The sequence below is a fragment of the Conger conger genome, chromosome 9 (assembly GCF_963514075.1).
Source record: "Conger conger chromosome 9, fConCon1.1, whole genome shotgun sequence".
Lineage (NCBI taxonomy): Eukaryota > Metazoa > Chordata > Actinopteri > Anguilliformes > Congridae > Conger > Conger conger.
This window is the reverse complement of record NC_083768.1, coordinates 40,437,293-40,508,883: the sequence shown is the minus strand read 5'-3', so window position 1 is coordinate 40,508,883 and position 71,591 is coordinate 40,437,293. Positions and strand designations below refer to the sequence as shown.

At 43.0% G+C, this 71,591-nt stretch overlaps 4 protein-coding genes across 7 annotated transcripts in view; 2 read left to right on the top strand and 2 right to left on the bottom strand.

Moving 5' to 3' along the window:
• The first annotated feature begins 15,276 nt into the window (after positions 1 to 15,276).
• LOC133136940 (beta-1,4-galactosyltransferase 6-like) lies at positions 15,277 to 43,163 on the top strand. 4 transcript variants are annotated; one of them, XM_061254826.1, is made up of 9 exons: positions 15,277 to 15,368; positions 25,270 to 25,386; positions 25,847 to 25,960; positions 28,038 to 28,162; positions 28,603 to 28,719; positions 33,641 to 33,828; positions 36,044 to 36,166; positions 37,214 to 37,315; positions 38,202 to 43,163. In XM_061254826.1, exons 1-9 carry the CDS (start codon positions 15,359 to 15,361, stop codon positions 38,347 to 38,349), a joined length of 1,044 nt encoding a protein of 347 aa, XP_061110810.1. In that variant the 5' UTR covers positions 15,277 to 15,358; the 3' UTR covers positions 38,350 to 43,163. The 4 variants fall into 4 exon arrangements, with proteins under 4 accessions (XP_061110810.1, XP_061110812.1, XP_061110809.1 ...); XM_061254828.1 differs by having other exon boundaries at positions 15,288 to 15,644; XM_061254825.1 differs by having other exon boundaries at positions 15,288 to 16,122.
• Positions 43,164 to 43,651: 488 nt separating this feature from the next.
• LOC133137653 (transthyretin-like) lies at positions 43,652 to 45,788 on the bottom strand. The gene is made up of 4 exons (XM_061255993.1): positions 45,723 to 45,788; positions 44,640 to 44,773; positions 44,234 to 44,369; positions 43,652 to 43,756 (listed from the first exon to the last, which is right to left on the bottom strand). Exons 1-4 carry the CDS (start codon positions 45,786 to 45,788, stop codon positions 43,652 to 43,654), a joined length of 441 nt encoding a protein of 146 aa, XP_061111977.1.
• A 900-nt stretch (positions 45,789 to 46,688) lies between these two features.
• LOC133137451 (desmoglein-2-like protein) lies at positions 46,689 to 63,210 on the bottom strand. The gene is made up of 14 exons (XM_061255737.1): positions 63,030 to 63,210; positions 61,828 to 61,950; positions 59,626 to 59,781; positions 58,221 to 58,362; positions 57,320 to 57,486; positions 56,863 to 56,997; positions 56,524 to 56,709; positions 55,153 to 55,421; positions 54,643 to 54,785; positions 54,151 to 54,375; positions 53,492 to 53,725; positions 51,393 to 51,508; positions 50,668 to 51,054; positions 46,689 to 50,460 (listed from the first exon to the last, which is right to left on the bottom strand). Exons 1-14 carry the CDS (start codon positions 63,147 to 63,149, stop codon positions 48,976 to 48,978), a joined length of 3,888 nt encoding a protein of 1,295 aa, XP_061111721.1. The 5' UTR covers positions 63,150 to 63,210; the 3' UTR covers positions 46,689 to 48,975.
• A 6,183-nt stretch (positions 63,211 to 69,393) lies between these two features.
• Positions 69,394 to 71,591, top strand: part of LOC133137365 (desmocollin 2-like protein) — a 16,265-nt gene continuing 14,067 nt past the window's right edge. The window contains exon 1 of the mRNA XM_061255605.1: positions 69,394 to 69,557. Within this exon, the coding sequence (XP_061111589.1) occupies positions 69,516 to 69,557 (42 nt within the window). The 5' untranslated portion in view covers positions 69,394 to 69,515. The remainder of the gene's footprint in view (positions 69,558 to 71,591) is intronic.

Here is a 71,591-nt window from a genome sequence, read left to right as displayed (position 1 = left end):
ATGCCCTCAGCCATCAGGGAGGACCTCGGCAGGAATCTGCTCAGGGAGACAGAGGAACAAACAAGGCCCCAGACCCGCCTGGCCACGGAGCACTCCCAGAACAGGTGGTGAATGTGTTCTGAGTCAGTGCATCCGTGGGGGCAGCGATCAGTCATGGCTAAGTGCCGGCGGTAAATAAATGTTCTAGTGGGGAGACCCCTATGGCCTGTCATCCAGGCAATGTCTTTTTGCTTGTTGGTGAGACCCTTGTGTGTCACATTTGCCCAGATGACTTGCAGGTCCAGGTCTGGCCCCCCCCTCGGGAGCATTACAATTTGGCTAGATCTTAAATGAGCCATAATCATTTTGTAGCCTTCAGGGCTCGGTAGACGTAGGGGGGGTCCCAGCTGTAGGGTATGGTGAGGTCCAGCACACCCAAGCCCATTGCTCTGAGGAAGGGGGTGGCATAGTACCTGGCAAAGGTACCAGAGGCCTTACCCACCTTCCCTGCGTTCTGGACAAGGGTGGCCAGACCCTGCACCATGATGATGTTGACAATGTCTGGGACCCCCCGCCCCCCAATCCGCTCCTCCTTGAGGAAGGTGACGCATTTCATCTTTTCCATGGTGCTCCCCCAGACAAAGCAGAAAGCCATCCGGGTCATTAGCTTCCCAGTGGCTTTGTCTGGGGGAAACACCCTCCCCACACAGAGCAGAATGGGTAGGACTATTGCCTTCAGGACAAGGATCTTACCCGCCATGGTCAAAGGCCGTGCACTCCAGCTCCGGATTTTGTTTTGGACGTGGCGGAGGGCTCCCTCCCAGCTGATTCTCCCTCCTCCGTCAGCCTGGAAGGTCACCCCCAGGAGCTTGATGGTATTCCTACACACAGGGAAGGAAACGGTTAGCTCCTCACTCCAATGTGGAGACAGAAACATTTCACTCTTGTCCCTGTTGACCAGGGCGCCAGTGGTCATACAGAAGTCGTCCAACACCTTGGTGGCACAAGCGATAGAACGACTATCTGTTGCGACGATGCCGATGTTGTCCATGTACACCATCACTTTTTGCCGTTCCACCCTGGCTCCAGGTAGTGGGTAACCTACCACCCCTGGATTGGCCCTGATGGCCTGGAGGAACGGTTCCAGGTAGATGACGTACAGGAGCGATGCTAGAGGGCACCCCTGCCTGAAGCCAGACCTGACATCAAACAGGGCAGAGGGCTGCTGATTGACAACCACTCTGCCCGTTATGTCTGTCAGACAGATTTTTGTCCAGTGCAGGAGGGGGCCAGGAATGTTCATTTTCTCCAGCATTCTCTCCAAGCACACATGACTCACCCGGTCAAATGCCTTCTCCTGATCTAGGCTGAGAAGGCACAAGGGGGACCTCTGCTCCCCAGAGTGGATGATTAAATCCCTCACGAGGAGCAGGTTGTCATTTATGGACCTCCCCTGCACACTGCAGGTCTGGTCCAGTCCGATCACCGATGTTATCAGGCCTTGGAACCTCCCCATCAGCGCCTTCGCCATGATCTTATGGTCAACTGAGAGGAGGTTGATCGGCCGCCAGTTGTGGAGGTCCTTCAGGTCCCCCTTCTTTGGGACAAGAGCTACTGAGCTCTGTCTCACTGAGGCGCCTAACTGTACGCAGCCCTGAACACGTCCGCCACGTCCTCTTTCAGGAGATCCCAGTGAGCCTGGTAAAACTCGGCTGGGATTCCATCAGGACCCGGAGCTTTGTGGGTGTTCAGGGAGTGCACGGCCCTGGTGAGCTCCTCAATGCTCAACTCCGCCTCCATCTGCTCATCTCCCAGGCGCCTGTCCAGGCAGCCCAGGAAGGTGTCCATGAGAGCCCCATCTGAGGGCCTCTCATTATAAAGGTCACCTCCCGGACCTCTGCCTCTTCAGACACCACCACACCTCTGTTGTTATAGAGAGACAAGATGTTATTAGTCTTGGTCCGTGCCGCGTGCACTTCTCATCCTCCTGGAGGCCCTGGAGTTTGGAGCGGAAGGTCTGTTTCCCGCTCTTCCCGGTAGAGGGTGGTGAGGCTCTGCCGAGCTTGTGCGATTTCGCTGCTAACATCCAGGCCTCGGGACTGGAGGAAGCTTAGTCTTTGGAGGGCAGCATTGTGACGTTCAAAAACTGCCCTCCTTTCCTTTGCCTTCCTCTCCCGACTGCCCGGAAGTAGCCCCGCACTCGCTCCTTCACCATCTCCCACCACTCCACCGGGGAGTCAAAGAGATGTTTCAGACTCACCCACTCCAGGTATCTTCTCGAGAAGGAGAGATGCACCTGGGGGTCTTGGAGATGGCTGATGTTCATTCGCCAGAGCCCCTTACCCGCGGTTATACGTTTCTCCCAGACTAGGGACACGGTCACCATGTGGTGGTCCGAGAAGTGCACCGCCTTGGTGGAATAGCTGTGCACCCTCAGGCCTGGGGAGAGCAGAAACATGTCAATTCTGGAAGAGGAGGAGCCAGAGGAACTCACAAACATGTGCTGGCGTCGCAGAGGGAGAAATCCTCGATGAGGGACCGCAGCAAAGTGCTGGAGCGATCCGGCCTTGGTTTGCTGCGGTCCTCATCTGTTAATGCACAGTTGAAATCTCCCCCTATGACGATGGGCATCGTGCAGTGTAACAGTGGTGGTAGTTTTGTGAAAAAGGAGACCCTCCCGGCCACGCTGGTGGGGCCGTACACATTGATGACCCTGACCCCAACCTCGAGGTCGGTGACGAGGATTTGCCGACTCTCCACAATGCTATGTGCTGTTATTTTAACAAAGGGATTTTTCTTCAACGTTCCGACCCCATCAGCTCTGGCGATGTTAGAGCCAGACCAGAGAGAGTCTCCCATTCTCCCTTTCCCCCCCAGAGCGCCATCCCACTCCCGAAACGGAATTCCACATTCCTGGAGCAGGATGACGTCTGAGGGTATCTGAGATAGAATTGAAAAAATGGTCGTGCGTTTGTCTGGGTGTCTAATGCTGTGGGTGTTGAGTGTGGTGAGCGTGAAATTGTGTACCATGATGTTTATTGTTTGTGTGTGTCTGGTGATCCGGTATGGTTGTTTGCCATGTTCTGACAGATTTGGTTAAAAATAATGTCTGGGTTATTGTGGTGCCTACTCACCCCCTGACCATGTTCACCCATAGGTCTCCCCTCCTGACTGCCTGGGAGGTTCCGTCCTGCAGAGGTGGGGGTGGTTGTTCTTGCCCCAGGCCTCCCCCCAGTGCCCGGGAGGGCCTGGGAGGAGGGGGATGTTGTCACCCCCTTTTGAGAGTCCAGACCGGGGGCTGGCTGGTCCCTGATGGTTGGTGGGTGAGTAGCAGGTTTGGGAAGGGGAAGGGGATTGGGCCTGGCGAAAGATTTGGGATTGTGAACCGGTTTTGTGTTTGATTGTACTGTTTGTCTTTTTGCATTGATTGATTGGCGTGCTATTGCTGGGTTTGGAGGCTGGCTGGGTGTATGCTTTTGCTGTTGTTGGTGATCTGATGCGTTTTCCCTTTCTTTTTGGTTTTTGCCACGGAGTGATGGAATTAGTGTCCGAGTCTGCAGATGAGGTGTCCACCACGATGGGGGTGTCAGAGTCAGACTCCTCTTTAACTGTGGTGACGATGGGTTGGGTGACAAGAGGTGCTGTTGAGGTGGGGGTTACCGGTGTTGTGCTGCAGGGAAGGATTGACAGTGTTTGTGTTGCGGGGAGTAAACTGACAGGTTGGGACAAAGGGGGAGTGGATGCTCTAGTGCGTGGCATGGGGATAGGATGGGGTGGGGGAGGGGGGGGCAGTCATTGATGGTGGTGGGGGCGCGGTGCTCCGGGCCCTGTTTGCGTACGAGAGGGGGCAATCACGGAAGAGATGCCCCCTCACCCTGCAAAGATTACAGGGCCTTGGATCATGGCACTCGCCGCAGTTCCTGCACAGCTTGGGCATGCTGTAATAAAACACCACGCCCCGGTGTCTCCCCAGCGTGATGGTGCTGGGGATGTGCCATACCCCCCCAACTGCAGAGGGGTCTGACTTGAGCTGGACCAGCCATTTCCTGGCCCCGGTCCAGACTCTGCCCTCATCCAGGACCTTCCTGGCCTCGGATTTTACTTTCCCGTACCTGCCCAACCACGTACTCACATCGTGGTCCTGTACAGTTTCATTAAAAACTGCACAGTGACCACTTTGCTTTCCGTGTCGGACAGGGGGTTAACTTGGAAATTACTGAGGGGAGACCTGTCCTTCCCCTCTCTGTAGAGGTTCCAGAACCTCTCCAGGACATTAGCATTCTTAAAGCTGATTTTGAAAATGTCGGCATTTCCTTCACCAGGCAGTTCAGGTTGCCTGGCACGAAGCCCATGGCTTGCTGAAGCACTGCCCGGCTAAACTCCAGGTGGGTCATACCTGTCACTCTCTTCTGGCTGTTAGCTGTTGGGGCAGCAACATTGGTTCCCCCCTAGTGGACACTGGCTCGGTGGCGCCCTCTGCAGCTGCGCCGGTTGCCCCTTGCTCCACCAGGGGGCCTACCCTGTCGCTGCTGCCCCCCTCTCCGCTGTTCAGGAGGGTTAGCCGGACGGCATTGTGGTGCCGTACACCTGGCTGGGCTGCCGTCGCCATTCCTGCTGGGGGCCGGAGTTCAGCTGTAGGCAGAGAAAACACGCCTGAGGGTTGATGGCCTGTCCCAGGGGGACCAAACATGCAAGGGGAGCTGATGGTTCAGCTGCCCCTGCTGCTAGTGAACCTCCCTTCCGATGGGGGGGCGCCAAGCGTTGGTCCGGTACACAGAATCAGGTCCGGATCCAAGGGGCGCCGCCGTCTTCTGGGGGGAGGTCCACGGATCCCCCTTTCTGCCTGCTCTGCACACCTTGTCCTCCGGAGGGGCTCTGCTGGGTCTGCTGCAGGGCCTGAAAAACCAGAGGCAGAGAGAGAAACCGGCGAAGGCCCAGCAAAAGCTGGTGCAGGCCCAGAGAGCAACCCTTCCGGGTGTTTTCTCCGGGCAACTCTTGTACTCGCCTCTGGCTTTCGGCAGGAAAGCGTTCTGCAGCAGTGGTGCTCTTCCTCCGGATAGCGGGAGTCTTCTGGCAGGGTGGCCTCCAGGCGTGTCTCTGCCTCTGCTGGATGGCTCTCGAGGATCCTCGTCGCCGCCTCACTCCAGGAAAGCTGGTGGAATCCCGGGCTTCCTGGCTGGCTCCCTGGATCCTCAAGGCTCCTCTGGTTCCAGCTCCCTCTGGTGGCAGGCTCTGGCAACAGCAGCTCCCCTCCGCTGTTCCGGGATCAGCTCCGCACCTGCTGCGGTCAAGCCACGTACTGGGAACGAAACTCGCAGTCCGTCAGGTTAGGAGGAAAAACCAGGTAGAAAAAGAAGAGGTGTGAAGGAGCCAGGAAAGGGAGGAAAAAAAGAGAGTTTGGAAGAGACACAAAGCTCTGAGAAGCCTCTCGGAAACAGCCGAAAACCCACTGGCTACCACTAGCAAGCCAGTGGTAGGCAACAGGTTTATTCATGCTGAAGAGAAACCCAAGCAAAACTTCTCAAAACAAAGTGACGTCATTGGACTTGGCTTGAATCTCCAGCCTGTGTTACCCAAAAGGCGCTCAAACTTCACCCTTGAATGCAGCAACTGGTTTATGAGAGGACGCCCATCCATTTCATGACATTAAAGGCAATTAGCAGACACTCTTGTCCAGAGTGACGTACAATTAAATGATTACATCCAGACGATTACATGACACTCCAATGAAAATACGGCAATGTTAGCATACAGATTATCACAGAACCTACCTTGCCTAGCCTGAGCGATATGAGGACAGCTCTGACTTCACCAAGTTTTACGACACGGCTCCACTGCATCCATCAACATCAGCAATCATCATTTTGACATTCTACCAGCTCCATTGCAGCCATCGGCATCATCAATAAATCTGACAGTGTTTTGCTAGCTCACTTTACATTGGATGTCGACAGATATCATCTGTTCACTCATTAGATTAAGGAACAACGTAACCAGATAATTTAGCTAGCTAGCTAGCCCCAGTCTCATAGCCGCTGTCATTAATTGCAATGGATTAATTCCCTCAGCGTCTGATACAGTTTTGAACCGGAATTTACCGAGGCAGAATTGCATGAGCGAGAGAGAAAAGAGGTCCAGGCGGGCAACGAGTGAGTAGATTTCTAGCTAACAAGCTTGGCTGTGGACACTTCTTCCAATTAATCCTCCTATTGCTGCAGAAGAAGTTGGTAAGTACTGCATGATGTAGCAAGGGTTTGATCAAAGTTATTATTGGCAGTGATGCAAGTGTACTGTTGTCTGTGTTCCTCCGTGTTCCTCCGCTGACTGTCTCTCTCGCTCACGCAATTCTTCCTCTGTAAATCCAGGTTCAAAACTATAAGATTGTATTTCTTTGTCAAAATCGATAAGCTCGTCTTTTAACTTGTTGCAATCAGAGCTGTCCGACATATCACTCAGGCTAGCCAAGGTAGGTTCTGTGATATTTGTATGCTAATGTTACCTTATTTTCTGGGAGGGTCATATAATCGCCCGTACATAAACTGTGTTCAAGGGTGGAGTTAAAGCGCCTGGACACATCATTTAAGCATTTAATCTAAAAAAGCCTGACAGTGATCTTTTAAAAGATGCGCGCGAGAGGTACTGTAATAAGAGGTGCTGTTCTATAACAAAGTCAGAGGGATCACCACTGTTAAACAAGGGGAGCACAAAGACTGGCTTCCAATCATTGGGAAGAGTGTATGTTAAAAGAGACAGATTTAAAAATGCGAGTGTGAAGTACGGTAATAAGCCTATTCATGGGCCGTACCATCACTTCCAGGACTCCTTGTTCTTCTTCACGCTGAAGATAGTTCTTAATGACATTGCCTGTATGTTTGGGGTCATTGTCCTGCTGCAGAATAAATTTGGGGCCAATCAGATGCCTCCATGGTGGTACTGCATGATGGATAAGTATCTGCCTGTACTTTGTACATTGAGGAGACCATTAATTCTGACCAAATCCCCAACTCCATTTGCAGAAATGCAGCCCCAAATTTGCAAGCAACCTCCACCATGCTTCACTGTTGCCTGCAGACACTCATTCTTGTACCGCTCTCCAGCCCTTCGGCCAACAAACTGCCTTCTGCTACATCTTGTTGGAGGTATGGCTTTTTGGCTGCAATTCTTCCATGAAGACCACTTCTGACCAGACTTCTCCGCACAGTAGATGGGTGTACCTGGGTCCCACTGGTTTCTGCTAATTCTTAGCTGATGGCACTGCTGGACATCTTCCGATTGAGAAGAGAAGTAAGCGTGATGTGTCTTTCATCTTAACGTTGCCCGTTTCTTTGTGCTTCTTCAACAGAACTTGGACCACACATCTGGAAACCCCTGTCTGCCTTGAAATTTCTGCCTGGGAGAGACCTTGCTGATGCAGTATGACTACCTTGTGTCATACTGCCTTCAAACCTATGCTGGTTTGAAGGCAAAGGGTGGTCACACCAAATATTGATTTGATTTAGATTTTTCTTCTATTCACTCACTTTGCATTTTGTTAATTGGTAAAAAGAAACTATTAACATTTCTATTTTTGAAAACACTCTTACTTTACAGCATTTTTTCATACCTGCCTAAAACCTTTGCACAGTACTGTATGGCTGTAAGTAGATTCATATATTGATTATTAAATGTAACACATTTATGGTTATCCATTGTTGAACGTGTACTAGCCTACTATACATCCGAATATTGTTGTATATGTTCAAACAAGAAATGAATACCATTCTGAATTAAATGTAGCCCAAAGAGAAATAGCCAGGCAGATATTTCACATAAAAATGCATAATTCTAACTTCGGCCTACTTCAAAAAAGGTTTGTTAGAATTTGTTAGACTCAACCAACCGCTCCCTTGTTCCCGAAACGTAACCTTTTGACAATTCACAAAATCTATATTTTGCAAATATATTTTTTATTGTACAAAATTCAATATCAGGACGCTGGCCTGTGAGATTGTTAAATATTGGCTTGGTACAAATTCTCTGTTTCATAAGTATTTAACCAAACAATCCAATCATTTACACCTTCCTATGTTTCATACAAATATATGTAATTTCTCTTTTCTGTAAATTCAGCAGCAATATGATGATTAAATGGAAGAAGTATCCACAGCCATGATTTTGATACAGCTTGTTAGCTAGGTATTTACTTACTCGTTGCCCTTCTGGACGCCTTGTCTCTCTCGCTCATGCAATTCTGCCTCTGTAAATTCCGGTTCAAAACTGTATCGGATGCTGAGGGAATTCATCCATTGCAATTAATGACAGTGGCTCCACTGTAACCATTGCGTCACGTTCGATGGCAGCGTCAAAGTTAGAGAATCGGCCAGGTTAATTTATCGATGGTGGACGCGCACATTCATTCCCATGTAGTGAATTGATTTTAATGAGAAATATAGTTGTGCTGCTTGTTTTTTCTTATTTAACTCCATACAAATTATAAAGTGGGTGGCTATTCACATCGGCTACGTCATCACAGTCTGTAATTTGGCTAGCTAGCTAGCCCCGGTCTCTCATAAGAATTATTACTAAATTAGCTGGTTACGTTGTTCCTTAATCTAATGAGTGAAAAGATCATCCAATGTAAAGTGAGCTAGCAAAACACAACAGCAGGCTGTCAGATTTATTGATGATGGCGATGAGTGCAATGGAGCTGGTAGAATGTCAAAATGATGATTGCTGATGTTGATGGATGCAGTGGAGCCGTGTCGTAAAACTCGGTGAAGTCAGAGCTGTCCTCATATCGCTCAGGCTAGGCAAGGTAGGTTCCGTGATATCTGTATGCTAACATTACCGTATTTTCATTGGAGTGTCATGTAATGTAATGTCATGTCATGGATGGGGGTCCTCCCATAAACCAGTTGCTGCGTTCAAGGGTGAAGTTTGAGCGCCCGTTACCTTTTGGGTAAAACAGGCTGGAGATTCAAGCCAAACACATCCAGTGACGTTTTGCCCCATAATTAGGAAATGGCCACATAGACGGTGATTTTTTTAAATGCCTACACACATATAATTTATTCATTTAATCAAAATAAATTCAACTGAAAAAAGTGTGACAGTGCTCCTTTAACATACACTCTTCCCGATGACTGGAAGGCAGTCTATGTGCTCCCTTTGTTTAACAGTGGTGATCCCTCTGACTTCAACAGTTTTTGTCCCAAAACTCTCTATTCTGGCAAAAATATACATTCTCTATTCTTCAACTACCAGCTCCTCAGACAAGCTACCAGCACTAGCTGGTTTATCAGCTAATACCCAGCTAGGCCAGTTTATAACCAGCTTGGCTAGCTCAATTTGGCCAAGCTGGCATAGCTGGATTTTACAGTAGGGATCATAAACTATAATACATACAAACCCACATATACACACCTTGCAGCCTATGAAATACCATTCCATCCTAAATGGTAGATTAAGGGACACTGGCTTTGGGTCTGCAACAGAAAGTGGGTTTTAAGTTGCATCTTCAATATAGCCCAATATTTACCCTTTAAAGCATGGAATCGTTTTCATGTGAAGCATGCATGAAGTGAAGAATGCCTCTCACCAGATACGTCTAGAAAGCCATGCACAAACTTTATTTCTACCAAACTTTTCCTCTGCCAGAATTAGCTGTACCATAGGCGAGCTAAATACTGCAACATCCTTTGCGCGGTGCATAGCTCTATATGCCATGATGGATTCTTGTCATAAAACATTCTCAGTTAATAATAGGGAGTTAGATTGATCTTTAAATACATTCTGGATGTGGATGTATGTTCCACGACTTTCATTAACCAGTCCCGAATGAATGTTGTTTCATCCACTAGGTGGCATTCAGACACCTTCCTTTGGTAGCGTATGCTATAAAATATCTTCTTTTTGACAACATAACATATACACACAGTGTTGTGTAGATTACTTAGGAGATATAATCTTGTGCTTATTACAAATTACATAACTGAACATTTCATTAGTAATGTAGTCTTTTATAATACTTAATAAATGTAATCTAAGGGATTACTTCTGACATAACACTGGTTTATTTGATTCCATATACGTATGTGTATAATAATCTTCATCTTATAACATGGGTTATAAGTAGCATAGTGGTTAAGGTAAATGACTGGGACACGCAAGGTCGGTGGTTCTTATCCCACAATTCATGTAGCCACAATAAGATCTGCACAGCCGTTGGGCCCTTGAGCAAGGCCCTTAACCCTGCATTGCTCCAGGGGAGGATTGTCTCCTGCTAAATCAACTGTACGTCACTCTGGATAAGCCTGCCAAATGCCATTAATGTAAAAAAAATGAAATACTAAAAAGGCACAAGGAACATATTTCACTGAGTATTCCTTTTTTATTGTCAACAAAAAGAAGCATAACATGTAAAAAGCATTTCAATTTCATGAAAAAAGTATATATCTATACTATTACAATTACAGCAGATTTAGTAATCATCAATGTCACCCACATTAGCTATATACATACCTTTTACCCACACTCTATTGAGCCATGTGCTGCAATACCAAATGTCTAACTTTACAATCAATGTTTAAACCCTCTGACGTATTAATTAAGCACTTCTACACTCACTGAGCACTTTATTATGAACATTTTTACTTTATTACACCAATTTATTCATGTGATTATCTAATCAGCCAATTGTGTGCAATGCATACAATCATGTAGATATGGGTCAGGAACTTCAGTTAATGTTCCCATCAACCATCAGAATGGGGAAAAATGTGTTCTAAGTTACTTTTACCATGGAATGATTATTAGTGCTTTGAGTATCTCAGAAACGGCTGATCTCCTGGGATTTTCATGCACACTAATCTCTAGAGTTTGCAAAGAATGCGGCAAAAAACTTTTAAAAATCCAGTGAGCAGCAGTTCTGCAGACAGAAACGCCTTGTTAATGATAGAGGTCAGAGGAGAATGGCAGCTGTGTGCGGCAGCCTCGGCTACTTGCCTCGGCGTACGAAGTCACAGGTGTACAAAGTCGGGGGTGTCTATCTACGGGTGTCCATCGAGGCTGTCCGAGAGCCTGATGTTTGATTTTGTTTTTGCTGCCTGCCCTCATTCCACTGTGTAGTATTCCTCTTGTCCTCCCTAGTTCCCTCCATGTGTTTCCTTCCCATCCCTGTCCTCTCTCCTCTCCCCAGGTCCCAGTCAGGTAGGAGGTTCGCCTCCCGCCAACATGGGCAGAATATCTCTAACCTCATCTTCCCTCCCAGATCCCCTGGTATTGATCTCTGTGTGGCTGGTGGCCTCTGGAACTGCCAGTCCGCCGTCCAGAAAGCAGACTTCATATCTGCCTATGCCTCCCACCTCAACCTTGACTTTCTTGCTTTAACTGAAACGTGGCTCTCACCAGAGAACACGGCCACCCCGGCTGCGCTTTCCTCTGCCTTCTCTTTTTCCCACACACCCAGATCCTCTGGCAGAGGAGGTGGCACAGGTCTCCTAATCTCATCCTCATGGAGATCTAGTGTCTTCTCCTCATCCCTCTCCTTCTCCTCTTTTGAATTTCATGCGGTTTCTGTTACTCTGCCGTGCAAACTGTTTATTATTGTTGTTTATCGCCCCCCGGGTCCTCTGGGAAACTTTTTGGATGAGATGGACATCCTCCTCAACTCCTCACCTGTCAATGACACCCCCCTGATCCTCCTGGGTGACTTCAACCTCAACTCAGAGTCCACCCAGTCTACCTTTCTCTCCCTCCTCTCTTCTTTTGACCTTACCCTCACTCTTTCCCCTCCCACCCACAAAGCAGGCAACGTTCTTGACCTCATCTTCACAAGGAGCTGCACAACAACCAACCTCTCTGTAACACCACTCCATATATCTGACCACTCCTTCATCTCTTTCTCTCTTCCACTCTCCTCTAACACCCATCCATCTCTCCCACCATCCACTGTCACCTGTCGACGGAACCTACGCCACCTGTCTTCCTCCACCCTCTCATCTACAATCCTCTCCTCCCTACCATCTGCGGAGTCTTTGTCTCGACTGTCTCCCGATGATGCGGCTACAACTCTCATGTCCTCCCTCTCATCTTCCTTTGACTCTCTGTGTCCCCTCACCACCAAACTAGCTCGGGCCTCCCCCCCCAGTCCTTGGCTTTCTGATGCTCTACGAGCTGTCCGAACCGAACTGCGGGCGGCGGAGAGAAAATGGAAAAGGTCCTGTCTCCCCAGTGATATGGCTTCCTTCCATGCCCTCTTATCATCTTTCCATTCCTCTGTCTCTCTAGCTAAATCTTCCTTCTTTCACTCGAAAATTAACGCGGCCGCCTCTAATCCCCGCAAACTGTTTTCAACTTTCTCCTCTCTTCTGGCCCCCCCTCCCCCCCCACCCCCCTCATCACTCACACCTGATGACTTCGTCTCCTTCTTTGAAAAGAAGGTCGATGCTATTCGCAATTCCTTCTCCCAACCCTCCACCCCTGCTGACCCTCCTACCCTCCCCAACTCCCTAACCTCCTTTTCTCCCCTCTCTGACGCTGACACACTGAAACTCCTTACTTCCCACTGCCCAACCACCTGTCCTCTTGACCCCATCCCCTCTCCCCTCCTACAATCTATATCTGAGGACATTCTCCCTTTTCTTTCCTCTCTAATCAACACCTCCCTCTCTTCTGGCACCATGCCATCTTCCCTGAAGAGGGCCAGAGTCACTCCCCTCCTCAAAAAACCTACTCTTGACCCCTCAGCCCTGAACAACTACCGGCCTGTCTCTCTTCTTCCCTTTCTCGCTAAAACCCTGGAACGGGCGATCTGCTCCCAACTGTCCACTTATCTTCTCCACAACAATCTCCATGACCCCAACCAGTCTGGCTTCAAGAGTGGCCACTCCACTGAAACCGCCCTGCTCGCGGTCACTGAGGCACTCCACTCTGCTAAAGCAAAATCCCTCTCCTCTGTCCTCATCTTCCTCGACCTGTCAGCCGCCTTCGATACAGTCAACCATGAGATTCTGCTCTCATCGCTGTCTGGGATGGGTGTCACAGGTACTGCACTCGCTTGGTTTTCCTCCTACCTCTCTGGTCGCTCCTACCAGGTGACTTGGAGGGGCGCAGTCTCCGACCCTCAACCCCTACGAACTGGAGTCCCGCAGGGCTCGGTTCTTGGGCCTCTCCTCTTCTCGCTATACACCATGTCTCTTGGTTCTGTTATCTCTTCCCACGGCTTTTCTTATCACTCCTACGCTGATGACACCCAACTCTTCATTTCCTTCCCCCCCGACACCCAAATCACCACACGGATCTCTGCCTGCTTGGCTGATATCTCTGCGTGGATGACTTCCCATCACCTGAAGCTCAACCTTGCCAAAACTGAGCTTCTCTACATCCCTGCTAAGTCCTCTCCGTCAATCGACCTCTCATTGACTGTTGAGGACTTTGTAGTTTCCTCCTCCCGTACGGCAAAGAATCTTGGGGTGACTCTTGATAACTGCCTCACCCTGGCTCCACAAGTATCCTCCACTGCCAGAACCTGCAGGTTCTTTCTGTATAATATACGCCGTATCCGTCATCTCCTGACTGAGAAAGCCACCCAGCTCCTAGTCCAGGCGCTCGTCATTTCCCGCCTGGATTACTGCAACTCCCTCCTAGCCGGTCTCCCAGCGTGTGCCATCAAGCCCCTCCAGCTGGTCCAGAATGCTGCAGCCCGCCTGATCACCAATCAGCCCAGGTCGGCTCATGTCACCCCGCTTCTCATTGGCCTCCACTGGCTTCCCATTGCCGCACGCATCCGTTTCAAGGCCCTAGTGTTGGCATTTCAGGCTGCTAAGGGGACTGCCCCACCTTACATACAATCCCTGATCACTCCCTACTCCCCAGCTAGACCACTCCGGTCTGCCAGCTCTGGTCGCCTTACGGTTCCCTCTTTACGTGCACCTGGCGGTCGAGCTGCACGTTCACGCCTGTTTTCCGTTCTGGTTCCTCAGTGGTGGAATGACCTGCCTACCACTGTCAGAACAGCAGAATCCCTCCCCCTATTTCGACGCAGACTCAAAACCCACCTTTTCAAACTCTACCTTAGTCCTCCCTCCTGATTTCCCCTGCCCCTCCTTTCTGATATCCCTATCCTTGTCTAACCCCCCCCCAAAAAAATAAAAATAAAATAAAATAAAAAAAATACTTCTGATGACAACTATGTTTAGAACAGCATTTCCTGTGTATTTTGCTAGTTTCTGGATGTGATGCTCTGACTTATGGTAGAACCTATGCACTTGTAAGTCGCTTTGGATTAAAAGCGTCTGCCAAATGACTGAAATGTAAATGTAAAGTGCTCAGTCTGTGGGTTTGCACACAGATACTATGATCAACCAACTACCAGCTGTTTCAAAACATAGCTTGAGCTGTTTTTCTTTTGCGGAGGCCGCAGTAATTGTACTATGACCGGACCTTATACCAAATTCCACATTACATTTACATTATTGGCATTTGGCAGACGCTTTTATCCAGAACAAGAACTGCGTTTACTACGCATTCAAAGTTTTTTCTTTTGCCAGAATAGAGTTTTGGGATGAAAACCGTCAAAAGGGTGGCACACAGACTGCCTTCCAATCACTGGGAAGAGTATGTGTTAAAAGAGACATGTAAAAAAAGAAAATGCGAGCGAGAGGTACGGTAAAGAGGTGCTATTCTGTAATATTCATGAGCAGCTGTTTCTGTCGTGGTTAGCTTCAGTATATGCGTATCAATATTTAGCAAATATGTTGTTTATTGTACAAAATTAGATATCAGGACGCTGGCCTGCCAGATTCTTATATATTGGTTTAGTACAAATTATATGTTTCATAAGTATTCAACCAGACAATCCAAATCATTTACACCTTCCTATGTACCTTACAAATATATGTAATTTCTCTTTCAAATAGCTAGGCGTCAAGCTCTGGAAATCTCACTTTGCCTGCACCGCCTCTTTCTAAATAAAGATAGCTAACTGTCGTCTATTTGTTGCCAGTAAAGTTCACACATCTACTGATTATCGCATATAACATACAATAGGCTATAACACCTGCTATTCATCACAGGGAACCAACCAACACAGAAGTACAGTTAGTTTAACTGCTGTTCTATAGATTAGCTGCAAACTAACAATAACAATAATGCGGCGTTTTGTTTGCATAACGCCGTAAAATACGTCGTTATGTATAAACTCCAAATAACGCCGTAAAATACGCCGTTTTCGGAAGTAAGACACGTCCAGTTCATAGAGTTCAGTGGTTCCAAGCGATTAACTGGGCGTTTCCCTTTTCGTTATGCTACCCCACAATCCTTCACTGCAGTCAGAGTGGTTGCTATAGTGATAACTGGGAGGGCGGGGGCTTGCCGGAGAAGGTTGCACTTACCGTAGACAATGTATGGGGGTAAGCCGGTAGGCATAATTCAAATCAGACTATTTTATATTTCTTTATCACCCTAAATGTATCTAAATGAACATTTTGTGTATTTGCCGTCGCTCATTAAATCCTGTTGCTATTTGCACGCTTCCATATCCGATATCGTCAAGAAAGATTGAGCGTGTAGTAGCGGGATTGCTGGGTGGCTAGCGGGCGCAGAAGGAAAACCATCAGCAATTCAGAGAAGCGGCGGCGCAGACCCGTTTTCCCAGGGTCACTCGACAGTCATTGTCGGAAGAAAAGGTATCTACACATGGAGGAACTGCTGGGTTGTTACTGAAAAACAACAACCGTGTTCTGGACGGACTGTTACAACATGTCTTGTCGGCGACTGGTTTGGAGGCTTGACGGCGCTTGATCATAAGGCCTGGTTTTCAATCTGGAAATTTCTTGCTTGGGATAGCAGTACCCTTTTTCTGACTACATTGCATTTTTTACTGCACCCACCCGACGCCCCCCTCTCCCCAGCAGACACGATGCGGACTGTATCGAAAATTTGATTTTAAATCTATTCGAGCTTTACACTAGCTATCGATTAAAAGATTGTTTCCAACGCAGTCTTTTATGGGATCATTACTTCGTTTCGGTCAGCGGCTCTAAGCAAAAATGTTGAATTGGAGGCGGTTGCTGCGGGTATCAAACCGCTCCTTTTTTGCCTTCATTTTTTTATTTTCTCTGTCTACGTCTTGTCTCTACTTCATTTACGTATCTCCAGGAATTGGTGAGTATATTTGTCCGGTAATTCGTGTCGCACGTTTTCCTGCTAGCTTGCTACGTTTGCTAACTCGCTGTCGTTGCAGCCGTTTGCAGCAGCTCGCTACCAGCGTTAGCTAGCCGAAACCAAGCAGGGCTAATTCTGAAATCGACACTTCAGCAAAATGTTTTTAGCTAGCATCGCGTGGATAACTCACTCGGCTGCATAACGCTAGCCACTACAGATTGAAGTTAAGTGACATATCAACGTTTCTATCTGTCCTTAGGTTACTAAGTTAGCTGTTGGCTATGTGACATGCTGATGAAAACGGCAGGATATGGCTATAGCTAACGTTCGCTGACATTAACGTTAGTCACCCACTTCTAGCAAGTGCACCTGCATGCTAGCTAGTTAGCGGCTATTATGACATTGCGGTCTGTGATGGACTTTTCTTGCGAATTTCTGACCATTTTGTCAAACAATAGCTACTAGTTAACTAATAGTTCGAGTAGCATAACTAACGTTACTCAGCGAAATACGCTAGCAGAATATCTCCTTTATTTGCAGTATAAGTTACAGCAGGTGCCTGTAAATGCAAGCGTTATTATCTCGCTACTCCGTAAAATAAAGTAGTGAAAATAATTAGTGGGAAGTCCAGTTATAAATTGTCTAACTTATGTGCAATGACTGAGTGGAGTCTCTTGAAGTTAAACCCAACTGACGTGCAGCCCTCAGCGCTTTCACTTTTCACCTGTCACAGTTCAATGACTATAAAAGCAAACTCCCTGCCATAGAGTGGTCACTGTGGAGATCATAAAAAGTCTAACAGCAAAAACGTTTTTGAAGCCTAAAAAAGTATATATCTGCGCATATACACAGGCAGTCTATTACATAGGTTATGCTATTAATCCTATCCTGGATCTAAGTAACATTCATTAATGCATCCCATTACTGAAACATACTACATCCGTTTTCTACATTATTTCAGGTGACTTGGCTCCATGTCTAGTGGAATTATATTTTTCACGCATTGTTTCACATCAGTGACATAAGCCCTAACCTATCACCATTAAACACTGAATCCACACCTCAAAAGCTATACAGTATTTGTTTTGGAACACTGCCAGGACATAAGAATGTACAGCAATTTTAATGTATTTTCAGAATGACACCATGTATTCATAATTTACACACCTGCTGTGTACATGTGTCCAATTCCTGTGCTCGAATGTACAATTTCAATGCCACCAGAGCAACAGGTTTGGCTTCATTTTTTCTAAATTTGTCGAGTATGTTGCAGTCTTTATTTGCCTCATTCCTCAGTTAACATTGCCTATTGACATACTAGTCGTGACAGTTCTGCTCTTTGTCATTGCTGTGCTGTGCACACAAGTAGCATGCACACAATGTCAGTGTTCGGAATTATGCTGTTCATTGCCCCCATTCAAAGTGGCCACAGATCACTAGACATATGTTTGCAGGAGATCAGAAGGGAATCTTTTGTAGGACTGAGAGCCTTTGGTTATTGGAGCTATCTCTGTAGGAAACACAAGTTTTCCCTATCAGTCTGCAATCTTAAATGAAGTTGGACATTGCAAGCCATCAGCACGTGTTGTTGCTGCCTACATACTACAAGGTATCCTGTTTTTGTGTGAAAAAAAATCAATCTCCAGTCCTGGGGAATGTGTAGATAGCATCTCCCTAGACCACATATATATATATATATTTTTTTGACGATCATTGCACAGTTTTAAACATTCTTTTTTTGTTTTGATTTTGACTGACTCCATTTCCAGTTTTCTCACATGCAACACAAGCCACAGGCACTGTGCCAGTTGTCACTTGCAAATTTACTTCCATGTGAACAATGCCTATTTTGCATTAATTAAAGCTTTGTCTAGCTTGTTCTTTTTTTCAGTTTAGAGGTCAATAGATTGTCTTTCTACCATAAGAAATATTCTATTTAACTGAATTGAGGTTTGTTTTCTTGAAATAATGAACCTGAGGTGAGTCACTCTGTTTACAGGTGCTCCCTCAGTAAATGAATGATGCCATTTAAAACAAACGGATTGGCGTGCCAGGCCGTGGAACTTATGATTATGTAGCATTATGTTTGCTTATCAGATTGAGCTGAACCAGTCACCCATATTGTCCTCACACATCTTTTTTGGGTGTGTAATGTTTAAGGCTCTCAATGTCTCCATTGCTTTCGGAGAGGCAGTTAAATTTAAGGACACTTGCACCGCAAGCTTCTATGCTCATAAGAAAGGTGTAGAATTCCATTTAATTATGTGCACATTTCAATGTTCAACAAGCAAAAAGCCAATCATGTTCGCTTTTGCCTGGATGAGATTATAAAAAATAATCTGCTCTTGTTGAGAGAAATTATCCCAAAATGGCTTATTGGGAAAAAAAGAACTTCACTTGCTGGATTGAAACAATTGCACAGATTCAAGTGTGTGTGTGGTGTGGTGCATGTGCATGTGTTATCTCCATTTGGGAGTGTAATATTTCCAGTTTGTTTGGTATCTGGCTGTGAGTTATAACATTCCAACTGATTAAAAACCACAAGACCGAGTTCTGTTTGTTCTGCAGCCTGCTGTCTTTATCTGTGAGCTCTGCTTGCTGTCGCCATAATTGTCATTTTGTTAAGCCTGTCGGACACATATGGGCGACAGACTGACTTAAGTCTTTCCTTCTCACATTCTCTAGAGGCAGTTTTAGCAGAGATTGTTCCGATGCTAGCATTAGCCATAATGCCCATAGAAATGAATTGTACGAACAATGGGAAAATATGGATTCTGGGTAGTTTTGCTACAAAGTAGTGCTGAGCCTGTTACCAGCCAATAAAAAGGAAATCAATTGGGAATGGGAACTTCCTTAAGGGCGTTTACTTAAACCCCAATAGCAACAGAAGTCTTTTATTCCAGTTTTATCTTCTTTAGGCATGAAAAAACTTGTCTGCCTCAATACACACTCACTGAGCACTTTATTAGGTAAACCAGCTTGTTAATGCAAATATTTAATCAGCCAATCATATGGCAGCAACTCAATGCATAAAGGCATGCGGATGTGGTCAATTGGTTTAGCTGTTTTTCAGAACAATTGTCAGAATGGGGAAGAAAGGTGATCTAAGTGACTTTCACATGGAATGATTATTGGTGCCAGGTGGTTTGAATATCTCAGAAACTGCTGATCTCCTGGGATTGTCACGCACAGTAGTCTCTACAGTTTGCAGGGAATGGTGTGAAAAATGTCAGATTCATAGAACTGACAATGTTCCTGACATAAACTACGTTCTTAAGCTTAAAAAAACCCCCAACATTTTGTTTCCAAAGAATTGAAGTGCAGTTTCATGGCTCACCTCCTACAGCGTATGGTGTCTGGTTCTTCCTCCATTAGAACTACCAATCAGTTTGTCCCATTAGGTGCCCAAAACCATTTATGTGGAAGCTTTATTCTCCAGGTCAAACATCGTCTTTGTTTTAAATTTGTAATCAGATGCTACTTCCTGTTCACTCTCCACATGTGTGGATCATTCTGTTGCAGTGTTTCACAACTCTTGGCTGTGGCTGAAGTCCAGTGCTGTCATCCTGTCTGCGGTGGCTCCAGTATCTGTCAAGCACTCAGTGTTACTCGTATTCCACCTGCACCCTTCTCATTAGCCTGACAGTGCTGCCCGATCCCTTTGTGTGACCTGTACTTTGTGTTATGTCAATGGGTGGAATCGCGTTTGATAGAAAGGCCTTTCTTTCAAGCAAGAATGATTAACTGGGTCCCGTCTTCAAAGGGCAATGGCAACTGTATCTTGTTTGAACTGCATGTGTTTTTGTTACACATGGAAATGGGGACGCAAATGTTGGTCAGAAGGTTATTCTGTTACCTACCTTCGACGTTAAGGACTGTCCCGTTTACAATTAGTCAATAATTGGTGCTCAGTCCATGTTGAGTTTGCTCTTTACGGCAAAAACTAAATTAAATTTGCACTGTCCATTAAGCTTACCGATGGTGTACTCCGTGCAAGATGCTGAAAATGTTGCCACAAATGTTGACCTTGCACAGGAAATGTTTGTTTAAGGGAGTGAATAGAAAGTTGCCTTTATTCCAAAGTGTTCATCTCTCTTAAGACTGTGGTTCCTATGTTTGTGGACCACCTCACAATGAACTTCAAACACAGTAAGAGAAGAGTGAGTCAGGCCCAAATCTTACTTCCTTTGAGGGTGGTGCCGTTCCATCTTGGTGTAATTATTGTGTGTGCAGTAGAGCCTGACCGCTATATGGGAATGTATATGCTACTTTACAGCATGGTAAATTGAAAGCTTGTTAATCCAAAGTGGTTTAGTGTCTTGCTCAGGGACACTTTGAAACAGCCAGTGTGGGTGATTGAACCAGCAATTCTCTGACTGCCAGACGACTGCTCTCACCTCCTGAGCTAATATCGCTCCAGGGGCCTCATTTATAAAACTGTGCTTAGGATTCATGTCAAAAGGTTGCGTAAGCATGAAACCTAGGACGTGCGTACGCAAAACAATATTCTGATTTATAAAACAGTGCATACGCACGTCCCATGCCAGTTTTCCTTTATAAATCACAATCAACTCTAAATGTGGTGCAACTTTGCCAGCTTCATGTCCCGCCCACAGTTGCCTATAAATAGGCAGTGAAACACCCCTAATGAATATGCATTTCACGAAGACAACAATTGCAAACGCTGAAAAGAAGGCCAAGAAAAGGGATTTCAGCCATTTGATTGCCTCTGAAAAGCTACAGGTGTGGGAATTATCCTGATTGATTGTAAATGACGAACAGTTCTGCACAACGAATGTGATGATGACGACGATGATAATAATAATAATAATACACGTTATTTGTCTAGCACCATTGAAAACACAGTTACAAAATTAAGAGATAAAACGAACAAAAATTAATAACAATGAACACATTATAACACATAATATATTAATATGATAACAATATATGAAACTATGCTCGTATCTGCCCGACTGACGCATTGTAAACGGCATCAGTGCAGCGCAATTTGTCCGACTGTTCACCATATTATTTATGAGAATACATTTAATAACATGAAGTATTGTTTAACAATTCGTCTACATTTTTTAGAGGGATTATTATTAATAGCAATTATTAACAACATCTCCGTTTATATTTATCATCCTAAATCATATTTTTTGGGCACTCCAGGGAGCATCAATCAAACAGCTGTTTGTTTATTCGTTGTAAGAGAGGCTTTTATCCGTTTTTGCAAATTAACTCTTCGTATATGATACGTGAGAGGTAATATTTCATTACATTACATTACATTACATTGCATGGCATTTAGCAGACGCTCTTATCCAGAGCGACGTACAACAAAGTGCAAATTAAACACAAGAACAAGTGCAAATAGGACCTGAGAGGACAGTATAGTTCCGAGTCCTAGTGTAAACATGCAGAAAATCAGAACCCTTTAAGAGTACAATCAACAACAATCAATTTCGATTTATTTTACACAGTGGTATCTGTTGTATATCATTTTCGACTTATCTCGTCGCCAAATGTTGTGTTGCACTTAGGAAGGGAGAGAACCCGTATAGCGAGATTCAACAACACAACACTTTAATAAGTATAACAGGGACGAAGCACGTCCTTACAGCAGCCATACCCAGCCACAACTCCCGGCAAATCTTTTTACCTTTTTAAATCCTGTTTCACTTCCCGTTTTCCTGGTCTTACGTCACGAGCATTAAAGGCGCAGTTTCTCATTTCTCCAGTTAATGTGCGTACGCATGGGTCAGAGTTTCCGTGGAGGACCGCACATTTTCCCGTCAAGTTCATTTTTTTATAAATGCCAAAGTTTGCTTAAAAAGTGGCGTACGCATTCTTTTGTGCTTACGCAACGTTTATAAATGAGGCCCCAGAGCTGTACAACTGCTCTTTCCCTTTCACATATTAAAAAATACAATGAAACCTTCCCTTTATTACTGGCCTGTCTGTTCTTGCACATGGAGTCAAAAAGGCTGATTTTGATGTGGTGTCCAACCTTCATGTGCTTGAGTGCAGGATGAAATTCCCTGTGCGTTGGCTAGCACCAGCAGCATTCTGTTGGTGTTGATGACAATTCAATCCACATCATTTAAAATATTTATTTTATTGATTATTTTTACTTCTCTGCTGCCTATGTTTGTATCCAAATGGGAAAAGGCTGCCCCTAAGGTGTGGAATGCTATTAAGTTCCTCCTGGGAGTAATTTGGGATAGCTTGTGAATAAAATTAAAAAAATGTGTATTGTATAATGAAACTGCTCAGAATTGCCTGTCAGGCTGCCATGAATCAGGCAGGCTGCTTCGGTTGTTTGTTTCCCTGTAATTATGCAATGCAGGTAGTCTGCCCATAACACTAAATACCTGATATCTGACGACTTTGATGCTGCGGATTAGCATTCCTAACTAGGCAAGGTTAAAGAGGGAGTGGTTCTGTGCTTTACCTGGGAGAACATGCACAGTGTCATGGCCAACTATGCCCTCGGTTTTATAACGTATGAAAGCCTCAGGATGCGACTGGCTGTGCTATTGTTGACGTCAGAGAGTCAACAATACATTTGGGGGCTGTTATCTGCGTCACAGTGACTGAAGGCTGGCGCTGCCCCGGATGTGGTAGCTTAGATTCCGCTTTGCTGCAGTGCCAAACAGTACCTGGGGACAGTTTCTGTAGTAAGAGCAGCTTAACACAGTAGTGTAATGCCACATCCTGGCTTTACAGACTTGCATTTATGTGAATGTGTACATGCAATTTCATTTTCATTTTTTCCCATTTTATTTTTTTTTATATAGCGGTAGCTCGGCTCTAATGCAAGTGGTTGTTCCTCTGGTTAACGTTTGCTAGGTCCTTGGTCAAAATTCAAAATTGTGAATGGCTAATAGCTCTGGTTCTTCTTTTCCCCCCTAATTAATGAATCGATCATTTTCCCCAACAATTAAATAAATAATTGACTGATTATACTTCCCCATCCCTGTGTTGTAGGTCAGTGATCATAACCCTATACTGTGTTTGTGAGACTATGCGATACACTTGGCTTTGGTCCCTAAATTAACAGCCAGCGGAGATCGCAATCTCCTTTTAAGAGGTTACTGTCATGTTGTTCTGGTTACCTGTTTTAAATTACTTTGTGTAGTCTAGACTTCTAGCAGGGCCATGCTTTCAATTAAGGGAGCGCTTTTGAGTTCTTCTCGTGCAGTTTGGCATGAACTGATTAACACAGCTTACAAGAAGTTGAGAATAGCTGTTCTGAATTTAACATGGAGGTATTTTTGCAGCCTTTCTGATGTGGTGCATTTTTCTGCATAAGCAAAGCATGCCTGGCAGTTAGTCCAGCCTGTAGCATAGTGGTTAAGGTAAATGACTGGGACACGCAAGGTCGGTGGTTCTAATCCCGGTGTAGTCACAATAAGATCCGCACAGCCGTTGGGCCCTTGAGCAAGGCCCTTAACCCTGCATTGCTCCAGGGGAGGATTGTCTCCTGCTTAGTCTAATCAACTGTACATCGCTCTGGATAAGAGTGTCTGCCAAATGCCAATAATGTAATGTCATTTAATGTGATGCCTCGAAAAGAGAGCATGTCCCACTATCCATCTATATGACACTAGGGTTAGGGTTAGAGTCTTGAAATGTCTCTGGCTCTCTTTGAGAAATTAACAGCTTTTTTATGTAGTTCCAGCCCACTGGCACTGTATTGGATCACATGGGAATTAATTATTTTAGAGGGCTGATGGTTCACCAATGCGCACATGTGGCTTGATGTATTTAATGCACCAGTGAGCTAATGCAGGTCTGGGTGACTGTCTTTAGAGCTAGCTTAGCATTGCACTCATTCTAACAGCCCTGACAAGGTTCATGGTAGGTATGTGGGTACCTCAGAAATGCTTGATTTTGAGTGTGGAGTGTGGCATGTGGGAATGATTGCACTTTGTGTGGCGGCAGGTCTGGGTGCTTTTTTGTGTATTTATTGAAGTTTGTTTTTCAGTTTAATAAGTATCTTTAATGTTTCCTTCCAAGGGGCATGTCTCCAAGCAGGATTACGGAGTTACCTGGATAAGTTCACGGAGTAGTAAAACCCGGAAGCCTCCCAGAACTGGAACATGGACTGAAGTAGAAACGGCTGTTCTGGGTGAACTTATCCAGCTAACTCGGTAATACTGCTTTGTGATACCGATCTCACTCGCAAATGAAAATCCTTGTGGTGTGGAAAAGGACAGCTCTGGCACGAGGATTAGACATCTGGAAAGTGGGCGATGAGGCTCCCACTGTGATTTGTTTTTCTGGTGTTCCAGTCCTTTCCCCCCACACACCCAGAGTTATCGCACAAACAGGAACACTCCATGGCTTTAACCCAACTCTAAACAATCCCGTGACAGGAAGCCGCTTTCCCTTACAGATTCGCTCATTTCCCCAGAAACCCATTGTTTTCTCCCCTACCCTTCTAAAGATCTGTGTACACACATAAACTAGCATATTATTTCACTGTAAATGCTTTCTAAGGAATGAGAGAACATGTTTTCTGACATGATATACCAAAATCTAAATGGTAACATGATGAATTTGCATTGCAGCCGTGCTGTTTCTGTTCATATACCAGCATCTATTTGACAAGTTTTCAATTCTATCAAATGCATTTTCATTTGAAGTTGCATTTCTTTACAGCAAAATGAACTGTATAACGCGTTTTTTGAAATTATTCTGGTTTTAACAGAAATCATTAATATAATTTCAGCATTTCTCTTACCTTATAGTACATATCAATTAACAACGGCTGACGCAGTATACATTTTTTCTTTTTTTTGGCTGGTTTAATTTCGTAAGGCCTTAACTAATTACTTTAGCCCTGGAGAAAATACTGCATATAGCAATGACAAGAGTGCATTAAATGGAAAGGGGTGGAATTTTGTACAATATAAGAAAACTGGACCGAGTAAATCCTTAGTTTTTTAAATTGAGAAAAGCTGTCTGTTTCGCAGTTGCATAGCTTCTTGTTCCATAACCATAGAATACTATAAAGAGAGTCTGTGATGTAGTAGTGCTTTTTTAGCCTATTTAGAAGCAGCAGTCTGTCTGTGAATGTTGTGTTCCGGTGTTGTTTTTCCCCAAACCCCCCATAAATGCACTCTCGTTTCTTTGCAGCGAACACCTACTACTTCATGGTCCAAGCCCAGGGCATTATGCTGAGAGACAACGTGCGGACGTTCGGGCACATGATCCGGCTCTACACCAATAAGAACGGCACGCTCAATGGAACAGGTAGGCACTGCGTAGCCTTGGCTCCTCTGGGCCTCTCTCCCTGGGGAACCGCACTTCCGTTAGGAGGATGAAGGCCTCTGAAGCATAGCCGCTAATCAAGCTGTGATCGGCGGAACTCGCCGGATTGATCCATCTGCTCTTGGTGAGGTTGCGTCACCTCTCAGTTGTTGCCAGTTAGTTGTGTTTTAATTCAATGATATGCTGAGGCAGGTAGACCTGCCGTGGGTGGTGTTTCTTCTGTAAAGAGGATTAACTTGATGCCAATCTATCACACAGACAGACTTTGAGCGTGGTTTGGCTGGTTAAAGACGCGAAGACCACACATTCCATAACGGCTGGGGTGGAGTTTCAGGGGTGTCTGGTTTTGCGGCCTCATTTTTTTAGTGTGCGATGGGGTGCATTAGCAAACAGCCTGGAAGACCCAGCAGGTTAACTCTTTGAACCCCCTCCCTCTCCGCAGATTATCCCGATGGCAGCAACTCCAGCGAGGTCATCGCTCAGCCCATCGCATACCTCCCCGAGAACTTCACCTACGCGCAGAACCTCCCGTGCCCAGAAAAACTGCCTTCTATGAGTAAGAACTTCATTACATTACATTACATTAATGGCATTTGGCAGACAGAGTGACATACAGTTGATGAGACTAAGCAGGAGACAATCCTCCCCTGGAGCAATGCAGGCTCAAGGGCCTTGCTCAAGGACGCAGCGGCTGTACGGATCATATTGTGGCTGCACCGGGAATCGAACCAGTGACCTTGCGGGTCCCAGTCATTTTCCTTAACCACTATGCTACAGGCCGCCCTACTATGCTACAGAACTTCACCATCATTCACCACAGCCAACTGCGTATAATCAGCCGGAATTGCCACCTGCAGTGCATGCTACATACTGTCACCATACAACCTCAGAGATAGAAACCTCAGAGTTCGGGTTGACCAAGAAATTAAACTGGGTGTAAAACCGGAGGTGGAACTGGGTCACTGGGGAAAAAGACACATCTGGGCCAAAAGGAACACCTGCCATGTTCCAATACTATTGCTCACCTAAGAAATTGGGGGGGTCTGATACAAAAGGTGATATGTTCTAAGTTGCTAAACCATCTTGATAAAAATGCAAGGAAATAAAAGCTGAAATTCGGATCTGTCATCATGTACATATTGTGACCTCAAATTCAGTTGTCTTCAGTGTATCGCTCAACAAAAGGAATTGACCTTGCTGTTCCAATACTTTTTGAGGAGACTGTATATTAGGTTCTCTCTGACAGTTTGTTGAAGCTGGAAGCTGTGGGCGGAAGCTGGAAGCTGTTTTGCTGGAAGCTGTTGTGCTGTTAATGTCAGTCTGTGTAAACTCAACTTCAAATGCGGGTTTTAAATGCTAATTGCTTGTGATTTTTCCTGTTTAACAGCCACATGTAGATGCTAATGTTTACTCCTGAACTCAAGTAACACTGGGCCGTGTAAATGGATTGTGTGCATACAGTACATACGTATTCATACATATTCTTTATTCCTCTTCCTCATCCCTCCACACTCTGGAGAATTACTGTCCTCCTGAAATATTCTGAAGTGGTTAGGTTGGACTCCCTTCAGGGGAAACCCATTTGGCTTCAGCTTTCCGGGTTCAGCCTCCTATATGAAAACGCACTGAATAAAACCCAGGGTGCTATTGGTCACTGCAGACTGCATAGCCCTGCAGTGCTGTGATAGGGATGTTAGAAACCCCTGTTCTCTGTATGCAGTGCTGTGATAGGGATGTTAGAAGCTGTCAATGTGGGGGTTTTCAGATGAAACAATGGTTTCCCATGGGACATTGCTCTGACCAGGATGTTCTTTTGAACAGAGCGTGGAAGTAGGCAGTATCAGCCTGTGGAACGGTTTATGCTTCCGATAAGTGGGACACGTTTTCTTTTTTGTGAACATGGTAGTTTAGTGCTATGTTGGGAGATTGCTGATTTGTTTCCCTGGTGGGGCAAAGCAGTTTCACCCATGAGAAAGATGTTGAACCTTAATTGCTTCAGAAAGCATCAGGCTGTGTACATGGATTGCATGCATACAGTTCATACGCTCTCCTGTGGTGGGACATGTCTTTGTCCCAAAAGGCCTTTCTCTGAAATGCTTTAACGTTTCAACTACAGTTTGAAGTGCATCACTTATTGATGGCCAGAGAGCCCCACGCACCATTGTGGCTAACTGTTTGCATGGCCAAAAGCCAGCTATCTGCAACCAAATTTAGTGTTAAAATGCTAATGAATTATCTGTCTTGAGCCAAGATATGGGTTATCCTCCAGTGATAGCCCTGTATTTATAGAATTCTAGAATTCAGTCTCCTTGATAAGGAGGCAATATGCATGCCCAAAAATGTTGGTCACTGAAGGAGAGAATCATAAAAAGAGAAAGATAGTCTCACACTATCGTGCTGCTATATCATGTATTGCATCAATAACACTTTTCTACAGTATGATGTGTACACCCTGAAGGTAGACACTGTGTATGTTTTTTTTGTTTGCTTTTTTAAAAATACAATAAATGACTTGGGAGCATTATTGTGTGTGATTATCTCTTTTTATGGAATTTAAGCTCTGGCGTTATTGAAGATGACGTGTCAGAGCGTAAGCTGAATGACTCATACACTCACATGTTCCCGTCTTACAGAGGGTCATATTGATGTTAATATGACCGAAATACCCATGGAGAAGATCCTCCAGAGGTTTTCCCGGAGCTCAGACATGGGGCCTGCAGGCCACTGGAAGCCACGGGACTGCAAGCCGCGCTGGAAGGTGAGTGTGGGCCAGGGCGCTCATCCCCTGTAGGCTCGGGTTCAGTTTGCTTTTTCACCCGCAGACGCTTGCTCTGACGTCAGTGTTGGCTGATGATGTCAGCTTGGCCGTATGCCAGATCAGGGATTGTTATTACCGGCCTTTGTAACTTTTATTGCAGTGTTGAGATGGATGTGGTGAGGACGTTTATGAGATCTATCCATATTAAGCTGAGTGACTGATACAGTGGTTTGTTTAGTAAGAGTGTTTTATTTTTTCATTAGTGTTTTAAAAAAAAAAAATTATTCCATATAAATGAAGGTCAACGTTGCAATTAATGTTTTAACGGAACAATCTCTTGCTCTCTACACTCCCTCCCTTTTTCTCTCCTCTCCCTCTCCCTCTCCCTCTCCCTCTCTCTCTCTCCCCCCCCCTCCCCCTCCCCCTCCCTCCCTCCTCAGGTGGCCATACTCATCCCCTTCCGCAACCGGCACGAACACCTCCCAATTCTTTTCCAGTACCTCATTCCCCTCCTGCAGAACCAGCGCCTGCAGTTTGCCTTCTACGTCATCGAACAAGTACGACCAGTCTCTCAGTTTCAGGAACACGTCACTTACACTTCCGCAACACACTTCCTCACTTGCATGACCAAGCTCATGACAATCTTGCGCTTGCGTTGCTGCCTTTTTAACCCTGGTCATGTGGCCCTGATCATTTTACTGAAGCAATGATTGGGGGTAAAATGGAAGTGCCCCCCTTCCTCAGGTCGAGCCTGGGACCTCTGTCTGCCCAGTCCAATTCAGTAACCCATTGAGGACACTGTTGGCCTGCCGTAATCACTTCTCTTCCATTTTTATTGTTCGCTTTGCTTTCTGTGTATTACCTTAGCGTCCCTATCTTTACTTAATCAGTGTTATGATCTTCACTGTATTGACGGCACAAGCCATTTCCTCTGGCTGTGAACAGTAACGTTATGTTCCGTTTCAGTGCTTTGTTGTTTAGACTAGTCAAATGTGTCACGAAGAATGTAATTGTGCACTGGGGGTAAGACTTCATATCAGCCTATGCCTCCCACCTCAACCTTGACTTTCTTGCCTTAACAGAAACGTGGCACTAACAAGAGAACACAGCCAACGCCGGCTGCCCTTTCCTCTGCCTATTCTTTTTCCCCACGCACCCCGAACCTCTGGCAGAGGAGGTGGCGCAGGTCTCCTAATCTCATCTTCAAGGAGATCTAGTGTCTTCTCCTCATCCTTCTCCTTCTCTTCTTTTGAATTTCATGCGCTTTCTGTTACTTTACTCTTTATTATTGTTGGTTATCGCCCCCAAGGTCCTCTGGGGAGCTTCTTGGATGAGATAGACATCCTCCTTAGCTCCTCACCAGACAATGGCACTCCCCTGATCCTCCTGGGTGACTTCAACCTGAACTCAGAGTCCTTTCTTCTTTTGACCTTACCTTCACACTTTCCCCTCCCACCCACAAAGCAGGCAACCTTCTTGACCTGGTCTTCACAAGGAGCTGCACAACAATCAACCTCTCTGTAACACCACTCCATATATCTGACCACTCCTTCATCTCTTTTTCTCTTCCACTCTCCTCTAACACCCATCCATCTCTCCCACCATCCACTGTCACCTGTCAGCGCAACATACGCCATCTGTCTACCTCCACCCTCTCATCTGCAATCCTCTCCTCCCTACCATCCGCAGAGTCTTTTTCTCGACTGTCTCCTGAGGATGCTGCTACAACCCTCATGTCCTCCCTCTCATCTTCCTTTGACTCTCTGTGTCCTCTCACCACCAAATTAGCCCGCTCCCCCCCCCCCCCATTGGCTTTCTGGTGCTCTACGAGCTGTCCGAATCAAACTGCGGGCCGCGGAGAGAAAATGGGGAAGGCCTCCATCTTTCTATTCCTCTTCCTCTCTAGCTAAATCTTCCTTCTTTCACTCTAAAATTAACGTAGCCGCCTCTAATCCTCACAAACTGTTTTCAACCTTCTCCTCTTCTCGCCCCCCACCTCCTTCATCACTCACTCCTGATGACATTGTCTCCTTCTTTGAAAAGAAGGTAGATGCCATTCGCAATTCCTTCTCCCCACCCTCTCCCCCTGCTGACCCTCCTACCTTCCCCAACTCCCTATCCTCCTTTTCTCACCTCTCTGACTCCCTGGACACTTTGAAACTCCTCACATCCCACTGCCCAACCACCTGTCCTCTTGACCCCATCCCCTCTCCCCTCCTACAATCTATATCTGATGACATTCTCCCTTTTCTCTCCTCTCTAATCAACACCTCCCTCTCCTCCGGCACCATGCCCTCTTCCCTGAAGAGGGCCAGAGTCACTCCCCTGCTCAAAAAACCTACTCTTGACCCCTCTGCTCTGAACAACTACTGGCCTGTCTCTCTTCTTCCCTTTCCATCTAAAACTCTGGAATGGGCTGTCTACTCCCAACTGTCCACTTATCTTCTCCAGAACAATCTCCACGATCCCAACCAGTCCACTCCACTGAGACCACCCTGCTCGCGGTCACTGAGGCACTCCACTCTGCTAAAACCAAATCGCTCTCCTCTGTCCTCATCTTCCTCGACCTGTCGGCCGCCTTCGATATAGTCAACCATGAGATTCTGCTCTCATCGCTGACTCGGATGGGTGTCACAGGATCTGCACTGGCATGGTTTTCCTCCTCAGTCTCTGATTGGCTCAGTCTCTGACCCCCACCCCCTACAAACTCGAGTCCCGCAGGGCTCAGTTCTTGTTCCTCTTTTCTTCTCTCTATACACCATGTCTTTTGGTTTTGTCATCTCTTCCCTTGGCTTTTCTTACGATTCTTACACCAATGACTCTCAACTCTCTTTCCTTCCCCCCCAATACCCAGGTGACCACACAGATCTCAGCCTGCTTGGCTGATATCTCTGGGTGGAATGACTTGCCTACCACTGTACAGCAGAATCCCTCCCTCTATTTCGACACAGACTAAAAACACACCTTTTAAAACTGTACCTTAGTCCTCCCTCCTGGTTTCCCCACCCCCCTTTCCGATATCCCTCTTGTCTAACCCCCCCCAAAAAAACCCAATGGCAAATTAACAGCGCTTATTCATCAAGCCAATAATTTGACAATTTATTTTAGAAAATAAAAATATGATTACACATGAATACATGAATATGAATACACATTTAATAACGAATACACATTGTAGGCCTATCAATAATGACATGATGGACTTACATGTTATGATCAACTTCTTAATGAGAGATCTGGGGCTGTCTCCCTTTCATACGGTAAGTGTGTCAAAATTTGGGGTGATTGAAGACAGTGCGATCCGAAGATCATGTTCGATATTCAGTCTGTTTCTGTATTTGTTCTTTAGCTGCGTGAGGGCAGAGGAGCCAGCTTCGCATAAATAGGTGGTAGTGAAAGGCAAAAGCACTCTGATTGCATGGTGGCCAAGGGCAGGATATTCGTGCGCAACGCTGCACCAGAACTGAGGGAAAGTCAACTCTGAAAACTTCTTCTGCAGGCCGCGATCACATGATAGGTCCACCAATTGAGATTGCGCTTCGGATGACATTGCCACCGTTTCCACGTCAGTTCCAAAAGGGTCCCTTATCCAAGCGTGAGCCAGCGCGTTCTCCTCCTCTGGCAAATAATCTGAGAAGCACGTGTGCAGTCTCCAAATGAGATCGCATGACCCTTTTCAGCTCTGATCTGTCTGTATCCATCAGGTTTTTTACCTCATGACACACGTTCGGTAACATGTCCAACCTGTCGCTGGTAACATGCTTGGACCACAGACGCAGCTTTTTCTTAAATGCATGGATTTTGTCCATTTGTTCAAATCTGTTGTGTCCCTTCCCTTGTAATGACACATTCAGAGTGTTCAAATGATCAAAAATGTCAGCAAGATAGGAGAGACGTGTGATCCACAGGTCATCGTTAAAATGTTCTGCCAGCTCTGACTTTTTCTCTGCTAGAAATGCTGCCAATTCGTTTCTGAGCTCGTAAACTCGGGATAACACTTTGCCCCTGGATAACCAATGGACCTTGGCGTGATAAAGCAGTTGTTCGTGGCCGCTACCCATCTCTTGACAGAAGGCTTGAAAACACCTTGCATTCTTTGCGCTGTGCTTCATGTAATTGACAACTTTCACGACCTCTCGCAATGTTTCGTGAATCTCCGGTACCATGTCTTTGGCAGCTAATGCTTCTCTGTGCAAAAAGCAATGATTCCACGTAGCGTTTGGTGCAGCTACATCCAAAATTCGTTTGACAACCCCTGAATGTCTTCCTGTCATTGAGGCTGCCCCATCCGTTGTCACGCCAACACACTTTGACCAGCAGAGCCCCACTGAACTCAAATATGCATCCATTGCAGAAAAAATCTCTACTGCAGTGGTAGATTTTGGCAAATCTGCACTAAACAAAAACTGCTCTTCAAAATCATTATTCCACACATGCCGCGCATACACCAAAAGAATGGCACAGCTAGCCACGTCAGTGGACTCATCAAGTTGTAAAGTGAAACAGTCGGTGGCGAGACGTTCGGTTAGCTGGTGCTCCACATCATTAGACATGTCACAGATCCTCCTATGAACTGTATCATTAGACAACGGAATTGTCTTTAATTTTGCAGCTTCTTTTTCACCAATGAGTACAGTACACATGTCTATTGCACATGGAAGGATAAGCTCTTCTGCAAGAGTGTGGGCCTTTTTACTCTTGGCGATTTGGTAGGAAACCAGATAGGATGCACGCAGTGCCTGCTCCTGCACGGTACGTGCACGTTCAAATGTCTTCTGGGACGCCTCAAGATTTTGGCTCTTACCTTGGAAAAAGGCCAGAGGTTTATCCTTATGGCTGGCATGTTTGGTTTCTAAATGTCTCTGTAATTTCGAAGGCTTCATGCTTTCATTAGCCAGTACTTCATTGCACAGCACACACAACGGCTTATGCTCACCATGCTTCACAGTGTACGTAAATCCATATTTGAGAAAATCCGGGTCGTACGTCCGTTTGTATTTTTTATGGGGATCTTCTGAAGAGCAATGTTCTGAGCTGGTACCAGGTGTACAGGGAGATTTTGCGGTATTTTTTAGAAATTTATCCATCGTAGCTTATTAGACTAGCAGGCTAGATCTTGCGAGAGATCAGTGTAGCGCGCCAAAGTAAGTGACGCTGGATATGTTGATACATTTTAAATTAAATATCTGATGGGCTTAACATTTGATTGGTTGAATGTTCAAAACTGTTGGTAATCATGTGCAGAACCAGGTTCAGATAGCTCAGGGGCTTGGACGTTTTTAGACTGAGCAAGTTTTTTTTATACACACACACACACACACACACACACACACACAAATAAATAAATAAATAAATAAATAAATAAATAAATAACGTCCGCGACCCTTTCAGAACGTCCCGCGACCCAAAGGTTGAGAAACGCTGGTCTAGGGAAATGTATCGCTCATTTACGTACTTCCTACTGTTTGGTTTCTGCAGACAGGAAGTCAGCCCTTCAACCGAGCCATGCTGTTCAACGTAGGATTCAAAGAGGCCATGAAGGACCTGGACTGGGACTGTCTGGTGTTCCACGACGTGGACCACATCCCCGAGAACGACCGCAACTACTACGGCTGCGGTCAAATGCCCCGCCACTTCGCTGCCAAACTGGACAAGTACATGTACATGTGAGTGAGCCATGCTCTGCTCATTATATGAAGCTTGTTAATGGTTGATGCTGTTGCCTCGCAAGAGAGAGGTTTCAGGTTGGGGTCTGGGCGGTTTCCTCACTCAGCCCAAAGACATACTAGTTAGTTAACTGGAGAGTGAAGAAGCTGTGTGTGTGTGCGTGTGTGCAGCACCCTGTCAGGGGTTGTTCATGCCTTGCACCCAATGCATGCTGGGATGCAGCCCCCCTGAGTTTGACTAGGAGCATGGGTAATGGATGGATGGAAATGTGAATATGAATATTTGACTGGCAAAGTGATGTCTTGTGGCTGAGAATAGATTGTGACTCAAGTGGGGTTTTTTTTTTTTTCTCCAGTCCAAACTCAGCCATGTTTGTTGAGGCTTGGTAAGTTGGTCAGACTTTTTTTCGTTGTTATTTTTTACTCCACCCTGCCCCCCCACACACACACCCGCAGTTCTCTAGTGTACAATGAATAGCTAGCACTTTTTATTTCTGAAGTAGGAAAAAATGCTTTTACCAGCTGCTAGTTTCCTGTTTTACTATTTCCTTTTTTTTTTTTTTACCATTCTTTCATTTATTCTTCATCGTGTGACACGATTGCCAGAGGGTGCTAGGTTTAAGTTGGCTATGAAATGTATGTGTTGGATTCAGAATTGGTTTATCTTTTTCCTGTGATTTTGTCATTCATGCAAGTTACACTGTAATGGTGTGTATAGTAACTTTAGTGAGCACCAAGGAACCCCAGCACAGTCTTTCAAGACCAGGGTTCCCCAGCCCTGCTAAGCTTATTCATTCACATATTTTCTATCTGCCATTTTGGCTCTCTTTAATGGGCATTGCACAACTGTCCGTGTATTATTGTGAACACTAAGAAGAGTCGTTTCCAGAAATGGCTGTTAAGTTTCTTACTGTAAAGCCAAAAGGTCTTCAGACTGTCTGCTTTTGGAGCCTTTTTGGGGTTCGTTGTCTGAGGCAGGGGTGTCCAGTCTTATCTGAAAAGGCACTATGACACCTGATTGCATTAACCAACTAACCACGATCTTCAATTAAGTCCTTGACAAGTGCAAAGTACTACTGGACTAAAAGAGCAGAATGGGGCAGAATGGTTTAACGCAAATAAATTCTTTAAACCCCCAAATGCCTCTATAAAGCAGGCAGGTTATCAGAATCTCCTATTAATATCTAAATTGCCCTGTATCACAAATTCTACGGTTAAACAGAAAAATAATAGTAATAAAATAAAAACAGATTAAGAACTGAAGATATCTTGGGCAATGGCGCCTCCTGCTGTACATTTTTGTCAGTGTTTGGTTTAGATCTTTGCCCTTCCCCTATCTGTACAGTGCGACCTTGCTCTATGCTTGTCTGTGGACTTCACCACGTGTACCAGATAAATGCATCTATGACTAACAGTGAGTAAAAGTCAGGAACAGTATGAGCATGCCAAACACCCCCCCCCCCCCCCCCAAAAAAAAAAAAAAAAAAAAAAAAAAAAAATCAGGCAAGCATGCAGATACATATTCTAAATACATGACATTACTTTCTGCGGACAAACACTGATAACCTTGTAAAAGTCTACGCAAAGGGCAGAGTCGCTGCCTAGTCTGTGTCACAATCAACGTTATTTCTGTACCAACCATCCATAAGCACTCACAGCATAACTTTACATTGTTTAAAGTACACTTTACTGCCCATCCCTGCTAGTAGACCTAACTTTCGCATTACGGATAACCTTAGCCCTATGAATAACTTTAGCATTATGGATACCTTGTATTTTGGTTCGCTAGCATTATAATTAACTTCGGCACTAAGGATAACTTTAGCATTTTCTGTTCAATTTACATTATGAATTGCTTACTTAACCGATAGCTTTAGCCCCGTGGATGATTATGGATAGCTACCATTACAGATAACTGTGATGTTGAATATGAATGTGCACTATGAATAACTAGCATTATTGGTAACTTTAGCATTATGGATGCTGTGCAGTGCAGCAATCTGGTTATTTATGTTCATTTAACGCCACCACTCTTCTCTGTGAATTGCTCTGGGTGGCACAGTAAGGTAAGGCTTTGATTTGCTGTTTGTTTGTGTGCCACCGTGCGTTTACAGCCAGTAAGTGCCCAGATGCACTGACTGGCTGTAAGTGCGCCTGGGCGCTCCCTTCACACTGTGACCCTTCGCATTGTGACCCTGCCTCACTCCACTTTCAGCCTCCCGTACAGCGAGTTCTTCGGCGGCGTGAGCGGCCTCACCGTGGAGCAGTTCCGGAAGATTAACGGCTTTCCCAATGCATTCTGGGGCTGGGGCGGAGAGGACGACGACCTCTGGAACAGGTCACTCTCAGAGAGGAATGCCCTCCTTGTTTTCCCCCCAAACCCAAAATGTCTACAGGGCCATGAGAATTTGGTTTTACTGCTAAACACTCTCTTCTGCTGTCATGAGCAAACAAAGGTGTTTGTTCATGACATATCCAGGGCTGACATATTCTGGCTGAGATGTTTGGGATTTCAATGTCAGTAGGTCCTCATTAGTCAGGAGGAAACCACGTCCCTCTTAGGTTGGAATTACACCGGACGCCTAGCGTTCGTATAGTGGACAGGGTGCGGAGCTCGCTTTTGGTGCCAGTGGATTACAGTTGTTACCCAGGCTGTGTAGTACTCACGGATAGTAGCAGAGTTTTCACCATGCCTGGTGCGCTACTTTCAAAGAAATAGTGTGGACATGCACCGTGTTTATTACTGTATGTTTGTTAATAATCAAAGTACCGAAGTACAGTTTAAAAGCAAGTGTCATCATAAAGATGTTAATGTCCGATCTGCTTTTAAATAAAGTTCTCCAAATGAACAATGGGTGTGTCACATAACCACTTGAGAAACATGGAATATAGAAAGTTAATTGTCGAGGTGGAAAAGCATTGGGAGTTGTTCGCTATGACATGCAGCACACCTTACAAAAGAAAGGGCTTGGAATGAATTTGCCGTGAAGAGCAATGCTTCTGGTGTAACTGACAAGCTGTGACTGGTAGGCTTTGCGTCCCCTGTGTGAGTGCCAAGTGTCCTGTGTAATTCCAGCTTCATGGCCATTTGAATGCTTTTGTACTATGTGCCACTATGTGCCATATGTAGGAAAAACACTACAAAGTGTTTAACACTAGAGCACCATGGTCCTTGAAATGTTGCCCAGTGCATAATCTTTAAACACACACATTTTCTTTGTGTTTATCTTGTGTCTGGTGGTGGCAGACAAGATAAACACAACACAGACGAGTATTAAGTAGTTCAGCTGTGTGTTATGTTGAGTATTTTCAGTAGAATTTACAGGGTAGGACAGTGTATAACTGTAATTACTGGGTGCATGACAAGGTGGCTGGTTGCTTTCAGAGTGCACTTTGCTGGGTTCAATGTAAGCAGACCTGAGGGAGACCTGGGGAAGTACAAATCCATTCCACATCATCACCGGGGAGAGGTGCAGTTCCTGGGGAGGTGAGTTTCACCACGTTTAGAGACACACACAGACACTCACTTGCACACCACAACACGCCGTATCCGTCATCTCCTGACTGAGAAAGCCACCCAGCTCCTAGTCCAGGCGCTCGTCATTTCCCGCCTGGATTACTGCAACTTCCTCCTAGCCGGTCTCCCAGCTTGTGCCATCAAGCCCCTCCAGCTGGTCCAGAATGCTGCAGCCCACCTGATCACCAGTCAGCCCAGGTCGGCTCAAGTCACCCCACTCCTCATTGGCCTCTACTGGCTTCCTGTTGCCGCACACATCCGATTCAAGGCCCTAGTGTTGGCATTTCAGGCTGCTAAGGGAACTGCCCCACCTTACATACAATCCTTAATCACTCCCTACTCCCCAGCTAGACCACTCCGGTCTGCCAGCTCTGATCGCCTTATGGTTCCCTCACTACGAGCACCTGGCGGTCGAGCTGCACGTTCACGCCTATTTTCTGTTCTGGTTCCTCAGTGGTGGAATGACTTGCCTACCACTGTCAGGACGGCAGAGTCCCTCCCTCATTTTGACGCAGACTAAACCCACACCTTTTCAAACTGTACCTTAGTCCTACCTCCTTTTTTTTTGTGGTTGTTGTGATTAGTCATTGATGAAAGCAATATAGGTTTTCAAGTTGAGAGCCATTAATCTGGCATGTTTTAAATCTTGATTTACAAAGTTTTAAGTTTATTCTTGATTCTGTTCATTGCTGCTGGGATACAGATGTGTTTACACAGAACATGGAAATTACCTTATACATGCGAGAGGAATCCTGTTGCACACATCCACAATCCTTCGCAAATAACCTGGCACTTGTCAGGCTGAGTGCTGGTAAAGTAAAATCTGATTGATAATTCTCCCATTTTTCCTTCTCAGGTACAAGCTGCTGAGGTACTCCAAAGAGAGGCAACACCTTGATGGTTTGAACAACTTGAACTACACGCCCAAAATCACTTTGTGCAGCTTATACAAAAATATAACCGTCAACCTTCATCCAGAACTGGCGCCTATTCCAGATTACTGACTGCAGTCATCCGCTACCATTTCTTCACTCTCCAGTTAACTAAGATCTTCCTGGGAAGGATGTGGACCCCTCCAGGGAAGGAATGTCATCCCGCACCGTTCTGGGAACGCGTTGAAATGTTTCCAAGTTACCTGGCTCGTCGAGGAGAGATTTCACCGCGAAGTATGTGGCCCGGATGATGGATTGTGCGTGTCATTGCATGTTGTCTCTGTGCCGGCTTTATCTACTAAACCCACACCACATTTCAGAGGGAAGGAACATCCGTGCCAACTGGTACAGAGTTTGCTGCATAGCCTTAAGAAAACCACACATTCTGTCTCGCGGTTTGTGTTCTTATCAAAGCCACTTTGGTCAAATGTAGAAGGGAGGTGTCCAGTCAAAGTCTGTCAGTTGATATGCTGTACATTGCATTCTGTGTAAAATTCTTTGTAAAATGTATTGTATTCATTCAATTGTATTAAATACTGATGGTTGTGTAGTATATTCTCTTCAAAATATTAATATACGCTATTCATAGATGTGCCGTGTAAGCTGTTGAAGTGTGATATTGCCACCCGTTGATGGCTTCTAGCACATGAACATACCTTTAACCCAATGGTAAAGCCCTTTTCATTTTATTGTAAGATACTGGACCCCTGGATTGAATGAGGGATGATTTATTTTCTCCTAAAACTAAAACGGTCTGTTCATAGGAATGATATTTTGCGGAGGAAATGAAAAAAAAAAGAAAAGAAAAGAAAGAAATGGCCTCAGACTCTGAAGACTCATGGGCTTTCACCTCTGGATTTGTCCTGGCCTGCTACACCATGCTTTTCACCTGAGCTGCACTACACTATATCAGTTCATAGATTTTGACTGGACCTTTGCTTTTACCATTACCATTGAAGCCAATAGATATTTGCTTATACCATACGTTTGTACACACACACATATATATATTTTTTATTATTTCCTAGAAAATTATTTGTATATGTGATGTATATTTGACAATACATTTTTTATTTTATTTTTTTATTTAATGTGTTTTTAAATTTTTTTTTTATTATTTTTTTTTTTAAGAACTCATTGTTCATGCGTTTACATGAGCACTCCATATCTGGCTGTGTGTTACGCAGAGACCATTTGCATGAGCGGACCCTGTGTAAATAAGGGCCTTTTAAAATGGTTGGTGTAGTAGAACTTTTAACCATATTCGAGTGTACTTTTATTTTGGCAGCTATGTCCCATTTCCTCGACACCATTTTAGTAGGTAATGTTTGAACTGAGCGAGTGGCCTTGAAACAGCAGGCTCAGTGTGAGCAGAGGCTTGTTGACCGCACCTTTCATGCATGCCTTAATTGATTTCATTTTCTTTCTCTTTTTTGTTTTTACTACCTTTCCGGTTTTGTCCTGTACATGGTTTTGATCCTTTGTTCAAGTGCACTGTGTTAAAGGTCACATTCTGCTTGTATGAAGGCATGGTGTGGACGCCCCGCAGTGCTACAAGGGGCTTGTGTCCCTTTCCAAGATGTGCCAGAATGTTCCTGACAAAATGTACTGCAGGTCTCGATTGTAAGATTTTAAAAAAAATTGTCATTTTATGTTTTTATTTATATTTATTTTTTGAGGTCTACCTGAGACTGTAAAAATGCCGAAAAGAGACAGCAAAGATGACTGCCTTGTAGAATGAACTAGGTCATAACCCTGTAGACCTCCTGCTTTAAAGAAGCTTTATATAGTGCAGGCTGAGAATGCCTTGTATTCACTCATTTTATACCTGCTCTTTCCCCCTCCACCTTTATGGACTTTTTGTGTCTCAGTCTTGCTTGCAAATGCTTTCTTTATTTTTGAGGCTGTCAGCAGGAATCGTGAAAGCAAAACTGCCAGTAACTTATTCAATTGCTCTCCGCAGAAAGCGTCCTCCATAGTTGTATGAATTAAAACCGTAACTGTCTGTCTCATAAAAGCTTATGAACTCCACCTGGCAGGCATTGCTGCTGCTTCCATCGGTCAGGATTCCTAGGAGGAAGGTTAATGTGGTTTGTAGTTTCCAAGCCTGTTCCGCCTGTTGCATAATTTGTAAATATCAGCCCATAACATGAAAAAGCATTAATCAGATTAGGAACTGTCAACATTGGCTGTGCACTGTATATCAGTCCTTTTTTTGTTGTTGAATACGTGACAAAACTACAGTATACACAAAAATTGAGATGGGGGGTTTGATTGGGAAAAGCTGTTGACATTGGCATGTTGTCATTCTAGTCATGCAGCCCTTTGTCATTTAATTTGTTTCATTCACATGTTGTTCTTCATGTATGCATCCCTGTATGTGTATTATGGTAAGTGGTGCAGAGGAGTCATATTTAATGTTACTTTGCATACAGTAAGTGAAGTTTGCTCAAGACCTCTTGAGCAAAAGTTGACAGGGACTTCTGATGTGTTTAACAGTTCATGGATAATAAGTTAATGCTTATTAGCAGCATGGGCTGCTCAGTTTACCTCAGTCCTCAGAAAGGATGCTCTGAGTGGGCATGTTTACCAGTCATCCAGTGTAGCACTAAATGGGCTAAAAATATAAAATGGAAGGTAGCCTGAAAGATTATGGGAAATGTGAAATTGCTTTTGTGCTTGTATCTTTTCTACTCCCCTTTAGTAGATTTTTCTTTTTTAATAGGTGTACTGTCTGAACTCGGACACAATGTGACTGCTAACCTGACAATATTGATGTTATTGTGAAATAACTGGCTAATCGTTGAGCCTCAAGCTCATTAGTTAGCCAGGTATGCGTTTACTTGAACTACTGATTCAGGATACAGGTTACAGTAGCTAGCAGTTTATCTGCAGAAGTTCTTTAAAAAAAAAAAAAAAAAAAAAAAAAAAAAAGGTAAATGGCTTCCTTTCTCAATTCACTCTGTTATAAAAAAAATAAAATACATTTTTAAAAAAAGTATTGGTGGGTCATCCTGGAAAAATGCACTTTACCTTGTTTTTCTGTGGCCCCCAAGCCAGAGAGATGGGCCATTAAAAAAAAAAAAAAAAAAAAAAAAAAGAGGGTCCAGTTGTAAATATTTTAATCTGCCTGGATGAGGGCCTCTTGTTAATTGTTGAATATGATATTGATAAATGGTCCGTCAGTCTGGTTCAGTACGTTTAGCTTGTGTCCGAGGGAGACTACAGATGCAGGAGGGCATTTATGTTTACAGCTTTAGACCATTCAAAGATGTGTACGTTTTATTGGCTGAATAACCCAAGTGTTCAGATGTCGGGTGTATTTTTAGAATTGGGTTTTTTTTTGTTTGTTTTTTTCCACCATGTTCCATCTTTAAAGATTGACAGTGTAATAACCAAAGTTTATATGTATGGTGAAGTGCCATCCAGGAGTGCATTCCCCTGTTGTTTCCTTATAATGTCAAATATTTAAATACAAAATGTATGATTCTCCACAAGGCTGTTTCATTAGGTTGAGTTAATGGATATCATGGAGATGGGGTCACAGACTGTGAGTTTAATGTCTGATTCATATTCCGGGTTTTGTGTATTCCCATGGTGTTTTATTGCCCATTTAAGGAATCGTGGAAAAAAAGTGGATAATCGTTGACGACGATTGATTTTTAAAAAAAGATTTTAAACATGTTCACTGATTTTACTTGGGCCAGCTACACCGTAGCTATCACGTTCACATAGGGGGGTTCTTCAGAGTTGACAGCCTGATGTACTGTAGGTGACACCAAAGTGCACCTTTCGCATCGAGATTTCCCTGCTATGCTCACCACCAAGCTCCTCGCCTTCTTACAGTTCAACCACTTGGTAAATACACGGATACCTGTATATACTGAATTACAACCACATCGCCAAAAGACATATAATTATTTTACTGTGGAGTATTACGTTTTGCAGTATTCATTTATTTATATACTTGTGCCTTGAGGTCCCCCTTTTTTATTGTTTTACTTCTTACTGCTCTCTTGAAATGCTATTTATGTTTTTGGCTGTGACTTTAGGCTTGTGTTGCTTTTCAGTGAAATTTGAGTGCACATGTTCGATTTTATTTATGAGCTCCGACCTAGGCAATCAAGCCGTTTTGATTGAACATGCTTATATTATTGATATAAGTTTGCTGTTGAAGGGGAAAATTTGCTATAAACATGTCCAGTCGTTAAAAAAGTTTTGACAGTATGGCTGCTCTCTCTCCAATGACCTGTGCAATTGACATTACCCACCTCTTGTCCTCCCGAGACGATAAAGCCGTTCAGACTCTAGTTTGGCTCTAACCTTTTTTTATTTTTATTTATTTTCTTTTTTTTATTCTGCAGAAGTAAAATACTTTGGTTGCCATGTTCTTGCAGCACAATGCTTTAGTTAAGATGAGTCATCTTCAAGCAAAGCCTTGTATTTGAACATTTCTCTGGAATGACATGGGTGTAGTTTCAAATAGGATTGCCTGCATTTCTTTTTTTTTTTTTTTTTTTTTTTTTTTTTTGTTGCACAAAGTTTTGTAGCAAGTTATCTTTGGCAGCTTTAACAGGACATGTTTACTCCGTGGAAGTTATTGTATCCATTTGCTTGTTCATAAAATACCATTTACGATTGTCCATTGATCATGCAGTGTGCATGTTAAATACTGATCAACATCACTTTCCTGTCTAGTTTTGGTCGTATGACTGCCCCACCCAGATCCAAACTGAGAATTATGACTTGAAAACAGCGATATTTGAGTCACACCAATACAAATTAATGTAAGCTATTCATCTCCTGATTTATGTCCATAGGATATTTGTATATTTTTTATCATTGTCTTGTATGAAAATAAATGCACAAATATTAGCAAAGCAGAATGATTCCCCTCTTCCCTCATTTAATGATTCTTGTTTAATTTTCATTGAATATTACTTGTTTTGATCAGCTTGCCAAAAAGCAGTGTAACTTCCTGATGTCAAATCCTCTTCTCTGATTGGACCAGCATTGCCCCTGGGTAACAAAACGTGGTTTCCGATTACATGGTTGATTTGTTTTATGCCATTGTGAAAGGTTTCTTCAGCCATCAGAGAAAATCATTTTTCTCCCCATATGGGTGTTCAAACTATCTTTAGCACTTATATAGAGAAACCTAAACAGTTTACAGTTTATACATCCAATCGATTTTTACAGCTGGGTATTTACAGAAATTCGGGTCAAGTTTTTTGCTCCACTGGCTTTTTGTCCCACTGTGGAAATGACCCCACAGCACCTCAGTTCCAAGGCTGAAACCGCAGTCTGCACATGCTCAGCAGCATGTTGCTGTCGGTTACCTTTTCATGCGCTACGTGCTGCAGGCGAGCCTCGGTCACTGTATGTCTGCGATGACGGCGGTCGCCGTGTAAGAGAAGGGGCTCAGGAGGATGGCCACGGTGTAGTGGCGCCGTCCGTCTGCGTGCGCTGTGAAAACCACCTGCAGAAAGAGCCGGAACCCTGTCGAACCATGTCTCCCTGTCCAACTTTAGTATGAAATGCAGCGCCCGCTGAATAAGCCCCACCCCACTGGCTTCTGAACACTCTGCTTCACATGAAAGGCTGGTTTAAATCAGTTTTTGACCTTAACTCAGAACTGCTGCTTACATGAGCAAACACAGTGATGATTCATGAACTTTTCAAACGTGAAGAAACGTAATCATGAGTCAGAGTTGACACATTACTTGGAAATGGAAATGTTCTATAGTGTACCGTATTACTATTATTCCCATACAGTGCTACTGTCTACGTAATGTGCACAAACTGCTTTTGAACTTATGAGTATAATGATTGACAGCTGACATTTTGGTCTGAGAGGGACAAATTTGCAAAACGCAAGCTTTAGAATGGCAGTCGTTTCGTAATTTGGTAAAGAATCTGCATTCACAATTGTTTTGAAAACGATCAGTTCACTCACATCAGCCATTTCGTGGAAGGGAGTTACTCCCTTGGTTTTCCAGTAAGCTTTAGTGTCGAAGGCCACCTTGTAAATTCCTGCAGGAAAATCCTCCTCTCTGATTAGACCAAAGATTTCCCCTGCTAAGCCGGTAACCCTAGACAACAAAATTGGGTTTAAGATTCAGTAAGATATTCATGAATGATATATTAATTCATATACTAAATGATTAACAGTTAAAAATCACATTGAATCTTAAATGGATCTTGATTTGATCAACATTTTTGGACCACATAGTGGGTGTGTTATGAATCCGGATTGAGACCACCACTTGTTACAATAGAGCTACTTTCTGCTTTGTGGACTTTGCTGCATGTTCTGATTTGGTATGTCATGGTGATAATGTGCAACAGTATTTGCAGATTACCCAGAAGTCACTTTGGTCCAGGAGCTGTTCGTATCCTGTTTGGAGACCGCGACCTTCACCTGGACCGCAGGAGTGCCCTGAACTGCATCCAGCACCTTCACCATCAGTGGGCACTTGATGTGACCGCCTTTCTCCTGGAGCACACAGAGTTAACTGCCTTCGGTTCAACGACAGGTGAGTATGCTTTCAGCTTCCTGCACAGGCTTATTAGCTAGTCTCGCTAGTGACTCGCTAGTCAACGTTTAATATAATACTTTTATGTAATTAATCCTAGATTAGGTGCATATTTAGTTTATTAAATGCCATTATCCTATAAAGACAGATTATCCACCTGGATGTTTAAGCAAGCACTTCAGGGGAAGTGGATTACCCCAAGGGTATAACGTCAAAACCAGGGATTAAAGCGTTTATCCTTCTGGTTAAAATTCACTAGCCTCTTAAACATACCACTGTGGCTTACAATAATAATTGGGTTCATAATAAATCATAAAGTACAGTCCCTATTTCCAAGATCAAGTTTCAACTGTTTCTAATGTATATGTTTATTTCCTGTTATACTGAATAACTGCTTACTTGAATTTCTAAACATAACTGGCCAAATCTACTGTATTTTTAAATATGGTATTGGTGTATGCTGCTATGCTTTATAGTTATTTGGTTGTATAAATATGTGTAAATAAACAGTTTTTTGGAAATATTTTTCAATATTATTTTGAAATACCAAAATATTTTTCAAATGCACAATTTTGATCAGAGCTGGACAACTCTATTCCTGTAGATTCACTTCATCCTGACAAGGCACACCTAATTCAACTGCTAGAGATGTCACTGAGCTGCTCATTCATATAAAAAGTGAGTGTCGAAATTAATACCTACAGGAAAGTAGGTCTCCAGGAATAGTTAGTCATATTTAAGGTACCCCACACAATGCACGTCATCGCCTGTTCCATCCTAATTATCTGTGATTTCTTACTTAAGAGAATGGGCAATTAATACAATAAATCCTAACGGGTAAAGGTGTCAGTCATGTTTAATAAGGATTCAGGTGTGTCATCACCACCATGTAGAATGACAGAATCTTACCTCAGGTGCTGCTTCAATGTGGTAGATGGCGGCCACCAAGATGACAAAGACTGCTGCAGGTGTCATTCTGGCTCTTTCTCCAGGTTACCTACTCACTTTGGCCTGGCGAGCCCACACTGCTGCCCTCTTATACCCCAGCCCGCTAACCTTGTCTGTGGGTTACAGTCCATGTGACCAAATATCTGCTGAGCTTTGTCATTTTCCCCTACAAATTGCACAATAAGAAGCAAGTAGAACAGAGCCCTTCACTAAGAACCTCATAAAAACAGGATTTAGCTTCATGTACAGTGAGTATGAACAACTTCCTGGAGATAATCTGTTCTGTTCACATTTTAAAAATAAAGAAACAGTGGGCTCAGCTTATCTGCTCTACATGGAGCTGAAACTTTTTTTATTTCCAATTTAATTTCTCATACAGCTCTAATTTTAGTCATGAAATTTTAAGATGGATTTGATGTAGAGTATGCTCAATTTTTATTTTATAAAAAAAAAAAAAAGCCCTGCTGTATCTTGCATAAAGGTACTTACATAAAAAAAAAATACTGAACCCTCATTCTCCCACGGACAATTATCTTCCATCATTCCATGTACAGTACTGATTTCAGTTTTCAGTATTGCTGGAATACGGAAATCATTAAAGCAGACACAGCTGCAGGGATAGGTGTTTTTAGACTGGAATTTTAGGGTGCAATTTCAATAGAGTTGATACAGCATGTTACTATCGATGCACATGTTCTTAAATCTAACGGGGTATTAGAAATAAACAGATGAATGGTGCAGTGGATGATAAAATAATATAGAGATACACACGTCAACCAGGGTGTAAGGCCAACTGACCTGACGAAGATCTACTATGGTCGCTTTGACGCTTTGTTGTTTGATACTAATAAAGAATTATATTGAGTTTGGGTGTGTAGGCTTTACTTTAATTATGGTGCAGTGAAAGGAAGGGATTAGAGACAGAAATATCACTGAAACACTTTATTTAGAGATATACGGCACATTGTTGCTTAATTGTTAAGTGCACAGACATTCCAGGATTAAAGCTGACAGATGCGTGATACTGCCACCCATTTGCTTCATAAAAAAAAAAAACTTTTCATAACAGTAAAACAATATCAATTTTATTTTTATTTTTCAAATACACCATTGTGAATAAAAGGAAATACTGGACAATATTGTTTCACAGAAGAAAAAAGTATAAAAATATATTTGATTCCACAATTTTCTACATTTACTACATAACTAAAGATTTGGAAGTAATTTTCCATTAAAATTCAGATCTGGATCATGGAAGACATAAAAATGCGTAATAAGCCCCAACATAATTGAAACATTCATGAGCATAAACAAAGAGAAAATTAGAAGAAATGTATAGTTGTCCCATAGGCCACACAATCATTAAACCCTATTTTTGGGGGAGGCGGGTATCAGCATGCAGTATACAGTGACAGGTACATGAATGGTGTTCTCATGTTGTCAATTCAAATTTAAAGAAAGACAAAATTCAACTCCCTTATAAATACAAATCAAACGAGAATCTGCAGAAATTGAATGTTTTAGCATTAGCTTGCAGCCCTTACCTGGGTGTCTGATGTGACATTTCAGCAGGTTCCAGTAACTGCCTGCACTTGAAGGTGACATTGCAGTAAACCTATTTACATGTCCTCTTGTCTAACACAACTGCAAAATAACTGTCCTAACTACTATAACACACAGAAAATATATCACAATATATTTCTAATATTATAATATAATATTTATAATACATGGTAACATATTGACTGTTTTATAATATATTTCAATACACTACTCAACAAAGGTGTCACAACATTTCTCAATATGAATAGCAATATATTGTCCATTTATACTGACAGTTTATTTGACATATCTTGCAGTGTTGCTAGGTGTTAAACAAAATATTATCAGAACAGCCTTCAATTCACACTGAAAATAGAGATTGCCAATGTGTTGGCAGTATATGGAAAAAAGTCATACCCCTCGAGAAAATCCCCAATGTTTAATGTTTGTGGAAAAGATAACCACCCAAGAATCTGTTCACCACATACTTTGGTGTGTTACAAAATGTGGAACAAGGGGCTGCGGTGGCGCAACAGGCTAAGATGCAGCAGACTGGCGGTTGCAATTGCAATTGCAGGTACAATTGGCTACTAAATTGGGAGAAAAAGGGAAAAATCAGAAAAAAAAGTGTAAAAATGTCTAACGAAATGCATGGGTTTAAAACGCATACTTTATCTGACAGTCACATGCCATTTCTGCTGGTTTGAGTATTAAAGCAAGTGCTCTCTGTATTCATGTTAAGGTGCTAATATGTGACGGCCAAGCATATTTCAGTAGCATTCACTAAATCTTTTCACGAAGTTATTTTTTCTGAATATATTCCCATTACGTGGTAAGGTTAGATCACTATTTCTCCAAACCCTCCCTGAAGCTCTGCTGATTCAGAGAGCCTGTGTACCTTTTGGGTTTTTCCCAGCGAATTATTCTGGATTTTGTGAACATTTCTGTGCAGCTGTATACTCTAAAGCTGGTTCAATGCTATATCGTGCCCCGAAAACACTTTTCCACCAAGGTCACATTTTTTGCAGCCTGCAGGCTTATCTCAAAAAATGTCAGGTAAAATGAAAGACCAGGATAAGTAAATGATTCAAAGCAGATGTAGGGATGAAATCCAGAAACAACTCTGCATTCCCATTGCACCTCTGTTTTACCCAATATGCATAGTACACTCACTGAGCACTTTATTAGGTAGACCTGTACACCAGTATTTAATCAGCCAATCATGTGGCAGCAACTAAATGCATAAAAGCATGCAGACATGGTCAAGAGGTTAAGAGGTTATTTACCAATAAGTACAAAATAAGTAATAAATACTTAAGTGCTCACTGAGTGTATGTGTGCAATATGACCAGCTGTTCAGGAGACCAAGACAACTTCAATTAACACTGCCCTGGGCGAGTCATTCTGATTTAGTCCTAACATGTCATTCTTAACTCGTCTAGACCGTAGTGTGTACCCACGTGATTCCCTTTGGAATCATGCTATGAGCCTGGATAACCTTTTTAATGTTTTTGGGGATTAGAGAGAAAGCATTGGTAAAAAGAAAAAAGAGACAGGGCTCTATGCTATGCGTGCCCAAGGGAGGTTGAAAAATCTAGGAGCACACTAATGCAACCCAATTACCATAAGTCATTTTTGCAGTTGGTACACATTGATTTTCAGGAGCAGATGCTTATAAGATAGGAGCACTGTAGAGCCCTGGTAGTGCGAGTGGAGGAGCTGAGATGGGGATCTGCTCAGAGGAGATGGTGATCTCCTGCACGCTCCTCTCGGTGAAGGAGATCTGTTTCTTCTGCCGGACCAACCTATGGGCCCCGGCCGGAGCAGCCACCTGGAGCTCTGCTGTTTCCTCCTGCGAGTCGCAGGAGGTACCTTCCTCTCCAGCCGGAGAGTTCTGGGAGGCTTGCGATTGGCCGCCCTGCAGGGATCCTGTGCCCACCTCCAGCAGGGGATTCTGGGATGCTGAGGGACTCTGCCCCTGTTGAAGGACTTGCTGATGCCCTGATTCCATGGCCACCTGGCTTTCCATCATCAACAGGTTTGGGGACGGTGAGAGACTCCTCTCCTGTTGATGCCCTGATTGGCTCTCCGTGGTCAGGTGACTCCCCACCATCAGCAGGTTTGGGGATGGAGAGGCACCTCTCTCCTGTAGAAGCACCTGCGGATGCGCTGATTGGCTCCCCGTGGTCATGTGACTCTCCATCACCAGCAGGTTTGGGGACGGAGAGGCACTCCTCTCTTGTAGAAGCACCAGCGGATGCGGTGATTGACTCTCCGTGGCCATGTGACTCTCCATCACCAGCAGGTTCGGGGATGGAGAGGCACCTCTCTCCTGTGGAAGCACCTGTGGATGCTCCAATTGGCTCTCCATGGTCATGTGACTCTCCACCAACAGCAGGTTCTGGGACGCGGACCCAGGACTGCCCACCCGCAGGAGGGTGTGGCCCCTCCCGGCCTCGGCGTCTCCCAGCACGCGGTGCTGCTCCACCAAGACCAGTCCCTCGTTCAGGCTCCCAGCCCCAGCACTGGCACCCACCTGCTCCCTGAGGAGCACCATCTCCCCTGCTCGCGGAGCCTCGTTCACCACGTACACACCTTGGGCGCTCCCTGGCCTGTCAGTCAGGAGCAGGGTGCCTCCGAGGGCTGGGGGCTCCAGGATGTAGCGGGTGGTCTGCAGGACCGGAGTGGCGGCGTAGACCATGGGTGTGGGCTGCACCAGGTACGCCGAACCCGACGCCAGAACGCTCTCCGTCACCTGCACCCTGGGGACGGGGGCAGGGGCAGCCGAGGCGGTGTAGCTCATCTCCTTGATGACACTCTCTACTGCACTAACCGGTGGAGCTTGGCTAGCGGTCAGCGTGGTTTTGGCAGCGATCTCGGTGTGGGTCGTCGTCGACGATGAGGACGACATGGTGCCGAAGTGGACGGCGCCAGCCGAAGCGGTGGTCGAGGAGTCGATCTCTATCGCCGATCCCCTGCAGATCTCCGCCAGGGTTTTGAACTTGGGGCCCAGGTCATTGAGGAAGTCCAGGTTATTGTCAGCATCTATGAAGCTGCAGCACCCTACTGATCCCACGGGAGATTCCTGACCCTCATACTCGTATATTCGCATCCCATCCTGTAGCTGCCCAGTCAGACCTTCTGCACAGTTTGCTTTCTACAAAAAAAATGGCATTTGTGTAATCCAGGGATTCTTTACTGTACTTTGTTTGGCCTTTCGGTCAAATTCAAAATAAATTTTATTAACAGGCATGGTATTGCTAAAGCATTCGTCCATCAAATACAATTCAACAGTAACAATGTTAATTCATTTGTGAATTATGTCTGCCAACATATAGTTTTGTTTCTAATAGCTGCTTCTTACCTGAGTGTAGTAATCTTCCAAATAATCTTCTGTGAGGGCAATTCCATCCCAGGCCCCTCTGCTGAAGTCATCATATCTTGAGTATCTTCCTTTTGTTCCAGAACCTTGCATTCCTTCGCTATAGCCCCAGGACATGTAGCCAGCATCTGCCCCTCCAAAACCTGCCCCAAATGAGCCTCCGAAACCTGCCCCCATTGAGCCTCCGAAACCTGCCCCCATTGAGCCTCCGAAACCTGCCCCCATTGCCTCCTCGAAGCCTGCCCCTGCTGCCCCCGCCAGACCTACCCCTTCCGCCCCTCCCATAGTTTGTCCTGCCCCAATGTTCTCAGCATGTTGCATTTGAATGGGGCTGTCAACCTCAGTGGGAACTTTTAGGAGTGGCACTTCCTGTAAAGGCATAACAAGATTTTTTTGGTCACGTCAACAGCAGCCCAAGTACAAAAATGACACCAGAAATGATGTGGATAATTCAGCAGCTTGCGGTAAAGGTGAAGTAGTAGAAAGGTACGTTAGTTGGTGAAGCTGCAGATTCAAATGCTTTCTCCATTGACTGGTGATTGACTGATTAAAAATCAATTCCAAATTTAACTGCGTGATACTATTTTAAATCCATGTGCAAATGATATCAATTACCAATGACAATCTTTTGAAAAGAATCCTAGAACTGTCTTGCAAAATATGCATATATCCAGGAAGAAAGATACTAAGAGGGACGGGGCTGTTACCTTGTCTTCCCCAGGTCTCTCAGAGTGGTATTCGATCAGATGCTGTTTGGTGTCAAATGGGATCATCATGAATTCTTTGCCCCCACATGTACAGAACAGCAGTAAAAGAGGCACCACTGTGGGGGAAAAATAACTGCTTATCAGCCCTGCTTCAGTCTGGCTGCATAACGATGAGCCAAAGCATTATGACCACTTGAGCGAATAACGTTGATTATCTCATAACAACGCTGCATGTCAAGGTTTGGGATATATTAGACGTTAAGTGAACAGTTTGCTCTCATGGTCAACGTGTTGGATGTGGGAGAAATAGGCAGGCATTCTGAGTGTTCTGAGCGACTTTGACAAGGGCCAATTTGTTAAGGCCACATGACTGGATCAGAGCATCTCCGAAACGGCAAGGCTAGTAGGGTGCTCCCGGTCAGCAGTGGTCTGAACCACTGTCCACGTACCGGCAACAGGGTGTCAGGTGCCCAAGACTCATCAATGCGCAAGGGCAATGAAGGCTATCCCTTCTGGTCCAAACTGACAGAATGGCTACTGTGACACAAGTCACAGTAATTTTTTTAGGATGGTTATGGAGGAAAGTGTCACAACACACAGTGCATTGCACCCTGCTGTGTATGGTGCCGTGTCGCTGCAGATGGTCAGAGTGACCATGCTAACCCCTGTCCACTGGCAAAAGCTCCTACAATGGGCACATAAGCATCTGAACTGGAGCTTTGAGCAAAGGAAGGTAGTCGCCTGGTCTGATAAGTTTTCTTTTACATCATGTGGATGGCCGCATACCTGTTCACCGTTTACCTGGGGAAGCGATGACACCAGGATGCACTGTGGGCAGAAGACAAGCCGGTCGAGGGAGTGGATGGTCAGGGCAATATTCTGCTGGGAGGCCCTGTCATTCATGTAGATGTCAATTTGACACATGCCACCTACCTAAACATCATCGCAGACTATGTATGGTAACGGTATTCCCAGATGCTAGTGACCTCTTTCAGCAGAATAATGCACCCTGCCATGCTACATGAATTGTTCAGGTATGGTTTGAGGAACGTGGCGTTCAAAGTGTTGCCCTGGCCTCCAAATGCCCCAGATATCAATCCGATCGAGCATCTGTGGAATGTGCTGGAACAACAAGTCCGATCCATGGTGGCTCCACTTACAGGACTTATAGGATCTGCTGCTAATGTAACTGTAGAATCTCTCCCCACCTTCAAGTGCAAACTGAAGACGTACCTCTTCAAGCAGCACCTCTCCCCGTCCCTCCCTACCTCCCTGTGAACCTTAATTGTTGTCTTTGTGATTTACTTTGTGTATCGGTATTTTTAGTTGGCTAGATAAGCAGTGTTTGGATAGTTAAGTTTGGTCACTTTTGTTTGTTGTTTGTTTGTTTATTTGTTCGTAAAAAAAATAAATAAAATTCAAATAAACCCTGGTCCTTATCTTTGTTGTACAGGTAGCAGTTGAAATTGTACTTCCCTCTAGGGTCTTTCAGCGCACTTATCCCTGGTTATGGGTATGCACTTTGTTGTACGTCGCTCTGGATAAGAGCGTCTGCCAAATGCCATTAATGTAATGTAATGTAATGTGCCACAGGACACCTTCAGAGGTCTTGCCTCGGCAGGTCAGAGCAGTTTTGGTGGTACGTGGAGGACCAACAGTATAATAGGCAGGTGGTCATAATATTTTAGCTCATCAGCAACATACACTCCTACATAATGTCCTTGATACATAGTCACAGAATTTACAGTTTTCCCCTTTAAATATACGCCTGCTTTCTTCGATTTTGGAATTCCCAATTGTTGCAACCTCAACTGTCGATTTTGATTCAGCGCAGACAAGCAATCTGTTTGAGTATGAGTATGTTTGTGGCAGACGATCAGTGGATCCCTTTACATAGTGATCTGGGAATATGTTTGTGGCAGACTCAGTAGATTCCATTACATAGCAATCTGTTTGAGCATGTTTGTGGCAGAATATCCATGGATCACTTTATGTTCCATTCAAAGCATGTTTGTGGCAGACTGTATCAGTGGATCCCTGTCCAAAGAGATCAGTTAGATCTGATGGGTTTAATTTGCTGTTGACGGAGGGTAACTCACACAGAAGCAGCAGCAGTGCCAGCAGCAGGAAGCCCAGCCCTGGAGCCCCGAAAGTGGCCGAAGGCACGCTCCTCTCCTTACAGGCCTTCACCCCCTCATCCTCACAGGTGCACACCATCACCTCCAGCACCTGCGGCTCGTCACAGGCCTGGCCCTGCTGGTCCCGCACATCTAACTGCACCTGGTACCACCCGGGCCACAGCTTCTCATTGGCTCTCAGGATCACACTGGTGTCTTTATAAACACAAGATAAAGAAGGAAAAGATCTCAAAACCACCTTTAAAGATCTTAGAAAGTTTTTAATTAGGTGAGCACTGGTTGAACTGACCCTGTTGAACAGCTCCCCCCAGCATGTTTAAATATGTTTAAAAATGTCTGGATTTCACTATTTTTTCCAGTGTATAGTGCAAGCAGAGGTGGAATATCCAGGTTCTGAAATTAAAAAGTCCTCCCCAGTTTGTTCCAATCACCTGAATTAGCACAATTCTTCAAGCAGGAGTTAGAACTACTGTAGTTAGTGAATGAGCTAGCTGGGTTGGGTGGAAGAAATGCATGACATGACTTTTACTTTCTGACCCCTGGACTTTCCACCTCTGAGTGTATGGTAGTGCATAAGGTTCTGGTGAAATGCTTTTGTAAGATGAAGGACTGTTCTTTACTGTCATTGGCAGGTTCAACAGTCCACTCCTGCTTTGTGCCTTCAGGTACGACCCGGAAGCGGAAGGGAGGACCGTTAGGGTCAGCGTCCCCATCCTCGGCCGAGACGAGCAGGGCTGCGTCGTAGCTGCAGAGGGTCTGGGTCGGGCTGGTGAGTGTGGGGCAATGGTCATTGAAGTCCTCCACCTCCAAGAATATTGTCCCAGTGGCAGTTTTTGCTGGGATGTCTAATTTACAAAAGAGAAAATGTTATTTATGTTTCAACAAAAATATGAAATTCTTGTCTGTGTTTATGATTGCAATTATTTATCTCAGTTGTTTTGTATTTATTTAAATGGTTGCTAATATTAACTGTCACCAGTAATGGTGCTTTGACTAAATTGAATTTAGAAATGTTGGGCATACTGGGTATACTTCCAGTCACTCCAACTGTTTGTTTCCTTTCAGAGATTGTGACGAATGCATTTAACATGTAGGCCTACTGAGAAACGTACCATTTGTTATGCATATTATCTCTGCAATATAGGTTCCATTAATCAAGTACTTGGATTCCCGATCTGGTACTTGGTTTAGTTTAATCTCTGCAGTCTTTTCATCTATTATCAGCCAGTTGGCAGGGTCACGCAATTTGGCATACCTAAGGAAATAAAGAGTTATTGGTAACATGGAAAACTATCAACAGCGTAGCTGAAGGGCACTAAAGAACGCGTTTGACTGACAAAAAAATATTTCTGTGTCCTGGCATGCAGGGTTTCATGTTCAGATGCATATTATTTTTCCATCCAATCTAAACAGTCATTTCATGCTCTCTCTCTGTCACAATAGGAGAATATACTTACATTCACTTGCATTGAAAATTGCTCTGGATTACTAATATCTGCTAAACGAATATAATGTCATGCAGGTCCTACTTTATGTAGTATCTAAGTGGTTATCTGTCATGGCACCTCACCAGACGCCTTTTCAAATGTGTCTGGAAATGTTAGGAAATGCTGTGCACGAACCGAACGTTTTCAGCAGCCACCAGGGTGTCTCCGTCAATGGCCGCGTAGGTGGCGATAACGGTGTGTGTGTACACCACCTTGCTGTTCTCAGAGATGGAGACGGCTTTTGTCACTGGACTGAACCTGGGCCCTTCAGGCTGGTTCTTCACTTTAATCTTGATGGGGTAGGAGGAGCCACCTTGTGCCAAGACAACGCTTGAGTGGTAGGCTGCTTTGTTGCACATGGCAACCCTGAGGTTAACCTCTTTCAGCTGTTCATAATCGAGGGACTTTAGATAAATGAGAAAAACAGAATCAAGAATCATTTTCCATTTCATTACAGTAGGGGTAAATCCCACTCCCGACGCCCCCCCAAAAAAACCTGCCTAGATATCTAAATATGACGCTGTGCCTTTTTAACACCCCAGAGATCCTGATAGTATGTACACTATGACATATCTCTTTATTATTTTAGAAAAATAGAGTATTTAATAAATAATCTGATGCCATGTATCATTGCATTTATAGCACAAGCTCATTTGGAATAGTGGTATAGTCCAGTAGTGAAAGTGTACAGGTTCCAGCATGTTCCAGCAAGTGCTCATATTACGTAAATGCAAAGGTGCTGAATGACTGTCAGGTGCCCATTACCCGGTAGAGTTTCACATACAGTATGTGGTTTCAAAAAAGTAGGAGTGTTAATCCCATGCCTTCGCTGCCAACATACTGGTGCATCTCAAAAAATTTGAATATCGTGGAAAAGTTCTTTTTTTCCGTAATTTCATTCAAAAAGTTAAACTTTCATATATTCTAGATTCATTACACATAAACAATATCAAATATTTTTAAAGCCAAAAATCCAGTTTCTCAAAATATTAGAATATTACATAAGACCAATCAAAAAAAGGATTTATAATACAGAAATGTCGACCTTCTGAAAAGTATGTTCATTAACGCACTCAATACTTGGTTGGGCAATCATGGTGAAGACTGCTGACTGTCCAGGAGACACTCATTGACACCCTCCTGAAGGAGGGTAAGCCACAGAAGGTCATTGCTGAAAGGGCTGGCTGTTCGCAGAGTGCTGTATCAAAGCTTATTCATGGCAAGTTGACTGAATGTGTGGTAGAAAAAGGTGCACAAGCAACAGGGATGACCACAGCCTAGAGAGGAATGTGAAGCTAAGCCGATTTAAGAACTTGGGGGAGCTTCACAAGGAGTGGACTGAGGCTGGAGTCACAGACATGTCTAGGAAATGGGTCGTGTCCAGCCTCTCCTGAACCAAATTACGGAAAAAAAAACAAAAAAACTTTTCCACAATATTCACATTTTTTTTCCTGTAAATATCCCTGGTCATCACTTTAAAAAATATATTTTCAAGTAGTGTCTTACCTTGATCAGTGTTACAACTCCCTCATTAGTCTTTTCGTCCGTTGTGATTGCGAAGTAGCCTGCTTCGTTTCCTGAAACAATTGAGAAAACTGTGCGCCAGCTGTCGGTGTTTATTAAGTCGAGGTCCTCAGCTTTGATGCGCATCACCTCCACGTTGACTGTGTTCTCCTCAACACTTCCCTCGTACTGCAAGATGCACAAAGAAAGCATTTTCCCCCCAATATTTAGCAACTGGCCCAAAGCCTCATAGCTGAATTGGCTTGGAATTGGCACTTGAATTGGATTGAATTGGCACTTAAAAACAATATAGGGAATACGGAAACAGGACTTAATATTTACGTGAGATTTCTCAAGTGTGGGAACATTGTCATTGACATCCAGGATGTTGATAGAAACAGTTGCTGTACTCATTCTGCCACCCTTTTCCCCCTTCATGTCAGTGCCTATAACTTTCAATGTATAGGAAGTATGCATCTGTAAATAAAACAAACGTAAATCAATACATAAACAAATATGTTAAATATGTAGTCCTGAAGAATGCACAAGAATCCCTTGCAGTGTAGTTACCAGCAGCTTAAATACTTGTAACTGATTCATTAGGACTGACTTTTAGGACTGCCAAAGTTTAGGCCTTGTTGGAGCTTTTCTGCTGGGCTAATCAAATCAGGAAGAAGTAAGCCGAGAAGACCTGTCAATGTATATTCATGAGCAATCTCAATTATAAAAATGTATAAATAATATAGATTTTTTATGGTGAACCACAGCTTTAAAATCAAATAAACATTTTCACACTCACTTCTCTGTCTAGAGTGCTTTGTTGGACGTAAATCTCGCCCGTTTCCTTGATAAGGTAGAACATGGATCTGTCACCTGGGATCTGTTCCAGGATACTGTAGGTTACCTGACCATTGGCAGTCTGTGGATCATCAGCGTCTGTGGCAGTAATTCTCATCACAAACGTGCCTGCAATTTCCACAGAGAGATAAACCGAGTCATCATTGCAGCTGCTGCAGTAGCTAGTGAGTGTCGCTTTTAACCTTTGCTCTGGGTGAGGTACAGTGAAACACGATGAGCTACTTCAAAGAACCATGCTGAATTAACCACGGCTGTCAACGATACATTTTTTAATTGCCGAGCTGGTTATAGTAGGTAAAATGTCTATAGTTGTAGTACATACAACCAAGAGAAACATGAAAAATGCTATTTAAAACAAACATTGACAGCCATAGTTTTAACATTTTATTCATGTGATTTAAAAAGTGATTATTCTTCTCGATGAACGAGCACAATGTATTATAAGGTAGCCTACATTTTATGGCAGAACTATCTGGTTTCTATCGAGAACTAGTGTTTGTAGTGCATCTACACTCACTCGTCTGAGAATATTATTGGCCATGTCTGGCTCTGTTCTTCAGATTAATCAGATGAATACACTAATATTTCTGAAAGACACGCTGGATAATTCCATCTGATAGATTAATGGACTAAAATGTCTTGTAACATTTCAAGCAAATTCCCTAGTTTTATTTTGCCACCACAGTCATGGCCAGATTATCTAATATTTGTGTTGACAATTTTCAAGACCAGACCAACAGAAATAATTTATTTAAATAAATTTGAATGTAATTAATATGTAGGCAGAATAATTCAATAATTACGTACACTAATTAGTCATTAGTAAGGAATCAGTAACACACCTGTCTGGCTTAATTCACTGACAGCTCCAGCTTCTATGATGGAAAATACTGGATCGTTGTCATTTTGGTCTTCTACGACGATACGTAGATCAACGTTTCTTTCTGCTTGTGAACCATTCGCAAACTTTGCCATACCCTGGAGCTGAAAAGAGAAGAATTACATCCTCAATTTGGGTCATCGGCATTGCTCCGATCTTTACATACAGTAAGATCATTGTACAGTCCCCTCCAAAGGTATTGAAACGGCAAGGTCAATGCCTTTTCTTTTTTCTACACAGTGAAGACAATTATGTTTGAGGTCAAATGGTGTACATGAGATGACATATCCGAATTTCAGCTTTTATTTCCTGGTGTTTTTAATCTATATTTGTTAAACAATGTAGAACATGTCACCTTTTGTATCATACCATCCCACTTTTAGGTGAGCAAAAGTATTGGAACATGTGGCTGACAGGTGTTTCTTGTTGCCCAGATGTGTCCAGCTCGATTGATTGGTTAAACAATAAATCGTTCTGAATGTCTACTCTTGGTTTTAGCCTTTGGTTTTGCCTCTGAAGACTGCATTTGTCTTCCAACATGACGACCAGAGAGCGAAAAGCAAGCCATTTTGAAGCTTAGAAAAGAGGGGAAATCATTGGGGATAGCTTGTACAACAACATGGAATGTCCTGAGAAAAGAAAGAAACTGCTGGGCATACTGAGCAACAGACATCGAACAGGCCTAGGAAAACAACAGCTGTTGATGAAAAAAAAAACATTGAGAGCTGTGAACAAAAACCCCAAAACATCAGTGACATCACAAACAATCTCCACAGGGGCAAAGGCATCTCAATCAACCGTTTGAAGAAGGCTTGGAGAGCAGCAATATAGAAAATGGCTTCTTTTCTCCTGAAGACTCTTTGGTCTTCATGTTGGTTTACCTTTTCTAACACAAGTGCAGTATTCACAGGCAAAACCCAAGTCTAAACCCAAGAGTAGACATTCAGAACTATTTACTGTTTAACCAATAAATCACAACAGGACATATCTGGGCCACAAGAAACACCTGCCAGTTACATGTTCAAATACTTTTGCTTACCTAAAAATTGCGTGGTCTGATACAAAAGGTGATATGTTAAAAGCTGAAATTTGGATATGTCTCGCATACATCTTTTTACCTCAAAATCAATTGTCTTCAGTGTATTGCAAAAACAAAGGAATTGATCTGGCTGTTCCAATACTTTTTTTTTTTTGGGGGGGGGACTATACCTAGCTTCCCTTAGGTAGATAAATGACTATAACTTAGCTCAAAATGTAAATAAAATGCAAAAAAGACAGAATAATGAAGAGGGATTTAAAAAGAGAAAATGTAAAAACTGAATTTTAGTTTTGCAGCGCATCACTCAATAAAATAGAATCGTGCTTACTTTGTAAACTGCCGTTTTCTCTCGGTCCAAAATTTGAGTTACTCTGACTTCCCCATTCTGTGCATCAACAACAAATAACCCAAACGGCTCTTTGTCAGCACCATGTCCTGTCAGAGAGTATCTGATGGAGGTCCTTGTCTCTTCATCTGACCGAATCTAAAAAAAGACACATCCAAAAGCATTAGTTATTATAAATTAGTCATAGCATGTACACTTGATTTGGACCTGGCTAAAACATGTAGTCCTCTGGTATATCGATTGTACAACAACCAGGAAATAATCAATTCAGATATTTTTAGAAAAGAAACTAAAATGCATATTTTAGGTAGAAATGGAAAATCACACTTCAGAAACCAAACAGATTAGTCACATTTGTTTAACATGAAACAAACCTATGAATTAAATCAGTTCTGCAAAAACATGTGGGCTACAATTTCTCCACAGTGATGTGGAAAACTGATATGAAACTATAGGCAGAGTACTGTTGTGGTTATTGCTGCTAAAAGTGGTGCAAGCAGCTATTATGTTTCAGGGGGCAATGAGACAAATAACAGAGAAAATCAGGAAGGGGGCAAATACTTTTTCAGGACTCTGTATGTATGTATGTGTGTGCAGCATTATGGCCGGGGTACTGAACTGAACTAAAGCTGTATGTTTGATTCAGTGGAGCACTGCTGTTGTAGCCTTGTGCCAAATAAAAATATTGAGCTGTATTTCTGAACTAAATACAAACTGTATTATTTGCTCTGCCTTCTGCCTAAAATGAGAGTTCAATTTTTTTTTAAATGCTTCAGTCAGGTGCAGGTTCCCAATTCTTTCTGTCTGTCTGTTTGTTTGTTGCCGAGTGCTTGCTTGACCAGCTTATCGAACTAGGCCCAAACATTTAATCTAAGGGCGTATTTAGGGGCTGATATTTTCTATAAGGTTTGCCATCAAAAGTATTTTTTGGGAGAATAAATTGATTGAGAGGATCACACAAATGGCTTAATACAAGCAGACTGTAGGCTAGGCTCCACCAGGTTATCAAAGCTTAATGTTGAGATTTATGAAAGCTAGTTTGATTGGCAGGCACATGATGGGTTCTGAAGCAGACAGGCAGATGTTCTGTACTCTAGCATATTGATAAGACGCTGTGCCTCTTAGAGAATGCTCATACCAGCAATTGCATCGGTTGTTTTCCACACTTTGAATCTGAAGACCATTCTCTTCTGGTGCTGCTTCCTACACCGTAGCCTACTGTTGTGTATGGTCGCAGTGTAGCATAATGGTTAGGACAGTGGGCTTGCAAATCCAAGGTTATACAGTGTCCTTTACAAGTATCGGAATTATAGGGCGAAACTTGTTATTTCTGTATTATTTGTAAGTTACAAATAATAAGGCATTTGGAATTGCGTTCAAAAGATGGCACAATTTCTGTTCTTTTGGCTCTGTACTCCAGCAAATTAGATTTGACTGTCATCTTTGAGGGTATTTACAACCATATTGGGTGATCTGTGTAGGAATTACATCCCTTTTTATACATAGTCCTCCTATTTTAGGGGACCAATAGTAATCGGACAGTTGGCCTCTTAGCTGTTAGTCAAGTGATAAAACACTGACAACCAATCCAAATCCATCCAAATTTACATGCTGTCACTTTCAAAATGGCAAAATGACAGGAGCCCATAAACTATTTACAGTGTGAATGCTGACATTGTTATAGTTATATGACATTGTTATATCATTATAGTTCTAGTTCTTGGTATGGCCTTTAGCCATTTATGACTGTTTCTGGTTCTGAAGATAGCAAAGGATTGGTGATCTAAATGGGTTTTAGACTTGATGCTGCTATTGCATTTAAGGGCTATACAACCAAATACACATTCGACTCTATTGCTTTGATTTACATTGAACTTCATACACAAAAGCAGCTGTCTCTACAAATTACTCATATTAATCTTTTGATCTCAAATTCTAATGCCTTAAGTATATAAATAACACATTTCATGCTCCTGTTCCCACGCCTCAAGGACACTGTGGTTTTTGTTTCTCAGCTGGGACACTGCTGTTGTAAGTAAGGCACCTAACCTGAGCTGCTTCAGTAAAAACTTCCAGCTGAGTAAATAGAATGTACATAACAAATATAAGCTGTGCAAATCACAACCAAAAAAGCCGGCAGTAAAAAAGCTCTTTTGCTTTCATCGTAAAAAAAAAAAGTCTTACTTTTGCTATTACTTGGTGTCTGTAATCCACATTTTCTTTCAGTCTCCTTGGTGGTATGATCCATTCCCTTTTTTGCCTCTGTAACTTTATGATTCCTTCAGTGTCCACCTTGACAATTAAAACCTATAAATCACACACACACACACACACACACACACACACACACACACACACACACACACACACACACATACGCAGCATATAACTACATCGTCCTGCATGACAGCCAAAATAAATGCGGACTGACATGTTGTCTATTTTCCCATTTAACACACAGTAACAGAAATGCCATAATTCAAATGATAATACTTCACATTTTAAAGCAAAGGTCATAGGCGGCCATAGGTATTGTTTTATGCAGCAATTAATTAGTAGCAGCTACGACTACATAATGCCAAGTGGTCAAATTAAGATCTGTTAACACCTTGGACAAAACAACCCATACCACCCGTCTCCCACCCCACACAAAATTAGTTTATATCAAGAAGACACATTTGATTAATACACTTGTCTACACACACAGACTATACGATACCCATGCGCAATTTGAACGCGACGGTGTATGCAAGAGAGTGAAACGGTGCCGGACTTTAGCCTAACCTATTTTAAAACACAGGCTTCTTGGCTTCCGTGGTAAAAAGAAAAAATTATTCGCATAATTATTTTAAATTAGTTTCTATGAGTGCCCACGGCTAGATGTTTTATGCGCATTACATTGTGGCTCTCGGACCTTGTTAAACAACAATAAATTAAAATGCATATTAGCATTATTTAGAACACCTATTATTAAAAATTATTTTAAAAGTTCAAAAAAGTTAGCACTCAATGTTATGTGAACTGTTTATGTCTTTTTCTCCCGTTTATATTATTGTTTAACAGGTGCTAAAAGTAGCATTGACATGCTCGAGTCGTACCCTATGACAAAAATAAATAAACAAATAGGCCTAAATAAACAAATACATACATTTGGAATTTACTAACCAAATTAATTAATTTGATCCCAGTCACTGTCACATTATAAAGTTAGCTTCGATGTATACTTAGTCACATAGGCGGTCAGAAAGAGGCCAATATTAGTGAAATTAAAATAGCCCAACAAGAACATGCATATTAAATTAACGTCAATAGGTCAGATACACACGACGGCCATATGGCACCCCTCGCACAGGTAGGCTACGGGGGAACTCCAGATCTTTACTCACCGTCAGCATGTGGAGCAACAGTAAATATATTCCAGCATGAAATATCGGGGACATTTTGGGTGACACTCCGCAGATATACAATAATCCAATAACGCAATACAATACTAATACTATAATCATACGTTTGTATTTGTTAACTCATAATGCACACCATCGTCCAAGAAGGCTCCAGACAGGACAGTGTGCGTATTGTGCCTCAGGAGTTTATGGGAGGTGACTAATCTACTTCCACTGAATCCTTTCCCAATCCTGATAGGCCCGCAGGAGATGACCAAAGGAGGAAATTACAATTTAATGCGGTCACTGTGCTTGGCGGCCAGTTAATGTTTTACTCCGGGTTAACAATTTTAGATATTTCATTATTCTTGCATGATGCATTAAAGGTCCACACCGAAAAAGAGAGAAAAAACTATTTTTAAATTGCAATTCTTAATATAAATTGTAGTCACTCAAATTGTTCCAATGGAAATACACTTTGCAGTGAATGACTGTCATGATCATGAAAATATTCATTTTAATTGTATAAGCACATGCAATTTTTATTACAATAGGAAGTAGGCCATTTTGGATCATTACTTCTGTATGTTATCCAGTTTCAGGTTTTGAGCCTTTATCTTGCTGTTTCAAAAGCCGTATTCTCGAGAAAATAGCCTGTGTTATGTTATGTTATTTCATACGGAAATTTGACGATCTTTGTTCAGTCGTTTGGGAACAGTCCTTTGTATTATTTCATCTCAAATGGCACGAATGTAATATATATATATATATATATATATATATATATATATATATATATATATATATATATATATATATATATATATATATATATATATATATATATATAAAAAGCACGATCCATATTTGCCATAAGCATTTGGGACCGTTGCTCACCTATATGCCAAACTTCGCTGAGAGAACTGAAATTCTTCCGCTTGTCTTTAGCCAAGACGTCAGAGGCATGGACGTGCTGGCAACACATTCCATAAGCGGACCTACAGGAGAACGCGAAAGTGATCTCCAGCATTAATACTGCAGCTCACATTTTTATGTAACTACATTTTCTATTCCATTAATCAATACATGTAGCTGGAAACTGCTTGAAATGATCACAGTTTTTAAGAATATGAAAAAAACAACAACAACAACATGAATAATAATCATAATAATAATAATGAAACATTCCTTTGTTTGCTTGTTTAGCAGATCGAGGGTGCATAATTTCAACCCATGTTTAGCCACTAAATCAAACTATGGCCCATACTGTCCCCAGGTCACTCATACTGCACCCAGTTCACTTTGTCAGCTCACAAAACACTTTCATTGATGGCAATGGCCTATTAGTGGACTCATATGTGTTAGTTGAATTAACCATGAGCATTAGATTCCATTTTACTGTGATAAGCAAGGTTTATGTTTGATAAGTATTAGTTTGTTTTGGGTGTGTTAAAGAACTTATAGGGGTATAGGGGTGGGGCGTGCCGACATGAGTCACCTGAACCCAGGACCCACACCCCATTACGGTAAACTCAGACACACACACACACACACACACACACACACACATACACACACACCTGTCACTCACATCACCACAGAAACATGGTCCAAGAGATCACGGGAGAAGTACACTCATACAGTACTCACTGTCTCACTCTCTGTCTCTGTCTGTCTCTCCGAGACGTGAGCTGTTGCAAAGTTCAGCATTTAAAATGGGCGGAGCTGTGGGAATCGCAACATCATGAGAATTTTCTGCAGTGCCTGTCAAAGGGCTATTCACTCCTGTTCATTTGCCGAAAAAAATTAATAAATAACTACCAGGTAAGATACCTGGCACACTATCTGTGTTTGTGACCCAACATGCCTGCAAAGCTAGTGGTGTGCCTGCAGATGTTTCAAAGGAGGAAAAAATTACTAATACAGAATGTGCAGACATAGCCGGCATGCAGAAAATAGTAAAAATTCAGCCCCTATGTCACATGAATTACATTTATTAAAGACAATATAGTTTTTACCGATATTTGTCTGAGAACCCAGGCCATGCAGGCCGTGTTCAAGCCTGAAGCTATTCCAGGTATTTAGTAATAGAACCCATCTGCACATCATCATGAGTGAAGCCTGGAGGAAGGAGTTGAAAGAAAGGGGGAACATGATATACAGGAAACCAGAGGCTTCAGTAATGCGCAGATACACACACAACATTTCAATAATACTGTAAATGTATTGCAAATTAGCTCATTAGTTTAATGGGAAAAAACAAAACAAATGGAATGGTTAGATTCTTCCCAAACTGCACCTTGCTCTTTGCACTAAAATAGAATGCCCCATGTGAGAATCCTTATCTTGGTTTAAACTCTGGTTTGTTTCTCATGCAAACTCTATGCAGTTGAACAAACAAATGGAGAGGGTGTGAGCTCTGGCTTGGTTTTAGTTGCTCAGTTCTCAGACTACAGGTTTCACTTGAATTCTTCTCTCTCTCTCTCGCTCTCGCTCTGTTGGTTCCAGTAGCTGAGTTGGCAGACTGCAGGTTTCACTTGCATTCTTCATTCCTCACTCACTCACTCACTCGCTCTCTCTCTCTCTCTGAGTTCATTCTTGCATGGAGACAACAGAGAGAAAGAGATAATATTTATATGGCAACCACCAACACAACTGAAATACAAGTTTAGTTGTTGGGAAGAGGTCCTTGAAAGGCCCTTTTTTAGGATGAAGGGTTTATAGACAAATCAATCAATGCCAGTAAAGAAAAACAAATTCTCAAACGTAATATCACACTATGTTTTTTAACTTATTCAGACTTTCTATGCATTGTGATACTGACATTGACATTTAAAATTAGTGATATGTAATTAAACTTTTTTAGCATCGGATTGCAAACAGAGATTTCTTCAATTATTCATTTCAGAGACTGTGCTAGTAACTTATATAAGGTAGTTATATAGTTGCAATAAGGCTTTCACTTGTTCTCGGATTTGATGTGAAACAGCCCCAGAAGTGAAATCTGTCTGAGGTAGTTTTTGTGGTAGGGCTGGAAACCAGACAAACATAACACCTTTCATCAGTCATAGCCACGCCGTCGCACCCATAGGCTCACCTTCTCTCTCTTGTGCAATACGGTTGAAAGCATTCTCATAATTATACAATACCAGTCAAAAGTTTGGACACACCTTGCCTCTTTCTGCTTTTTCAAAAATACAAAACATGACTATTTTATTTGACATTATGTTAATTTGTCTCAAACATTGAAATGGGGGGCTATGTATAAAAGGTGTTGTAATTACTACATGGTGAAACCAATATGTACAAAAATACCCTTTAATAAAAGCTGCAAATCTGCACTTTGGTCAAGTATGAATTGTTTGATTACAAACAGACGAAATAAAACATTAATAAGAAAAAGCAGAAAGAAGCAAGGTGTGTCCAAACTTTTGATAAGTACTGTAAATCAGTTCAACACCACACGCCATGTTGGTTACTACCACCACACGCCCTTGGGCCGCTGCCACTTCCAAGTTAAAGTTGAGAAATGCTGCTGGTTCTTCAAGACCTGTGGACATTGGTTACTAGGTGTTTGGCAACTGGATAGGATACCTTTATCTTACTCTAAGATTTTGTCCAAAACTGGGTGAGAATGTTGTTACTGGAATTCTATGCTTTTTTTTGTAAACATTTGTAAACAGTACAGGATCATGAAATGTCACAGTGAGTTACAGTTCATAGCTCACTCATATGGAATGCAGACATTAAATAGCCTCCTCTCATTAACTTGTTTGCAGTTTGCATTATAATAATAATAATAATAATAATAATAAAAATAATAATAATAATTATTATTATTATTATTGTTACCCATCATCCGATTATTCCCGTTTCATGTAATTGCTGCATTTTCATACAACAGCAATCTAATACTGTTGCATAATCCTTTCACTGACAAATTTTAAAAAATGACAACAAAAAATGAAGTTAACCTCCTGTTTCTGTTATTGTCAAACCACATTAATGTCTACCAGTGTCTTTGATATAATCATTTAACTGAATACCAAGTATGTAAAGTGTATGGTTCCCAGAGGACAATTTTCATACCTACAGTACAACTTCATATGTTTTATAAAAATAAAAATGGAATCAAGGATTGTAAGAGTAAACTTCTGCAAGTATAACATCAATATGAATATGATAGTGAATTACTGAACAGATAATTACTGAATACAGTGTGAAAGTAAAGTGATTTAAAAAATAATATGTTACACATACTGTATACATAAGTCAGTGTTATTTTACCCAACATTTTACTCAACATTAGCACCTTGGCTTGGGTGAAGGAGCACAAAGTTGCCCAAATATAGAGTTTAATAAAGTGACAAAATAATTAACAATTGCCAGTGGCATACACCTACAGAATAACCAATACTTGCTAAAATGTTAAATGTACCAAACTACAATGCCTCTTTATTTAAAATGACACCACTTGCCCATGACATAAAGGACAGCTTCCATTCTGAACAAGATTTATATCTAAAATAAATAAGATAAGAGCTTCAGCACCTCTTTGTGTAAGATTGAAGATGTGGGTATTTATACAAGGGGGAAACTCTGTGAAAGCAGGCACTCTCACTCCTGAACATTGTCTGTGTGGCTTGGGCTTCGCTTTCCCAGCCCCACCCATTAGGGAAGAAGCTCTTGGCCTTATCGGCATTTTGAAGTGAAGGCCTGATCTCCCTGCCCTGCCTCTATCCTCCCCCACTGCAAAAGCCATACCAGATGCATTCCTCAAGAGTGAGAGCGGGGGTCATTGCCTTTCCAGCTGCTAGAGTAGAGCTGCTCTGTGAAAACATATCCATTGTTTTTATTTTATTTTGCATATGCATCCTGCTTGTGAAATGTAAGGCAAACTGACTTGAATGTTGTAAAACATCTTGTGAGCAAATATTAGCAGTTTGCAAACAAAACAAAACAAAATAAAAAACATTGACTGCGATTCTGCTGAGCACCAGCACCCAGCTTTGATCAATTTCAATTAAAATGTTAATCTTTTTTATATTAAAGTTCACTATAAAGTTTAAAGTTCAACTCCATTGGGATAAATGGAGCAGGATATCATAACATCTCATCTACTCTATTAGAAGTGACTCGTATTAATTTTACTGTGTTCCACAGAATTCAGGGATCACCAAAATCTGTGAAAAACAACTATGAAAAATGAAAGACTGTACCAATATGATTTATTTACTAGCCAAAGACGATGACTGATCTGTATTAATTAACAGGCCAGTGATTCGTTTGGCGTTTAGCAAACAACGTTCTATCCATCCATCTTACGTCACCACCTTATCTGAAATCAATCTGAATGGCTGTTTAGTCGTAAGTGGGCTGAAGACTGAGACGCTAACACTCTTCTGTTATTTAATTACATCTCCCGTTAAAATTATATTCGAGTGCTTGTTGAATTTAACACAGTGATTGCAAGAATAAAACAGTCCTGTTACAGGCAGAGAAAAGAGTATTGATATGAAAAGTATGGTAATTTATTTCCACTGGCTTAAACAGTATAATTGTATCTACTCGCGTTATGATGCAATCATTTAGCTATTAAGTAATCATAATAAAGATCAACTGCATAGAAACAAGTTTTTGATACGGGCATATACTTGTGTCGACAAAATTAAACTAGTCCGTATAACAACAAACTCGCTCCGAACCTGAAATCCATAAACAGCATTTTTTAAATAACCTTTTTTCGTTTTTATAATCGTGTAGAGTGAACAGGAATGCTATTTCTTTAATGTCTGGATCAGCTTAGTGGCCAAGGTCCCAGAGAACAAACGCATATCTAATTTGGTGTTCTGAAAGCGTTTTAGGAAGATAAACATTAGTGATCGTAAATAGTGATCCGTGCCTTCAAAGGTGCGCATTGTGCAGCGGTCCATTGCCCCTCTGGTTAGCTTCAGCGGTTACAAAGAGCCTTTTGTTTCGGAAACGCTTCCTTCTGATAGTACAAGGTACAGATTCTTCACGCAATGTTCTGACTCCAGGACAAGAATGAGGGGGGAATGACAGTTTCTTTAGGCTATTTTCAACAAGGGGTACAGCGAGCCGTGATATATTTGAAAATGCTGACTTTTACGCCAACACAGTAAACCACCATGGATCGGTGTAGCGTACCACAACTTCGCAGCTTGGTGGCGGAGGGAGGAGCCCATCTTATGAGTCATGTACGATCCAGACAGGTAGACACCTGTTTCCGCTCCACAAGCCCTACCCAGGCGTCAATAAAGCAAACAACAATAGCGGCTGGCACTACCCAGGCTAGAAAGAGATTATGTTAACTACTAAAAAGCGAAAGACTACGCCTTTTATCACACAAAGTTTACGCCCTTTTTCGCGATCCACCCTATAGCTCTGCAACTTCCACCTATTCATCATTTCAGGGTGGCCATTGTGGCGAAGACACCTGTTCGTTTTTGGTCAGGTACGGCTTGCAGAATGACCCTCTACTTACCTGCCGTCATCTTCTTTTTTTTAACGGTGAGTCATTTCTTTTATCTCGATATTTCTGACGGTGCTTTTGATGTTGGGATTCTAAAAGTTCTAAATCCAGTGAGATTATTTGTTTTATTATTTTACTTGTTTAGGTCTATTTTTTATATTTACCACCTACTCTACTTTTATGTATAGCGTGTATTTTAAATAGTAGTCCAGCCTAATAGTATTTATTTCCAATTATATAGACTATCGTCCAGTGATCTGGGATTTATTTTTGTATGCTGCTCAAACATGTTGCAGCAGGATGCACTGTACACCGGCGATTACAAAGGCCTTCTTTTTATCGCGCGTTAGCCCGTTGAGAACATATTTCAAGTATAACTGGGAAATAGTAGGGTCTTTAATCGTTTCAATTATTGTAACAAGCGTTGGAGTTGAAACGTATTGTCTTTGAAATGGCACCAAGCCAAACTTGCCAGTATTTATTCGAGGACGTGTCAGCGAAACAAGGAAAGTTTGTGTCCGCTAAATGATCGTCCTTTCCCTGGTGCCTATCGGAGGGAATTGTAGACCTCACTATGCGCATGACACTTACAAATTAATATTAGTCAAATCATGAGCAGTAGTTGTTTATTGAATCCCGGCCTGACAATTCTCAATTTACTGTCCACATTAATGTTTTACATATATTTTACAACAGCAGTCATCAGAAGTTGACTCAAAATGGACCAAGTTTTGTGTTTTTAACAATCTCGAAATTGTACATTTAAAAAATGTAAATTAAAGCTGTTCCGTAATATGATGCTGTATATATAGTTCATATTAACTCAAATGTTTGTTCAAGCACTGTGTATAATGTACTGTGTTTGAGCTAATGCAAAAAGCATTGTGATGCTGACTGCCAAAGGGCTGCTGTGTAAAGGCACGTGCTTTGTTGTCATCTTGAATAGCCACTGCAGGGCACATTAGGCTGTGAGAAGCCATTCAGACGACTCCAACTCATTAATAATTGCTGAGGAATGCTCTTTTTATCTGATACTTCCTTATACATATGTTTGGTGTCTATCACACAATTCTGTTTAGCCCAAAGTGCTTTTACAAAATGCTTGACTGAAGTATCTCCAAGGTACACCCGCACATTATCATAACCAGGTTTGCAAGATGGCTGCTCCGTATGGTGGTAAGGCATTAAATCCAGCTAGAGAGATCTACGCTTAGTTTGGTCGCCGGGCAACACACATTGGCGTGTGATAATGTACAACCACTTGCCGCAGTCTTTAGGCAGATGTTGTTAGTGTTGTTAGAAAGAAGGTGTTGTTAGAAAAAAGCTTGTGTGATTGCCTGGTCGGATGGTTTACCCAACATGAACCCAGCTGCATAACTGATATTTCATGCTTACCTGTACAGCACACTTCACTGAGTGGCACATGGTGACCCAGAGTCACATAAACACTTAATATAAAAAAAAATAAAATAGTAAACATAGCCCAACAAAGATGTATGCTATCCATGCTTGAAGGGCGTGGAGGTTCAGTCATGTTGGAATTGCCACCCTTCTCATATTCACACACCGTGTGCATTTCTGCGACCTCTGCTATCAACTCTGGAGATGGCAAAAATGCACATATTCTCTTCCCAAATATAATGTCAAGCTCACGCCTATGCATTGCACAAGTTTAACTTGAACAGACATGAATGAGCTTAAGAGAATCCACATGATTGAGGCTTTAGCCCCTCCCTGGGTGTTACTATGGCTAATTACGCCTTGCCTGGCAGCACTGCCAGATTCTCTTGCCGCTGGCACAGTCTGGTTTTGATACCATGCCGTGGGATCTATCAACACACTGGGAACAGTCTCTTGACAGGATGAGTCAGCCATCAGCCCAATTTAGGTTCATATGAATTGCTCCATTTATTAAATGTTACTTTTACAAGGTGCTGTCACTCTAATACTGGCCTAGATTCAACCTAACAAACAAAGATAAAATACTATGTTAGAGCTGCTGTTCAAAGTGAGGGGAAAACACTATACACACACTAAAACCAGCCTTCTGCAAAAAAAATAAATAAATAAAA

Bases quoted from the DNA above. Each gene is read 5' to 3' on its own strand.
- LOC133137451 (XM_061255737.1), bottom strand. From the start codon at position 63,149: ATGATTATAGTATTAGTATTGTATTGCGTTATTGGATTATTGTATATC. The intron at 56,998-57,319 runs GTGAGTGTGAAA...TTTTATTTACAG, and splicing joins AAAGCACTCTAGACAGAGAA to ATGCATACTTCCTATACATT. The intron at 56,710-56,862 runs GTAAATATTAAG...TGCATCTTGCAG, and splicing joins CCACACTTGAGAAATCTCAC to TACGAGGGAAGTGTTGAGGA.
- LOC133137653 (XM_061255993.1), bottom strand. From the start codon at position 45,788: ATGACACCTGCAGCAGTCTTTGTCATCTTGGTGGCCGCCATCTACCAC. The intron at 44,370-44,639 runs GTAATCTGCAAA...TTTGTTGTCTAG, and splicing joins TGGACCAAAGTGACTTCTGG to GGTTACCGGCTTAGCAGGGG. The intron at 43,757-44,233 runs GTGAGTGAACTG...CTCTTTCTGCAG, and splicing joins CCTTCCACGAAATGGCTGAT to GTGGTTTTCACAGCGCACGC.
- LOC133136940 (XM_061254825.1), top strand. From the start codon at position 16,008: ATGTTGAATTGGAGGCGGTTGCTGCGGGTATCAAACCGCTCCTTTTTT. The intron at 28,720-33,640 runs GTACGACCAGTC...TGGTTTCTGCAG, and splicing joins CCTTCTACGTCATCGAACAA to ACAGGAAGTCAGCCCTTCAA. The intron at 36,167-37,213 runs GTCACTCTCAGA...GGTTGCTTTCAG, and splicing joins GACGACGACCTCTGGAACAG to AGTGCACTTTGCTGGGTTCA.